This window comes from Erinaceus europaeus, chromosome X, assembly GCF_950295315.1.
Source record: "Erinaceus europaeus chromosome X, mEriEur2.1, whole genome shotgun sequence".
Classification (NCBI taxonomy): Eukaryota; Metazoa; Chordata; class Mammalia; order Eulipotyphla; family Erinaceidae; genus Erinaceus; species Erinaceus europaeus.
The window spans coordinates 86,290,895-86,362,983 of record NC_080185.1 but is presented as its reverse complement, the minus strand read 5'-3'; the positions used below and the strand labels follow the sequence as shown (position 1 = coordinate 86,362,983).

Sequence of the window (72,089 nt, the reverse complement as noted above, 5' to 3'; positions counted from 1 at the left end):
TTCCAGCCTCTGGTTTCCGTGTGTGTGTGTGTGTGTGTGTGTGTGTGTGTGTGTGTGACGCTTCACGAGTGGTGAAACACATGTACAGGTATCTATTTTTCTCTCTTCTTCTCTATCTCCCCCACCCCTCACAATTTCTCTCTGTCCTATCCAATAAAATAGAAAGAAGGGGAAAATGGCTGCCAGGAATGGTGGATTTGTAGTGCTGGCACTGAGCCCCAGTGATAACCCTGGTGGGAATTAAAAAAAAAGTGGGGGTAGATAGCATAATGGTTATGCAAATGGACTCTCATGCCTGAGGCTCCAAAGTCCCAGGTTCAATCCCCCACACCACCATAAGCCAGAGCTGAACAGTGCTCTGGTAAATAAATAAATAAATAAAATAATAAAAATAAAAAGCCAACAAAAAATAGAGGAATGACACCACAGTACCTGCAGTGCATGATTGTCCCATGCACGGCAGGAGCTAAAGCCTAGAGCGTAATAAAGTATGCACTACTGGATGAGCTATCTCCTGGTTGCTGGACAAAAATGTTTATTTATTACATATGAGAGAGAGAACATTTCTTTTTAAAAATATTTATTTATTCCTTTTTCATTTCCCTTGTTGTTTTTTATTATTGTAGTTATTATTGTTATTGATGTTGCCATTGTTGGATAGGACAAAGAGAAATGGAGAGAGGAGGGGAAGACAGAGAGGGGTAGAGAAAGACAGACACCTGCAGACCTGCTTCACCACCTGTGAAGTGACTCCCCTGTAGGTGGGGAGCCCGGGGCCTCGAACTGGGATCCTTACGCGAGTCCTTGTGCTTTGCACCACCTGTGCTTAACCCTCTGTGCTATCACCTGACTCCCAAGAGAGAGAATTTCATATGAGGAAGTGAGGGAAGAGAGAGAGGGAGACAGAGTAACCATGCAGTGCTAGGGATCAAACCAGGAACCTCAGGCATAAAAGTCTGACGCTTTACCAGTTGAGCTATTTCACCAGCCATGACAAGAAAACCTTTAAATACTTTTGTAGTCAGAATGTGGGAACATATATGAGGGTTCCCTCATATATGTCTAGTGGCAGTGAGATTAATCCTTGAGATTAATACAGAGGTATATCCTCAAATTCAGTATTCCTGTGAATCCTTGAAGAAATCTTCACACAGATAAGTAACAGGTCATATATGAAAGTGTCAACTGTGATGTACCACAATTTGTAATAGTTTGTAAATTTGTGATACAATTTGTAACACAATTTGTAAATTTGTAACAGTGTGGTGTTGGAAGCATTTTGAAGTTTATCAACAGGGGAATGCATAGGGAAATGCAGAGAGAAATAGCAAAGGGTACATTCCACAGACTCTTATCCTCAGAAGCTTTCTAACTGAGTCAGATATACATAGAGTAACACCTATGATCTTCAACACAACAGGGAGTGAAAAAGATCAAACTATTATAGCAATGTACTATCACATACATTACAAATATTTATAGGTGCATACACACACACACACACACACACACACACACACACACACACACACACACACACACACCAAGGACTCAATCCACAAGCAAAAAGAATTATTCTACATAGGGAGTCAGGCGGTAGCGCAGTGAGTTAAGCACACGTGGCAGGAAGCAAGGACCGACATAAGGATCCCGGTTCAAGCTCCTGGCTCCCCACCTGCAGGGGAGTCGCTTCACAGGCAGTGAAGCAGGTCTCCAGGTGTTTCTTTCCCCCTCTCTGTCTTCCCCTCCTCTCTCCATTTCTTTCTGTCCTAACAATGATGACATCAATAATAACAACAATAATAACTACAACAATAATAAAAAAGGCAACAAAAGGAAAATAAATATTAAAAAGAAGAAAATTATCTAAATATTCAAAACTATGTCAGAGGGGCAGAAAATGGCTCAGCTGGTAGGCCATATATATTACCATGCTCAAGGACACAGGTTCAAGCCTGCAGCCACCACATAGCTACCATCACCTGTGTTGGAGGGAAATTTCATGAGCAGTAACGCTGTGATGTCTCTGCTTATCTTTCTCACTCTCTAATTCTGTCTCTCATCATCTAGAGGAAAGAAATAAAGGGGGAGGAAGTCTCCAGAAGTAACAGAATTGCCAGCAATTCTGAGTGCCAGCACTGAGCCCCAGCAATAACCCTGGTGCCAATAGAAAAAAAAATCCTATGTGGCAGGGTATGAATGGGGATGGGGTGGTGTGGTGTTAGGGAACGAAGGGAGAAAAGTCAACGGAAAACATATACACCTTTGTCTTAGGTCACCCACCCCTCATGGCATTCAGCCTTCTGCATCTGCTCATCCCTAATGAAAGAACAATCCCACCAAGGACCGATAGCTGAGCAACGCATGGGTCTTAGTCTGGCTTCAGCTTCCCTGGAGTTTACAGGAGCTGCTTCTGGGGAGTTTAGTGAGGGAGGTCATGTGTGTGTCAAGGGAAATAAACATACAGCTCACCGTGACCAGGGTGCAAGCAAGGGGGGGGGGCTATTATGTAGAGCAGAAGTTTTCTTTTTTATATATTTATTTACTTATTCCCTTTTTTGTTGCCCGTGTTTTATTGTTGTGGTTATTATTGTTGTTATTGATGTCGTCATTGTTGGATAGAACAGAGAGAAATGGAGAGAGGAGGGGAAGACAGAGAGGGGGAGAGAAAGATAGAAACCTGCAGACCTGCTTCACCGCTTATGAAGTGACTCCCATGCAGGCGGGGAGCTGGGGGCTCGAACCAGGACCCTTATGCCAGTCCTTGCACTTCACACCACCTGTCCCCTGACATCTCTGCTTCTAGCCTTCCCCTTACCATCCACTCCTGCACAAAGTAGATGACAGCAGATAACTTCTGTGGGGTAGAAGGTGTGACCACACTGAAGCCAGTCTGCTGCTGTTCTGGTAGCACAAGGTAAAGATTAGTCAGCTAGAGATACCCTGAGTCAGGCTCACCACATCTTCTGTCGGTCAGCTAATACTAACTTAAGGCATCAGCTAGGTACCTACTTGTCATGAAAGTTTAAAAGCAAAACAAGTGGGGAGTCAGACAGTAGCACAGTGGGTTAAGCATACATGGTGCAAAGCACAAAGACCAGCAAGGACCCGGTTTGAGCCTCCAGCTCCCCACCTGCAGGGGAGTCGCTTCACAGGCGGTGAAGCAGGTCTGCAGGTGTCTTTCTTTCCCTCTCTGTGTCTTCCCCTCCTCTCTCCATTTCTCTCTGTCCTATCCAACAACAACATCAATAACAACAACAATAATAACTACAATAACAATAAAAAGATAACAAGGGCAACAAACAGGAAAATAAATAAATAAATTTTTTTTTTTAAAGTGGCCTGGGAAGTGGTGCAGTGGATAAAGTGTTGGACTAGTATTGTAGATGTGAGGTCCCAAGTTCAATTATCAACATCATACATTCTCTCCCCCCCTTTCAAAAATAAATGAATATTATTATCTAGGAGGCAGCACTTTCAAGAAAATTAAGCAAATGAGAATATAATGTTCAGGATATGGTGTTCTGGGTGTAGGTAGAGGGCCAGGACAGGGGAAGGTGGGTGACATGTGAAAGAACACTCAGACTCTTCTAAATTACCATCATGTTCTGGTTCTTAACTTATTTGGTGGCTATTTTATTCTTCTTACCTCAACTGTAAAAGTGAATTTTAGAAACTGTTCTGGGGGCCAGGTGGTGGTGCACCTAGTTAAGTGCACACACTATAGTGCACAAAGACCTGGGTTCAAGCCCTTGGTCCCCACCTACAGGGAGGGGGAAAGCTTCACAAGTGATGAAGTAAAGCTGCAGGTGTCTTTCTGTTTCTCTCCCTCTGTATTTGCCCTCCTCGATTTCTCTCTGTCTCTATCCAATAATAAAGAAAAGAAAATAATTTAGGGGAAAAAAGAGAAACCATTCTTGATGTTGAATATAATTAACAAGGTGTTACTTTTCATAGAAACTCAGTTTTAATAGAAACTCGGTTTTAGAACCCAATGACATTCACACATTACAGAGACATAGAAGAGAATAAAAACATCTCTACCATCTCCGCAGACAATACCTTTGGTCCATCTGCATGTTAGCTGTTGTGCTTGGGCAGAAATTAGTAAAGTCACAGGACCCTTATTTTTTTAATTTCTATTTATAAAAAAGAAACACTGACAAAAAAACATAGGATAAGAGGGGTACAACGCCACACAATTCCCACCACCAGAACTATCCCATCCCATCTCCTAATAGCTTTCCTATTCTTTATTCCTCTGGGAGTATGGATCCAGGGTCATTATAAGGTGCATAAGGTGGAAGGTCTGGCTTCTGTAATTGTTTGCCCGATGAACATGGTTTGTTGACAGGTTGATCCATACGCCCAGCCTGTCTCTCTCTCTTTCCCTAGTGGGGTGGGGCTCTGGGAAAGCTCAGGGATCCAGGACACATTGGTGGGGTCATATGCCCAGGGAAGTCTGGTTGGCATCATGTTAATATTTGGAACCTGGTCGCTGAAAAAGAGTTAAAATATAGAGCCAAACAAATTGTTGACTAGTCATGAACCTAAAGGGTGGAATATTTCATATGAAGAATTGGGGGGGTCTCCGTTTTTTAGACAGTTAGTAGTTCTATTTTAGCTATATTCCAAAGAGCCCAAGACGATACTAGTTTTTTTGTTTGTTTGTTTGTTTGTTTGTTTTCCTGAGCCTAACATCTGATATGCAGGTAGATCCAAGTTATTGTCTGGGGAGATGATGTTATGACTGGAAAAAGGACCAGACCTGGATCAGGGAAGAAAGTAGCTCTCAAATATGGGAAAGGTGTATAAATATTGTTGACGGTAAACCCAATCAATTTGATCTGATCCGGGGCCCATATTCAGCTTAGGAGCCTATGTAACCTCTGTATCACTATAGATCTGAGCTCATATTCTGTGGTCATGAGTAGGAACATTCCGAATGGCCCCAATTTCAGGACCCATCTTCTTAAGGTGGAACATAGAGTATATCGACCAGCCTCCCTTCGGAGGATGGAATATTCTCTACCATTGTTGATCCACTTTGAGGGCAAGGTCCTATGGGGGCCCACAAAGAGGTCTATTGTGTTGTTCCTGATAGAGATGACCAGTAACAATGGAGAAGAGGTATCTATTCGTGGTCTAGGCCCATCATGTCTGTTTGGGAATCTCAAGATTCCCCGACTAGGGCCCTAGGTGATGGGGTGGCCTAATAGTGACTAGAGAGTCATAATTAAAGTATGCCAGTCTCTTGCTCTTATTCAGCTTTTGCAGTCCTTACTTTGATAATGTTAGCTTTGGAGTGAGTGAGGGAAATATAATAGGAAGTAGGTGAGGAGGGTGTCTAAGTCTAAGTAGACATTATTTCATTAGGAACTTTATGGTGTCTTTTTAGGTCTTTCTACTTGCTTGCCACATATAATGACTCACTGCACAATATTGTGTACTTTTGTTTTCAGGTATATATTTTGCCCTAATTGATGGATACATGTGAACATATGCCCTGTCTCATGGGACCTGGCATATATCTAGGTTTTGAAACTTTGTTAGGAACTGAACCACGTGAAATGGAATTAGAGAATCCTATGAAAGGAAAGGTCTCACCTGAGTAATGAGGCTGATGGGTTGACATTCCATGCCTGACGTCTCTGGACACAGTCTGAAGTGAAGTATGCTGAGGTGGTACTCACTGCATTGGTTAGGTTGGGATCAGCAGATGCAATATCATTTGGTATGAATTGAGAGAAGCATGAGGGAAGTGAGCCCCACACTAGAGGTTCTAGGACTGGGGAAAATATAGGCTCTAAAGAGGAAGCAGGAGGTTCCTGCTGTCTTAGGGTTTAAGAAGGCAAACAGACAATTATTGCTGTAATCAAGTTATTTGGCAATTGGGTTAACTTTGAAAATCTCTTTTGTTAGGATTTGCTATATCATACACAACATCACCAAAATTTATGTCTTTTGGCATTATTAGTATATAGCTGTGTCTTACAGAGTAATGCCACCAGTTGCTTCTGATCTCCCTGGTCTAAGCTTTTAAGAGAGTCAACATTTCAAAGACTCAGCCTATGTTCTGTGCATTAAAAAGTTTGAGGCATTCAATTAATTTTTCCATTCTCATATTAATTAAATAGTGATTTATATGACTACAAGTTAATAGGGGTGTACATAAACACCATTCCCACCACCAAAAGACTGTGTCCTATCCTATCCTCCCCCTTTCCTCCAGTGAAGCCAAACATCCACCCTCACCCTCAACCCAGATATTTTTACTTTGGTGCCCTACTCCAAACTCAGTAAAACCCTTTAAGTTTCCCTTTCTGTTCTTCTTTCTCAACTTCTGTTTATGAGTGGGATCGTCCCATACTTGTCTTTGTCTTTCTGACTTAGCTCACTTAACATAATTCCTTATGCCAGTCCACTTTGCGCCATGTGCACTTAACCCACTGTGCTACGGCCAGACTCCCTACTTAACATAATTCCTTCTAGCTCCATCCAAGATAGGTCAGAGAAGGTGGGTTCATTGTTCTTCATAACTGCATAGTATTCCGTTTTGTATATATAACACAGCTTTCTCAGCCATGAATCTGTTTTTGGGCACCTGGGTTGCTTCCAGGTTTTAGCTATTATGAATTGTGCTGCTATGGACATAGGTGTTCACATATCTTTTTGGCTGGGTGTTATTGAGCCCTTGGGGTATATGCCCAGGAGAAGGTGGAAACATAGAAGGTGGTGTGTTCCTATTTCTTTGATCTTTTGGAAGAGCTTGAGAAGTATAGGTATTAACTGATTCCTGAAGGTTTTGTAGAATTCGTTTGTAAAGCCATCTGGTCCAGGACTTTTGTTGTTGGGAGGCCCCTTATTTTATACCTAAAGTAGACCTACTACCTTTTTCCAAAATGGAGATCCCAAAAATCATCTACTATATTTTTGCCTTTAGGTTCCTGGCTACTAAATAATTTGTTCTGCTTTATATCTTAATGCTTTTTCAGCCACCAAGTTGCAGATGCTACCATGATGCCAACCTGACTTCCCTGGGCAGAGGACCTCACCAATGTACCCTGGACCCCCCCTCTCCAGAGCCTTGCCTCACTAGGGAAAGACAGGGAGAGGCTGGGAGTATGGATCCACCAGCCAATGCCCATATTCAGAGGAGAAGCAATTATATAAGCCAGATCTTTCTACCTTCTGTATCCCATAATGACCCTGGGTCCACGTTCTCAGAAGGATAAAGAATAGGAAAGCTTTCAAGGGAGGGAATGGGATATGAAACTCTGGTAGTAGAAATTGTGTGGAATTGTGCCCCTGTTATCCAAAACAAACAAACAAACAAAATGTCCGGCAAGTAGCTCACCCGGATAGTGCTACAACATTGCTGTGTGCCCCACCCAAGTTCCAGCCTGATGTCCACTGCATTGGGAGAAGCTTGGTGCTGTGGTGTCTTTCCCTTTCTCCATCTCTCTCTCCCCCCATATATATGGTATTATCGTTATCTACTTATTTGATAGAGACAGCCAGAAATAGTGAGGGAAGGGGATGATAGGGAGAGAAACAGAGAGACACCTTCAACACTGCTTTACTACATGCAAAGATTTCCCCCTGCAGGTGGGGCCCAGGTTCAAGCTCGGGTCCTTGTGCATTGTTAACATGTGTGCTCAACCAGGTGCACCACCACCCGGCCCCTTCTTAGTTTGTCTCTCTGTCTCTGTCTAGAAAAGTTGGCTTGGAGTGGTGAAGGTCAGGTGACGACCCAGAACAAAACAAAACAGAACAGAACAGCACCATATTTGACTATCTATCTGGAGCTAGATGTAGCTAAGTGATAGTGTACATGCTTTGCACACACAAGACTGTATTCAGCACCCCGTACCAAAAGAAAATTAGAATATCTTCCTATGGTGGAAGAAGTTTGGGAATATGAAGGGAAAATATAATAAAGAAAGCAATGTCATGATATACATGTGATCAAAGATAACAGTTTGGTATGACCAGTGGAGTTTCCTATACCTTATTCAGCTGAATACTGAATGTGATAAAGAAGCTGGACCTTGTGGCCTAGGAGATGATATAGTAGATAGAACGTTTGGACTCTCAAGGATGAGGACCCGAGTTTGATCCCTGGCATCATCTCATGTGACAGACTGATGCTCCGATTTTCTCTCTCTCTCTCTCTCTCGCTCCTCCCTCCCTCCTTACTCTCATCAATAAACAATAAATATATTTCTCAAAATATTTATTTATTCCCTTTTGTTGCCCTTGTTTTTTAAAAATATTTTATTCCCTTTTATTGCCCTTGTTGTTTTATTGTTGTTGTTATTGATGTTGTCATTGTTGGATAGGACAGAGAGAAATGGAGAGAGGAGGGGAAGACAGAGAGGGGGAGAGAAAGATAGACACCTGCAGACCTGCTTCACCACCTGTGAAGTGACTCCCCTGCAGGTGGGGAGCCGGGGGCTCGAACTGGGATCCTTATGCAGGGCCTTGTGCTTTGCCAGCGATAAATATTTTTAAAAGAACCTTATGAAATCTGATTGGTACAAAAACCAGTAACTGGGAGCCATCCAGTGGTGCACCTGGTTAAGCACACATAGTACTAAGGGCAAGGACCTGTTCAAGGATCCAGGTTCAAGCCCCTGGCACCCCGCCTGCACAGATGACACTTAACGAGTGGTGAAGCAGGTCTATAGGTGTCTATCTTTCTCTCCCCCTCTCCCTCTGTAGCTGCCCCTTTTCTCTCAATTTCTCTCTATCCTATCCAATAAAATGGAGAAAATGGTCATCAGGAGAAGTGGATTTGTAGTGCTGAGCCCCAGCAATACCCCTGGAGGCCAGCAAACAAACAAAACAATCAATAATTGTGGGTGTCGGGTGGTAGTGCAGCGGCTTAAGCGCATGTGGAGCAAAGCGCAAGGACCAGCGTAAGGATCCCGGTTCCAGCCCCTGGCTCCCCACCTGCAGGGGAGTCTCTTCCCCTCCTCTCTCTATTTCTCTTTGTCCTATTCAACAACGACGACAATAAGGATAACTACAACAATAAAACAACAAGGGCAACAAAAAGGGAATAAATAAATATTTAAAAATAATTGCAGGTCAAATAAGTGGAGTAAGCAAAAGATTATTATAGACAAGAAAAATGGTTACTAAAGGAAGTTTTTGAGCTGAAGGAAGTTCCTCCTGAATGGTTACTTTTCAGAAGTGTTGTACATGGGGCTTGGGTGGTGGAACACCAGGTAGAGTGTACATGTCACAAAAGCTCTGTGTCTGAGCCATTACCCAACATTCCTGAAGGATTTCAAATGCAACTCTTGGCACATAAGTTCATTTCAAAAGAAAATGCAAAAAGCAACAGAAAAAGCAGGAGACTAAACTCCTGTCTGTCCCTACAAGAACAACAAAAATCAACCCTCTAACTTTTAACAGTATAGTTCCACAGTGTATCATAAAAACAAAAACCTTGAGGTGTTAGAGTTTTATGTGGAAAGCTGAGAAATGTTACACATGTACAAACTACTGTATTTTACGGTTGACTGTAAACCATTAACCCCCCCCCCCCAAATAAAGAAAAAAAAAATCCTGGCTGCTGGAAAAAATGAGTGGTTGAGTAAACTTCATCGATTCTCAGCCTAGAAAAGAATTATGGAGGTTACACAGAGTCTATCCACACCACCCCTAGCCACACTATACCTTCCTCTAGCTTGTGATTCTAGACTATAAGTTACTGCTGATGGTAAATGGACATTTCCCCTTGGGTACTGAGGCCACCTGTTCTGCCTTGCCTCCTCATGCTCAGAGAGCCTCATCAAATTTATTGTTTGTTATAGTTGGAATTGAGATCGAGTCAGTTATCCCTCATCTTATGAAGTGACTCCCTATTACCATGGGATGCTGTACTTCATGCCTAACCTTCGTGTGTCTACAAACTCATCATGTAGAAACTTGTAAACTAAACCTGACTTCCCATATCATCTTTAATAGCCAGATCTGATTCACTGTCTATGTTGGGCCCTTGCAGAAGTCCCATTCAAATTGTGGACAGTTGGACTGGGGAGTTAGCATAATGATTATGCAAAGAAAGTTTCATGCCTGAGACTACAAAGCCCCAGGTTCAATTTCCCAGCACCAGCATAAACCAGAGCAGAACTGAGCAGTGTTCTGGTAAGGGAGGAAAAGGAGGACAAGGGCAAGGGGAAGGAATGGGGGCGGGGGTGGGGGGAGGAAGGAGGAAAGGAGAGAAATGAAATTAAATTATGGACAGATACTCTTTTTTCTTTCTTTCTTTTTATTATTATTATTTTTAATTTCTCAGTTTTTTAAACTACTTTCTAAATTTTTTTAAAAATTTATTTATTCCCTTTTGTTGTCCTTGTGGTTTTATTGTTGTAGTTATTATTGATGTGGTCGTTGTTGGATAGGACAGAGAGAAATGGAGAGAGGAGGGGAAGACAGAGAGGGGGAGAGAAAGATAGACACCTGCGGACCTGCTTCACCGCCTGTGAAGCGACTTCCCTGCAGGTGGGGAGCCAGGAGCTGGAAGCGGGATCTTTAGGCTGGTCCTTGCACTTTGCGCTACGTGAGCTAAACCCGCTGAGCTACCGCTCGACTCCCTGGACAGCTACTCTTAACAAAGAAGGGGCTACTGCTTAGGACACAGCTATTAGATCAAAACTACAGCGGCTTGGGAGGCAGCACAGCTGTTATAGCTTCAGACTCTCAAGCATGAGGTCCTACGTTGGATTTTTTTAAAAATATTTATTTATTTTCCCTTTTGTTGCCCTTTTTTATTGTAGTTGTAGTTATTGTTATTGATGTCATCGTTGTTCGACAGGACAGAGAGAAATGGAGAGAGGAGGGGAAGACAGAGAGGGGGAGAGAAAGATAGACACCTGCAGATCTGCTTCACCACTTGTGAAGCGACTCCCCTGCCGGTGGGGAGAGCCAGGGGCTCGAACCGGGATCCTTATGCCAGTCCTTGCGCTTTGCCTAAGTTGGATTCTTGGCATATCATGTGCCAGAGTGATGCTCTGGTTCTCTCTCACACTCTCTTTCTCTCTTGTTAATAAGTAAATATATTTTTAGTTTTTTATTATCTTTATTTACTGGATAGAGACAGCCAGAAATCGAGAGGGAAGGGGGTGATAGGGAGAGACAGAGAGACACATGCAACACTCATCACCACTTGCAAAGCATCCCCCCTGTAGGACTGGGGACTGGGGGTTTGAACCTGGGTCCTTGTGCACTGTAACGTGTGCGCTCGACCAGGTGTGTCACCACCCAGCCCCATAAATACATCTTTTAAAATCAAAATTACATGACACAGATTGCCACAGTCCTGTCAGGACCCACCTTTAAAACTGGAGTAAGAGATAAGAGAACTGGTCATCATGCCATATTCAAGCAAGGTATCTTAATTCCAGTGTAGAACTGTGCAGTGGTTTTGTCCTCCTGTTAAGAAAGTTTGGCCTTTTTTTTTCTTTTCTCTTTTCTCTCTCTCTTTCTTCCTTCTTATCAGAGCACTGTTCAGCTCTGGCTGATAGTGGTGCTGGGGATTGAACCTAGGATCTTCGGTGCCTCAGGCATAAAAGTCTTGTTGCATAACCATTATGCTGTATCCCTCAGCCCTGGAAATTTTATTTCTTTTTTTAAAACTTTTTTTTTAATCTTTATTTGTTGGATAGAGAAAGTCAGAAATTGAGAGGGAAGGGGGTAATAGAGAGGGAGAGAGAGAGACACCTGCAGCCCTGCTTCACCACTTGTGAAGTTTCCCCCCTGCAGGTGGGGACCAGGGGCTTGAACCTGGGTCCTTGCACACTGTAACATGTGCGCTCAACCAGGTGCACCACCACCTGGCCCCAGAAATTTTATTTCTAACAATATATTGGTTTTCCACTATCCTTAGGACCCCCATTAATGAGCATGTCACCTTTGTTTATCCCAAAGTTATATATACAGGTTGTCACTGGGGCTTCAAGAGTCTGGGCCAAGCATAGGAAGGGAGAGATAGGGTGGGGGTAGATAGCATAATGGTTATGCAAAGAGACTCTCATGCCTGAGGCTCTGAAGTCCCAGGTTCAATACCCCGCACCACCATAAACCAGGGCTGAGCAGTGCTCTGGAGAGATGGGGGGGCAGGAGGGACAGAGATGTCATCCTCATAAATAAAAGGTGGGGGAGAGACTGAAAGATAGGGAGAAACCACAGTGCTCAAGTTTCCCCATTGTTGTAGAGACGGGACTCAAACCTGGGTCAAGAAAACAGCAAAATAGAAATTTTCATGGGGGCTGGGTGGTGGCATGCCCAGTTGAATACACATGCTACAATGTGCAAGGACCTGGGTTCAAGTCCTGGTCCCCACTTGCAGGGAGGGTGTAGCTTCATGAGCACCGAAGCAGTGCTGGAGGTGTCTCTCTTGCTCTCCTTCTCTATCTCTCCCTTCCCTCTCAATTTATCTCTGTCTCTATCTAATAAATAAGTAAAATTGAAAACAAACAAAGTCTTCACCAGTGAACTATCTCTCCAGCCTGTTCATCTCAAAGTTCTGAACCAAGGAGGCTTGGGAGTGTCTCATCTGGTAGAGCAAACATTTTACTCAAGCTATCACATGGGAAACTTGAGGAGTGGAACAGTGCAATGGTGTCTCTCCTCTCCCCCTCACACTCCCTCTCTCCCACCCCATTTTCTTTTCTTTTTGCTTGATGGGTCAGTGAGAAGTAGAGATAGAGATCCCTGCAGCACTGCTTCACTGCTCATGAAGCTTCCCACCTGCAGGTGGGGAACAGTTGGTTGAACCAAGTCCTTACTAGTTGTAACATGTGTGCTCAACCAGTTGTGCCATTGACCGAGCCCCTTTGGACTTTTTTTTTTTTTTTTTGAAGGATATGGGCTACTGATCCCTAGACATTGCATTCACTTCACCTTTAGTTTTTCTGAATTCTCAGAACCACTGAGGCAGTACGATTCTCAGTAGTCTCAGAGGTAAATTGTTGTCCTTCTAAAAATACTAAACTTGTGTTTTAAAAGCAATTATTTTCTGTGGCCAGGCAGTGGTGTGCCCAGGTGAAAACTCACCGAATTCGAGGACCTGGATTCAAGCTCTTGCTCTCCACCTGCAGGAGTATTGAAGCAGTGCTGCAGATGGCTCTCCCCCCCCTTTTTAAAAAATATTTTATTTATTTATTAATGAGGAAGATAGGAGGAGAGAGAAAGAGCCAGACATCACTCTGGCACATGTGCTGCCGGGTATCAAACTCAGGACCTCATGCTTGAGAGTCCAAAGCTTTATTAGTGCACCACCTCCCGGACCACAACTCTCTCCCTCTTGATCACCCCTTTCAATTTATCTCTGTCCTATCAAAAGAAAGAAAAGAGAGAGAGAGAAGAAAAGAGAGAGGGAAAGAAACTGACACCAGGAGCCATGAATCGGTTGTACAGGTACTGAGCACCAGTAGCAACCCTGGTGGCAATCAATCAATCAATCAATAAAAGCAATTTTTTTCTTCTCTTTATCACTGGTGGTTGAGGGTGGGTGGGATACCTGGGCTAGGTAGTGTTATACTTTGTCTCGGTATTTGAAATAAACATTTAAATTTTTTAAATTAGTTTATTTTCTCTTTTGTTGCCCTTGTTTTTCATTGTTGTTGTAGTTATTGTTATTGATGTCATCATTATTGGATAGTATACAGAGAAATGGAGAGAGGAGGGGAAGACAGAGAGGGGGAGAGATAGACACCTACAGACTTGCTTCACTGCCTGTGAAGCAACTCCCCTGAAGGTAGGGAGCGAGCGGCTCAAACCAGGATCCTTACGCCAGTCCTTGCGCTTAGTGCCACATGCGCTTAACGCCACATGCGCTTAACCCACTGCACTACTGCCAGACTCTCGAATTAAACATTTTTTAAAAGATTTTATTTATTTATTAATGAGATATATAGACAGATAAGACAACCAGACCTTACTCTGGTACATATGCTGCTGGGGATTGAACTCAGGACCAGATGCTTAAGAGTACAGTGCTTGTGTCCTGGAGCTCAGCTTCCCCAGAGACCCATCCTACTAGGGAAAGAGAGAGGCAGACTGGGAGTATGGACAGACCAGTCAACGCCCATGTTCAGCGAGGAAGCAATTACAGAAGCCAGACCTTCTACCTTCTGCAACCCTCAATGACCCTGGGTCCATGCTCCCAGAGAGATAGAGAATGGGAAAGCTATCAGGGGAGGGGGTGGGTTATGGAGATTGGGTGGCGGGAATTCTGTGGAGTTGTACCCCTCCTACCCTATGGTTTTGTTAATTAATCCTTTCTTTAATTAAAAAAAATAAATAAAATAAATAAATAAATAAAAGGCCATGATAAAAAAAAAAAAGAGTACAGTGCTTTATCCACTGTGTCATCTCCTGAACCACTTAAACTTTTTTTTTATAATGTACATTTGTTGTTGTTGTTGTTTTTGCCTCCAGGATTATAGCTGGGACTCGATGCAACATCTACAAATCCACTGTTTCCGGTGGCCATTTCTTCTGTTTTATTGGATAGGACAGAGAAAAATTGAGAGAGGAGGGGAAGGTAGGGAGAGAGAAAGACACCTGCAGACCTGCTTCACTACTTGTGAAGCAACCCCCCTGCAGGTGGGGAGCCGGGGGCTCAAACCAGGATTCTTGTGCTTCACACTATATGCATTTAACCCAGTGTGCCACCACCCGACCACCGTGCATACATAAAAATTTAATGTAGTGTCTAATAAAGAGCGTGGAGCCGGGAGTGCACATTACAATGCGCAAGGACCTGGGTTCAATTCCCCGGTCCCCACCTGCAGGGGGAGAGCTTGACAAGTGGTGAAGCAGTTATGCAGGTGTGTCTCTGTCTCTCTCTACATATCCCCTTTCCTCTCAATTTCTCCCTACCTCTCTAAAATAAATAAAGATAATTTAAAAAAAAGAGTGTATAATTAATTACCACCTTGGTAAAGTAACAAACCTTTCTTAGCAGATTCCCAGAAGCATCTGTTAGCCAGTAAAAGTTTATTGCCCACCTTGATTAAAATATTAAATAGGTGGGGACAGCTGGTGGCGCACCTTGATGAGCACACATGTCACAATGTGCAAGGACACAGGTTTGAGCCCCTGGCCCCCACCTGCAGTGGGACAGCTTTGCGAGTCGTGAAGCAGTGTTGTGGGTGTCTCTGTCTCTCTCCCTCTCTATTACCCCCTTTCCTTTTGATTTTTGGATGTTTCTATTCAATAAATAAATAAAGATAAGAAAAAAATTAAACAGGTAACATATTTCTATATTGATACCTCCTGTCAACTTTCCAAAGATTTGTATCCTCTATCAGTTGTTGACTTCTAACACTGATACATTGGAATACCATGTTTATTCAACTCATTATTTATTTTGCACATAGTACCTGAGAAAACCTTTCCCACATGCTACAAATAAAACTGAGACGTGGGGGCCAGGCAGTAGCACAGCAGGTTAAGCACACGTGGCCTAAAGTGCAAGCACACGTGCAAGGATCCCGGTTCAAGCCCCTGGCTCCCCACCTGCAGGGGGTTGCTTCACAAGCGGTGAAGCAGGTCTACAGGTGTCTTTCTCTCCCTGTCTCTGTCTTCCTCTCCTCTCTGCATTTCTCTCTGTCCTATCCAACAATGACAGCAACAGCAACAACAACAATAAAAAAGCAACAACAATGATAAACAACAAGGGCAACAAAAAAGGGAATAAAGAAATTAGCTTCCAGACAACAACAACAATAAAAAAGCAACGATAAACAACAAAGGCAACAAAAAAGAGAAGAAAAAAATAGCCTCCAGGAACAGTGGATTCCTAGTGCACGAGCCCCAGTAATAACCCTGAAGGCAGAAAAAAAAGGAAACAAACAAACCAAGAAGTAACCCCATGCTTTTGTGGGGTTAATATGCAATGGGAGCAAGCAGAACACAAACAGATTCATGTGTAATATGTTAATGGTAATAAATGTTATGAAAAAGAAAAAATGATTGGGGTAGAAAATATAGAAATTGAGGCATAGTGGTATATTAGGGTAAAAATTTTTTTGCTCATGACTAGGTTGGTTGTCAATAGATTTATGTCTCTTACTGTTGGTTATTAGTGGAGTTAACTTTCACAGTGTGGACTAGTGAGATTAATTTTTTTTCTTTATTGGGGATTAATGGTTTATACTTAACAGTAAAATACAATAGTTTGTACATATCTAACACTTCTCAATTTTTTAAAGATTTTATTTATTAATGAGAAAGAAAGGTGAGAGAGAGAGAGAGAGAGAGAGAGAGAGAGAGAGAGAGAGAACCAGACATCACTCTGGTACTTATGCTAACTAGGGACCTCATGCTTGAGGGTCCAATGCTTTATCCATTGCGCCACCTCCTGGACCACACATTTCTCAGTTTTCCACATAACAATTCAGTCTCCCTCTAGATCCTCCTCTGCCCTCATGTTCCACGACCTGAATCCTCCCGGCCATCCCAGAGTCTTTTACTTTAGTGCAATACAAGGGATTGACTTTTTAAACCCCAGTAAGAACTATAGTTTTTCACTTGGAAGTAGTAATAGGTGTAGGTGTGACTTAGAAAGGAAGTGAAGGGAGGACCATAGAAAAAATGGGGGAAATGGGGGGCCAGGTGGTGGCGCACTTGGTTAAGCACGCACGTTAAAGTGCACAAGGATCCAGGTTCAAGCCCCTGGTCCCCACCTGCAGGGGGAAAGCTTCACAAGTGGTGAAGCAGGGCTGCAGGTATCTCTCTGTCTCTCTCCCTATCTTCCCCTCTCAATTTCTCTCTGCCTCTATATAATAATAAATAAATAAAACACTAAAAAAAGAAGAGAAAAAAAAAGAAAAAGTGGGGGGAAATGAATATAGATAAGGATAGACATAAAGTCAGCCCTTATCTGTGACCTTGGGAGAACTACTGCAGTTTACAATGGAGGGGGGTGGGGACACAGAATTCTGGTGATGGGACCAGTGTGGAATCATACCTGTTATCTTATAATCTTGTAAATCAATATTAAAATACTAATAAAAAGTAATGATAGAGTTCTCTTAAAACTTAGGGGGGAAAAGCCCTTAAAAAGTCTTTAATTTCCTGGGGAGGATTGTTATGATTTTTTTTTTTCTTCTATCCCTTTTCTTCAGTAAACCCACAGTAATTATTCTGACCTTGAACATGGAGTTGACGTTTGTTTGTTTGTTTAAGATTTGTTTATTTGCAGGGAGGAGAGAAAGAACCAGAGCATCACTCTAGTACATGAGATGCCGAGGTTCAGAGACTCAAAGTCAGGACCTCACAGTTGAGGATCCAACATTTTAGCCATTGTGCAAGTTGATACTCTTATAGATCAAGACCTCTAAATAAAGCCAAAGCAAAATTTATCTCTTGGATATATTAAATATATATCTCTAAGGGAGTCAGGCTGTAGCGCAGCGGGTTAAGCACAGGTGGCGCCAAGCTCAAGGACCGGAGTCAGGATCCCGGTTCGAGCCCCCGGCTCCCCACCTGCAGGCAGGTCCCTTCACAGGCAGTGAAGCAGGTCTGCAGGTGTCTGTCTTTCTCTCCCCCTCTTTGTCTTCCCCTCCTATCTCCATTTCCCTCTGTCCTATCCAACAACAATGACATCAATAATAACTACAACAATAAAACAACAAGGGCAACAAAAGGGAATAAATAAATAAAAAATAAAAATAAATTAAAAAATATATATATCTCTAAAAGGAAGCTTAGATGGATCTGTGGTGTAATAAATGTCTTTAATCTCATCTAATGCAGGCTGTTAAACATGTCACCACACAGCATTTAATTATATAGGAAAGAGTAGACAGTGTTTTATTTTTAAAAAACATGTTTACTTTATGAGACAGTTTTTCACATGAGAGGGAAGCCAATCCAGAGCACCACTATAGTGCATGCAACACTTAGAATTGAGTCTGGAGCTTTAGACATGCAAGTCCTGTACTTTGCCTGTTGAGTTATTCTCTTTCTCTCTCTCTTCTCTTCCCTTCTCTTCTCTTTTCTCTCTCTCTTTTTCTCCTTGCCCCACCACAGTAGTTTAAAGAATTATATAACTGAGGAGCTAGGCTGTCATACCCGGTTAAGTTCACACATTACCATGTGCAAGTCCCCGCTCCCCAACTGAAGGAAGCTTCACAAGCAGTGAAGCAGATTTGCAGGTCTCTCTCTTCCTCTCTATCTTCCCCTGCCCTCACAATTTCTCTCTACTCTAACCAATAAAATATAAAGGGGAAAAAAGTGAGAGAAAAAAAAAAGAATTCACCAGGAGCGGTGGATTCCTAAGTGTTAGCTCTGAGCCCCAGAGATAACCTTGGTGGCAGAAAAGAAGGAAGGAATGGATAGAAGGGAAGGAATGGGAAGGGAAGGGAAAGAAAAATTATATAACTGCATATATATGTTGGACAATATCCAAGATTTGCTTCCAATGTGTGCCTGTGATACTATGATTAAGGAACTCAGGGGATGGGGGTGGGGACTGTTGAACACTGCTCTTATTCTTGGAAAAGCAGAAGTTTAGAAGTGTTAATAATGCAAATGCCACTGTGACCTCTACTAACAGAACAGGTTTATGTCAGGTCACTTTCTGGCATATAGGAGGCCATCTTTTCCCCCTTTTGTTGCCCTTGTTGTCCTAGCCTCGTTGTGGTTATTATTATTGCCATTGTTGACGTTGTTAGTTGTTGGATAGGACAGAGAGAAATGGAGAGAGGAGGGGAAGACAGAGAGGGGGAGAGAAAGATAGACACCTGCAGACCTGCTTCACCGCCTATGAAGTGACTTCCCTGCAGGTGGGGGGGGGAGCTCCAACAGGATCCTGACGCCGGTCCTTGCGCTTTGTGCCACATGCACCCAACCCACTACGCCACCGCCCAACCCCCAATGATCTTTTTTTAAAAAAAAAATATATATTTACTTGTTAATGAGAGGGATAGGAGGAGAGAGAGAAAGAATCACACAGCACTCTGGTACATGTGCTGCCAGGGGTTGAACTTAGGACCTCATGATTGGGAGTCTAACACTTTATCCATTGAACTACTTTTTGGTAACTCTTTATAGACCATTTTGGTAACTTTTTTAAAATAAAAGACTAGACCATTTTGGTAACTATTTTTTTTTTTTATAAAAGACTAGACCATTTTGGTAACTTTTTATAAGAGACCAGACACCTGAAATCTACATGTACTCCTTCGTAGTACCATCTCCAATATTAAACGAAAATTAAGTTGCCCATTCTGGTGAATCCCAAAATGTTCTCATTTAGACATTCAAACAATGCACAGGGCTGGACTTTTCTGTCACTTGACTTTAACATTTATTTATCTAGTCATTTATTGGATAGAGACAGAGAGAAACTGAGAGGGAATGGGGAAGTATATGGGGAGAGTGAGAAACACCTACAGACCTGCATCACCACTTCTGAAGCTTCCCCACTGCAAGTGGGGACCGGGGGTTTGAACCTGGGTCCCTATGCATGGAAACATGTGCACTCAAATAAGTGTGTCACTACCTAGATCCTTGTTTGTTACTAGCCTTTAAAAAGACTTGGGACTGGGTGGTGGCACACCTTATTGAGCACACATTACAAAAAGAAGACTTATTCATAGTATTTACTCTCTTTAGTAAAATTCTGGTATAAAAGTTCTATCTTTCCAAATATGCAAAACTACTTTACACATTTTGTAATTAATTTTTTTTTATTATTTTCCCTTCTGTTGCCCTTTTTTATGGAAGCTATTGTTGTTGTTGTTGATGTCGTCATTATTGGATAGGACAGAAAGAGAAATGGAGAGAGGAGAGGAAGACAGAGAGGGGGAGAGAAAGACAGACACCTGCAGACCTGCTTCACTGCCTGTGAAGCGACCCCCCTGCAGGTGGGGAGCCGGGGGCTTGAACTGGGATCCTTATGCCGGTCCTTGCACTTTGTGCCACGTGCACTTAACCCACTGCACTACCGCCCGACTCCCACATTTTGTAATTTTAAGTTCTTTTTTAAAAGGTTTTTTTAAATTGTCTTTTATTTATTTATTGGATAGTCAGCCAGAAATTGAGTGGGAAGGGGGAGAGAGGGAGAGAGACACCTGCAGTCCTGCTTCACCACTTGTGAAGCTTTCCCCCTGCAGGTGGGGACCAGGGGCTTGAACCCAGGCCCTTGCACATTGTAACATGTGCGTTCAACCAGGTGCAACAACACCGGGCGCCTTAAGTTCTTTCTTTTTTCTTTTCTTTCTTTTTTCAAATTCATTTACTAACATGAGAAGAAGAGAGAGAGAAAAAAAAGAAAAAACAAAACAGAGCATCAGTCTGGCACATGTGATACCAGGGATCAAAGTTGGGCTTCATATACCACTCTAGTCATTGTGTCACCTACCAGGTTGCTAATCTTAAATTCTTATGTGAAAATGTGAAAGTACAAAGTACAATAGATTTCTTCAGCCTTAACTTAGTGCCAAGAGTAATGCAGAAAAGGAAGAAAAATGATGAATGAGTTTATAGAGTTCTGATGGTTTTTTTAGAGGCGTTATATTTATTTTTATTCTTTTTTTCTGTTTATTTTCTCTTTTGTTGCCCTTGTTTTTCATTGTTGTTGTAGTTATGGTTGTTGTTATTGATGTCATCATTATAGATAGGTCAGAGAGAAAGGGAGAGAGGAGGGGAAGACAGAGGGGGAGAGAAAGATAGACACCTGCAGACCTGCTTCACCGCTTGTGAAGCGACTCCCCTGCAGGTGGGGAGCCGGGGGCTCGAACCTGGATCCTTACGCCGGTCCTTGCACTTTGCACCACTTGCACTGAATCCGCTGCACTATCACCTGACTCCCAAGGCTTTATTTATTTTTTTAATTGTCACCAGGGTTACTGCTGGAGCTCGGTGCCAGCACTACAAATCCACTACTCCCAGTGGACATTTTTCTCCCTTACTTTTATTAGATAGGACAGAGAGAAATTGAGAGGACAGTGAGCAAGAAAGAAGGAAAGATACACACCTGCAGACCTGCTTCAATGGTCATGAAGTGGCCCCCCTGCAGGTGGGAACTGGGGGCTTGAACCCATGTCCTTGTGCTTGGTAATATGTGCACTTTACCGAGTGACTGTGTCACCACCTGCCCCCCTTTTAAACGTTTTTTAAAACTTTATTTTGGAGAGAGAAATTGAGAGGTAAAGGGGAAAGAGAGAGACATCTGCAGCATTACTTCATGTCTGTGAAGCTTTCCTCCCGTAGGTGAGGAGTGGGGGCATGGATCTGGTTCCTTGTGCACTGTATGTAATGTGTGTGTGTCCAACAATCCTACAGGGTTCTGATCTTAGGACAGTAAAAATGTAGAAAGATCATACAGGTTTCTTGGGTATCCATTTTTTAACAGCAGTCCAAAATTAAGCTTTCAATAACCCTGGAGGCAAAAAAAAAAAGAACCAAATAACTGCCTCATGGCAATTAAGTGAATGCATATTTACAGAGGAAATTAATACTTTTAATTGAGTGGGCAGGTTCTCTATCATAAAGTTACTTTTTCCATGCTAACCAATGACTTAACTTAAAATTTAGTTGTTTTACATGGTACTACCTAGTATCTAGTTCTACTTCAGATGGTGCTTTCTCTACTAAACTTACAGATCGTAGATATAAGCTAGGGCCTAGGGGATTGGGTACATGTGTACATGTATCTGTAAGTTAGGAGCGACTAACTATATACCTCAAAGTGTTTAACAGTCCTCTGGGATTAGATTTAGAACTATTTAACTCAGCAATCTAGTAGAAAGGCCAAAAGAAGGCACCACAAATTTTCCAAGAAAAAATTATCACTTAGGCTTAGACACCACCCTCTCCTAGCCCCTCAATTTATTTACTCAACTAATTATACAAAGGAAAGTAAAATACATCTCTTAATCTCTTTTGACAACATCAGCATTATAATCACCCCTTGATAATCTTTAGAAGAAACACTGTCTACAAGAGAGAGGAGGAAAAAGAGGGATATGTAACTTGGAGAGGAAGAGAGGACTGAACCTGGAAGAAAACAGGGGCAATTATGTACAAATGTAGACAGATAGCTGTTATCTTTATTTATTTACTGGACAGAGATAGCCAGAAATCAAGAGAGAAGGGGGAGATAGAGAGGGAGAGAGACAGAGAGACACCTGCAGCACTGCTTCACCACTTGCAAAGCTTTCCCTTTTCAGATGGGGACTGGGGGCTTGAACCCAGGTCCTCGCACACTGTAACATGTGTGCTCAACCAGGTGTGCCACCGCCTGGGCCCTAGACAGATAGTTGTAGAGATGATAGTTAACCCATGTCTGCAACCTTGGGAGAACTGTGGTGGCTTGCAATGCAGGGATAGGGGATTCAGAACTCTGGTGGTGGGAATGGTGTGGAATTATATCCCCATTGACATGTAATTTTGTAAATCAATATTAAATCACTAGTAAAATAATAATAATAAAAAAGAAACACTGTATACAGTTGACCAAGAGATATATTGGCAAAAAATATCAACTAAAGGACACCTATTGCTTTATGAAAACGTTCATTAGAATCACCAAACAAGTAAATGCAGTAAAACTCAAGGTCAGCTTAGACCCCACTAAAATCCTAGGTGTATTTCCATCCTAACTTGAGGCCAGACCCCATAAACCTAATACTGGTTTGGATACAACAAATGATGCTCAACACTTTAACTGAGAGAAAGCCTAAGCTTGTCAGGTAAAGAAGGGACTACAAAAGCTGGAAAAGGACAAGAGACTGGCTCACTTAATGATGACCTTTTTGGTCACTGCCAGGCCACCCCATCAACTGGGGCCCTAGTCAGGGAATCCTTGAATTCTCCTATAGATTCAATTGACCTATACCTCTAATAGATCCCTCTTCATCATCACTGGTCAGTTCCATCAGTAACATCATTATAAGCCCTCTTGTGGGTTTCTTCAGGATCATACCCTCACTATGAACTACCAATGGTAAGGACTGCCCCACTCTCTGAAGGGGAGTTGGATCACCCTATTCTGCCACTTGAGGAAAACTGGTCCTGAAATAAGTGCAGCCTAGAATGTACCCAGCTGTGACCATGAAATATGAACACAGATTGACAGGGACTTGGAGGTTACACAGGATCCTGTGCTACGTATGAATAGATATGGGGCACTGGGCCAGATCGACATGATAAATAGTTCATTGTATTTATATATTTTCTTCACATTTGGGGGCTACTTTCTGCCCTGATCCAGCATTCTAGTCCTATTCTCAACTGACACCATCTCCCCAGACAATATTTTTAGTCCACCTGCAGTTTAGCTATCAAGCTCCAGCAAAAATTAATTAGTCATGGGTTCCTAGGAACATACCTAAAGTGGACTTCCTATCTTCTATCCATCCTAAAATTCATATTCCCATCTGCTATATTCCTACTTTATGGTTCCTGTTCATTAAACATTTTTTCCCCTGCTTTATATCTTACTGCATTTCAGCCACCAAGTTGTGGATGCTACTACAATTTCATCCTGAACTCCTTGGGCAGATGACTTCACTAGTGTGTCCTGGGACCTCAGACCTATAGAACCTTCCCACTAGGGAAAGATAGAGACAGGCTGGGGGTATGGATCAACCTGATAATGCCCATGTCCAGCAGACAAGCAACTGTAAAAGCCAGACTTTCCACATTCTGTACCCCATAAAGAAGTTGGGTCCATATTCCTAGAAGGATAAATGTTAGGGAAAGATGACCAGAGGGCCCTGAACTCCAGTTCTGTAAGGATCCAGAGAGAGAAGAGGGAAAAAAAGACACTCAGAAGTAGTAGGTGTGATTTACAAAGACAGGACCATGGGAAAATGGGCAAATGTATATAAATATACACAGATAGTTATAGAAATAATAAACAAAACATATCTGTGATCTTGGGAGACCCATTAGTTCTCCAAACTGCATTACAGCTTCCAATGGAGAGAACAGGAACACAGAACTCTGGTGGTGGGAAAGATGTGGAGTTATACCCTTATTGTAATTTTGTAAATCAACATTAAATCACTAATAAAAAAGAAAAAAAAATGTAGTTGTTTTGGGCCTGCAATACAGTTCACTTGGATAGTGCACTGCTTTGATCCATAACCCAAATTTGAGCCCAGCCCCACCACACTGAAAGCACCTTTGGTGTGGTGGTCTCTTTCATTTCTCTCTGCCTTCTCTGTCTCTAAACAACAAATAATTGTTAAGGGAGGAGCAGGTGGTGGTGCACCTGGTTAAGTACACACGTTAATAGTGCACAAGGACCTGGATTCAAGCCCCTGGTTCTCACCTGTAAGGGAAAAGTTTCCTAAGTGGTGAAGCAGGGCTGCAGGTGTCTGTCTCTTTCCCTCTCTATCTCCACCTCCCCTTTAGTTTCTTTCTCTATCTAATAATAAATAAAGATTCAAAAAAGAACCTAATAAATCTGATTAGAAATAACCGTAAAGTGTTAATCATCCTACACAAAACTTGTGTCAAGTAATTCCATCCAGTTATGGAGATGTATATAGACAAGGCAGGAGTAAGGCCAGGACACTGCTCACCAGATAGAGCACTTTACCAGCAGGAACCCAGGTGTGAGTCCCTGGTCACCACATGGAAGTATCTGCAGGATACTTCAGGAATGGTGGAACTGTGATGTGGTGTCTCTCCTCTCTTGTCTTTCATCTTCTATCTAAAATATCTAAAGGGAAGGATGGAGGGTAGATATCATAATGATTATACAAAAAAAAACCCTCTCATGTTTGAGGCTCTAAGGGTCTCAGGTTCAATCCCTGGTACCACCATAAGCCAGAGTTGAAGAGTGCTCTGGTAAAAAACAAAACAACAACAACAACAACAAACTAAAGGGTAGGGACTCTACTAGGAGTTGTGGAATAATGTCCCATGTTGAGTTTGATTTTTTTGACATGTGATGAAATTATCAGTGAGGTAAACAATCTTATTCAATTCACTGCAATATTACAGGATATATACATCACTTTTTCCCAGCATAAATAGATCTTACTGTGGGATGAATAAATAAAAATTCTACTTAGACCTAGATATCCTCCTCCCCTACTTCCTATTACACCTTCTTCAATCACTCTAAATCCAACTGTGTCTGATAAAGTAAAGATTACAAAAGTTGGTTAAGTGCAAGAGACCAGCACAATTTAATGATGGCCTTTTTGGTCACTACCAGATCACCCCATCATCCAGGACCCCTAGTCAAGGAATGAATCCTTGGATTCCCACATAGATATTATGGGCCTAGATCTCTAACAGATGCCTCTCTCTACCATCACTAGTCAACTCTATCAGGAACAACATCATAAACCCTCTTGTGGGCCTCTACAGGAACATTGCTCTCAATGTGGAAAAACAATGGTAGAAATTGCCCCACTCTCTGAAGGAAGGCTGGGTCAATATACTCTGCCACTCAAAGAAGACTGGTCCTGAAATGAGTGCAGCCTAGAATGTTCCTAGCTATGACCATGGAGTGTGAGTTCAGACCAACAGGGATGCATAGGTTACACAGACTCCTGTGCTAAATATGAATAGACATGAGCCCTAGGTCAGATTGATGGGGTTTACAGTTAGTGGTATTTATGTACTTTTCCCATATTTGGGAGCTACTTTCTGCCCGGATCCAGCTTTTTAAAAATATTTATTTATTTTCCCTTTTGTTGCCCTTGTTTTGTATTGCTGTTATAGTTATTATTGTTGTTGTTATTGATATCGTCTTTGTTAGGACAGAGAGAAATGGAGAGAGGAGGGGAAGACAGAGAGGGGGAGAGAAAGATAGACACCTGCAGGTCTGTTTCATTGCCTGTGAAGCAATGCACCTGCAAGTGGGGAACCGGGGGCTTGAACCGGGATCCTTGCACCGGTCCTTGCACTTTGCACCACGTGCACTTAACCCACTGCGCTACTGCCTGGATCCTGATTTTTTTTTTTTTTTAGGCTCCAAGTGGTGGCACCTGGTTGAGCACAAGGACCCAGGTTTGCGCCCTGGTCCCCACCTGCAGGGGGAAAACTTTTCAAGTGGTTTGAGGTGTCTGTCTACCTATCACCCACTTCGCTCTCGATTTCTGGCTGTCTCTATCCAATACATAAAAAAATCAATATATTTATTATAGTTTCCATTTAGGGAAAAATTTTCCAAAACATCCCTAAAGCAGTTTACAGAAATGAAAGGCCTCCAAAAATAGAACTATTGGGAAACCGTATGTGGGGTAGAAAAGCTTTCTCCATTTGAGGGGAATAACTACACATATTTAAATGCTTCAGTTTACTTGGTGCAGTTAATAATTAAACTTGTTGGGGTCAGGAAATAGATCACTCAATAGAGCACACACCTTGCAGTACATGAGGCCCTGAATGTGGTGAGCCCCAGTACCACATGTGAGCACCATGGATACAGCACTAGCATGGTGGAGCAGTGCTGTGGTGTTTCTCCTGCTCTTTCCTTTCAATGAAAAAGGATCTAATAGGTAAAGGCACCTTTAAAAAAAAAAGAATATAATTGGGCTGTGGAGACAGCTTAGTGGTACTGCATCATTTAAGGGCAAGGCCCTGAGTTTGTACCCTGCAGCCACATTAAGAAAAATTATACTAGGAGTCGGGCAGTAGCGCAGTGGATTAAGTGCAGGTGGCGCAAAGCACAAGGACTGGTATAAGGATCCTGGTTCGAGTCCCCGGCTCCCCACTTGCAGGGGAGTCGCTTCACAGGCAGTGAAGCATGTCTGCAAGGTGTCTATCTTTCTCTCCCGCTGTCTTCCCCTCCTTTCTTCATTTCTCTTTGTCCTATCCAACAACGACAACGTCAAAAACAATAACTACAGCAATAAAACAAGGGCAACAAAAGGGAATAAATAGAGTATTTTTAAAATGCATAAAAAAGAAAAATTGTATTTGCTTTTTTTACTCTTTTTTAAAGTATAATTTATTGGATAATAACAGAGAGGGGAGTGGGAGATAGAGAGGAAGAAATACCTACAGCACTGCTTCACAGCTTGCAAAGCATGCCCCTGCAGGTGGGGGCCAGGGGCTCGAACCTGGGTCCTTGAGCATTGTTAACTTGTGCTCAACTGGGTGCATCACCACCCATCCCCTAAACTTGCTTGTTCTATCATTGGTATTACATCTGAAACAACCTTTTGTTTATACTCCAAGAAAAAAAAAAGTGTGAAGTTCAGTGTTTATGAGAACATCGCTATTTTTCTTGAACAATTTCCTGATCTCAGATCCTACATTGAGGTTGTATATTTTGTTAATGGTATGTGACATGAAGTAGAGTAAGACAGTGACTAGGGAATGGCTCAGTGGGTAAAGGAGGACCAGAATTACATGTGTGGGTCCCGAGGTTTAATCTCAAGTACTGCAGGAGAGTAGTGAATGCTGTTTTCTCACAAATAGGAGGAAAAAAAAAAACCTTTAAAAAGCAAAGTTTAAAGATGCGGTTAGGATACCAGATGTGCAGTGTAGGAGGAATCCTAAATGCTAGTGGCATTGGTGGGACTCTAGTAAACATAGCTGCCTTCCAGAGGCATAGGACGATAACCAGCTAACCATGAGTAACATACCTACTTCATCCTTTCACAGGACTTTTTTTTTTTCTCGGTGTTTACATCAAACTTTATTTTAAGACTTTACATTTTAAAAATTGACCTGGATGATCTGTCAAGTTGAGAGAGTGGGGTGTTGTTGTCCCCTACTATTACTGTGTTGCTGTTAAGATATTGCTGTAGTTCTTTCAGTACATGTTTGATGTAATTAGGTGGCTTCTCACTGGGTTTTCACAGGACTTTGAGGAAAACAAGAGTGTGGCAGCAACTAGCCAGGTGGTTGGTCATTAAGCCTGTTTTTCTTTCTTCTAAGGATTACACTTACTGCAAGTCTTTTAGCTCAGTTAAATTCAAATTATATTTTCTACTATCTCTTGTAGTTGAGTAAAACCACTAGCTGAGTTATAGCTAATGGAATGCAAACAGATGGCATGTATACTATCAATATATCCGGGTCTGGCTTATAAAAGCCACCCGTGTGGGTTTTTTCCATATGGTTAGGATAGACAATAGCACATGGTTGAGATTTTGGATACCAGGCCCTCTAGACAGAAAGTTTTCTTTTCTTTCTTTCTATTTTTCCCAGAGCACTACTCAGCTCTGGTTTATGGTGGTATGGAGGGATTGAACCTGGGACCTCAGAGCCTCAGGCACAAGTTTGTTTGCATAACCATTATGTTATCTACCTTCGCCCCACACAGAAAGTTTCTAAGCTTCAAAGTCACCACTTTAGAGGGTCAGGGGGTGGCACACCGGGTTAAGCACACGTAGTATGAAGCTAACTTGATTTTAACTGAGTATCACTATACTTTTTAAAAAATTTTTATTTTAAAGACAGGGGAGATAGCATAATGGCTATGCAAAAAGACTCTCATGCCTGAGTTCCTAGGTTCAACCCCCCTGTGCCACCATCAGCCAGACATGAGCAGTGCTCTGGTGTCATTTTTTCTCTCTGGATCTTTCTCTTTGTATCCCTCTCCCACCGAAATAAACAAAAGTCTTTTTCCCCAGTGAGTTAGGGTCATGGGTGAGATCATAATTGGACGCCCTGATTTCAGTAAGGGCACTTCTACAGACAAGTTAGGTCTAGGTCCTGCAATGTACAGTAAAGCCATACTAGTAATTAAAATTGTTTGACCCATGGGGATCTGTAGTGGTGACTAATTAAATGTGTCCCCCCAGGGCCAAAATGGATGGACACTTAATAAGGATCTTATTATATAACTGAATACATTGAGTCTAGCAAATGTAGTCTCCCTCCAATGTAGTCTCAGACTCCCCCTAGTGGACTAGTAGCCATTTAGTAAAGGAGTTTAAATTCAAAGGACCTTGCCACACCTCTATAGTGGAATATCTCTCCCACTTGTTTGTATAAATAAGAGGCAGGGGTTAATGACAATCTTTCCTGGACATATTCACCATAGTCCAACGGGAAAAGGCTGGCCTTCTGTCTACCCACTGATATGGAGTTGAAAGTGAGATTTGGAGATGACTTCAAAGAGAGACCTAAGTGTGAGAGCTGTGGCAGGAAGGGACTCAGTCTTAGCACTGAGCTCCAAAGGCTGCCAGTCACAAGTGGACAGACAACAGTGTTAGAGGAGTAGCTGTGACCTGCAGCAGCTCCGAGGCTAGAGAAATGCTAGGCCCATGGTGTCTTCAGTAGTTCCCAAACATCCTTTCCCATCTTGGTACCACCCTGTCCCATCCTTCCTATTAGGTACACATGCCATGAGTTTTGCAGGAACCCTAGTCCCCATCCTGTAAGACTCAGATCAGATGTGACCTCCAGAAGTCATAACCCTATGGTTGAGTCAGACACTCCCACCAAAGCTGTCATAAAAGGGTGATTTTTCCACCACTAGGTTCCTATATAAGCTAAAAGCCTTAGTAAGCCAAAGTGGAGCAAAATGAACTACCGAGCATTTAGATGAAAACGGCACAGTGGCGGTGTACTGTGATCCTTCAGCCTTTAAGGCCTCCAAGCAGTTCTTTGAGAAGAAAGCCCTTGAAGTGTCAGGCATGACTGGAAGTTGGTGGCTGGTTTAGGGCTTCAACAGTCTTGGTTCCCCTCCTGGATCCTCATATCATGGGCAGACTCTGAACACAGAATATTCAGGGCCACAGTGGTTCTTAGCCTTTGGAGGAATATGGATTTTTTTTTAAACTGATGCAATTTTTTTTTCAAAACCCCCAAAACTACATACATTCAGAATCCCACGAAAACAATTTCTAGTGATGATGAATCTTGATCCAGTACAAACACCCACCATAAAGACTTTCGGAGGGAAGAAATCTATCCAATATAATGGTACCATTAATATCTACATTAATAGTGACGAGGCTTAAGGCCATTATACTAAGTGAAAGAACACTCACAAAAGACCAAATTGTATAATTTCATTTATATAAAATGTCTGAAACATGTAAATCCATATAGATTCATGGTAATCTAGGGTTAGGAAAATGGGGGAGAGAGGTGATACCTAGAGTGTACTTTACTCTGGGGAAGATGAGAATGTCTCCTAGTCTTTTGTGTACTTTAAGTAGGTGAGCTGTTCAGTGGTAAACTGCAAAAAAAGCTGTTTTTCAAAAGTGAAGCCTGAAATTATAAATGAACACACACCTGAGCTTTAGTCCCCATTTAAATAGGTATAAAGGACCCTTTACTGTGGAGAAAAATCAGGGAAATGTCCCTAAATGTGGCACATGCACAAGAGATAGAAACATTCCAGAAAGAATGACAATATTGGGTTGTTTCAAAAGTCACGACGCATCTTTGCATAGGAAAACAGACAAATACGTTGTGACTTTTCTGATAACCCAATATATAAAGCATCATGGATTATTTGAACAATAGTAGAGCAATGTGACCACATCTGTTAGAAACATCTCTGAATCAGTGGTTTGTGTTTTTGAAACAGGTAATATCTATGGTGTATAAATTATATCCTAAATAACAGAAAAACAAAAATAAACAAACACCCTTTTGAGGCCTGAGGTCATCAAATTGAATGGGATAGGTAAGTGGTCCAGCCTGTTGGGAGATGGGGGAGTGGGGAAGATTCAGGGATGTCATAACCAAGGTGAAGGAGAGTCTGACAGAACTTGCTTTCAGAACCCAGAGCTCCCTGGATTCACCGACAGTGCCGGGTCAGTCCCCGCACCCCCTACCACACTGTAGCTGCTCCACGGACAGATGATGGAGGTACTGGTCTCCTTTCACAGAGAAATACACTTCAGAAACAGGTTTCCAAAAATGTTGCTAAGGGTTTTATTTCTAACAAGAGGAAAATAATAAAATAAAATTAAAATAGGCTTCAGTTGGAACCAAATTTGTTTTGCCTTTTTTCTTTTTGAACAAATTAATTACACACCAACAATCTTTTATTACAACATGAACCCAGGAAGAGGAAAGGAGACAAGGTAGAACAGGGAGGGAAGGTTGAGGTGGCTGTGAGGACAAGCACCAGAAGCTTTCTTCAGATCACAGGGAGCCCTGTTCAGCTCCCCAACCAAATCTGGTTAAAATAAAAAAACTGTAAGCACAGCTATGTGAAGTTTCCTCCTCCTGGGTAGACCAAATCATGGAAAGGAAGGGAAAGGCATAGGAAGGTGAAGGGGACAGGAAGAAAAGGAATGGGGATGGGGAGAAGAAAGAGTGAGAGGGGTTGGTGAGGTTAGTGTAGCATGGCCTGGCCAGGGCCAGCACTGGGAAAGGAGAGAGGAGATCCCCCCAGTCGGCATACACACTGGCCTTGTCTCTGGAATGGTGCTGGCCTAGCCCCAGCCACCCCCTGCCCATCCATCTATCTGCCTCAGGTGTCTGGGAATGCTGGTTAGAGGCTACTAGGGAGGGGAACTCCAGGGGCCGGCCCCCAGGAGCTGAGGTCTGAACAATAGCTTGGAGTCAGAATATAAAAGTCAAGGGACTCAGAGGTGGGCTTTTGGGGGAGGGGTAAGTGGGTGGTGGCTATCCCCCCTCCCCACCTGCCCATCTCCCAAGAAGCAGGCTTGATGGTCAGAAAGAGGATCCTTGAGGCCAAGGGGTTCTCTGTTCTAGGCTCAGCCACTGTCACAACTGTTGCTGAGGTGGCTGCTGTGGGCAGGGCACAAGCAGCCGGGGACTCAGAGTGGAGAAAGGGGGTGAAGGGGCTAAACTGGCCTCTACTGCTGGCTCCAAGTCGGTCTGGTTTTCCTGGGTGTTTGGGCTGCCAGCAGTGGGGAGGGACTGGGCGGGGCCCTCACCCCCAGTTTCCTCCTCAAGCTCCTCCTCCTCTTGGGCCTCCTCGGCCTCTGCCCCTGAGCTCCGTACCCTCTTTGGCTCTAGCTCCTCTCGGGATAGGTCATCACCCTCCCCACCCCGATCCACCTTCCGCCGCCGCCGCTTCTCCAGGGCCCGACCCCGAGCTCGGCTCCCATGGCGTTCTGCCTTCTCCAGCTGTGAACATAGATGGGCACAAAGAGGGGTGGGTCAGTGGTGAATCCTGGGTTCCAAGCCTACTTAGTCTGACCTCCTGGCCCTCACTGCCCATGTCCCCTTCCCTCACCTCCAGAAGTGTGCGGATCCGCTCCAGGTTTGGAGCCTGCCCAGCCTGCAGTAGCTGCCATATACTGTGGTTCTCATCCAGAGTCACCTCTAGCAGGTCCCCCTCCAGCATGAGCTCCTCTAGGGGTGTCCGGGTTCCCTCAGGTAGCTCCAACACAGGACCAGTCAACTGTGGCAACAGCGAAGACAGCAGCTCCAGGTCTGGGGGAGGGCGTGGGGGTTGTGGGGACAGGCTGGTTAGAAGCTGCCCATGACAGAGCTCCACCACCATACCCAAGCCCAGGACCACACCGGCCCATCTTTGGTACCCAGCAATAGTGCGCCCACACCTAGACCTACCTCTCTTACCTGAAACCTCCCCTGGGGCTACCTTCTCAGGACTGGTCACACTGTCTCCATTCTCCAGCAGCCCCTGCACCTGCTACAGAGGGTAAGAGTGGGGAAACGGTAATCCAACAGAAGAACCAGATTCTATTCTCCCCAAACCCAAACATGGGAGATTCTACCTCCTGGAGGAGGACAGACACAGACTGTTGGCAGGTAGATGTGTAGGGGTCTGGGTAGAATATAGGATGGGTGAAGGAGGTCAGGTCGAAGAGTTGGAAAATCAAAGGACTAGAGCAGGGATGGGGTACGTGTAGGAACAGGGACTAAGAATAGGAAATTTAGGACAAGAGCTGGGGTGGGCTGCTCACTTTAGGCATATCCTTGCCTCTGCCTTCTCTGAGAGGGTCAGAGGCAGGGGCGGAAGGAAAAGTAGGAGTCTCCTCTGGTCTAGGTTCAGCCTGCAGTCGCTGGCGAAGTTCAGTCAGCCGTCCCAAGAGAGCAGTCACATCTTCAGAGGCCAGAGCCTGTCTGGCCCGGCCCTGCCAATTGATGGCCCTCTCTGTGAGGCACTGTAAGGCCTCACCCTCAGGCAGCCGTACAGGCAGTCTCTGCAGGGCTACCAGTAGTGCTAGGATGGTCTCCAGGCGTGGGCGCCGTGAGCGCATGCACAGAGGACATAAGAATTTGGTGTCCCACTCCCACCAAGCCAGCAGTGGGGATGAGGTGGGAGTGGGCCTTGGGGAGCCAAAGAGGCGAGGGACTGACACACATCGCCCATGGAACCAGTCCTGACACAGGTCACACTGTAGAGCTCCCACCCCAGCTGGCACCTGACCACACACGCAGATGGAGGTTGCTGGGGAGGCTGTGGTCGTTGATGCCAACGGACTGGGCTTGGCAGAGTTGGTGCGGCGCAGCTGCAGAATGCCCTCCTTCTCCTTCTGTTCCCCCTCCTTGAAGGCCACGATCTGCCGTGCCCAGGACAGGGGAAGAGTAGGTCAGTAATCCATCATTTACCTTGTGTGGTGCCATTAACACCCCGCACCCAAAGCAGAACAGGCTCAGGGAACAAGCGGTCTGCCCATGGTCACCTGGCTCAGACACTGTCATACCAGGTCTTCTCACCATCTGGGCCCAAGCTCCTTACCACAGAGCCTGGGTCCCTGAGGTCCTGCGCAGACAGCCCCAGCAGCTCTGTGTCAGATTTGTATAACCCCAGCTCCTTCTCCATCCACCGACTGCGCTTGGTGCTGTCTGAGCCAGCATCTGCACACGGGCAGAGCACCTGAGGCAGGCAGACAGAGGGGGAATGACTGGGCTTCCCCTACTGCCCTCACCCAGCACACCCCAAACCCCACCCATCATATAAGCCATCTCAAGACAGCCAGGCAAGGGCCAGGAGAGGCTGTGGGTCAGGGTTCTAGGCCTCACCTCCAGCAGAGTGTAGCAAGAGTTCTTCTTGAGGAAGGTCTTGGAGGCTTTCTCTCTCCAGGAGTGTGCTGTTAGCACCTGCAGCTCGAGCTGTCTCAGTTCCTCCAAACCCACAGGCAGGTCCCGGCCCACAGCCACCAGGCCCTCGAGGTCATCCAGGCAGGGGTAGTGGTCACCATTCTGGGATAAGGACATGAAAAAGTTCAACTCCACTTGACGATACCTACTTTTATTCTCAGCCTGAGCCTGAGCTGGCTGAGAAGACAGACTGGATAGTCTTGATGCTGGGAAAAATAAAACCACCAATTGTCTTAGGAAAGCATTAGCCTGGGGTGTCTCCTATTATTTCAATAGCAGTTGGCTCGACCCCCAAATATCCAGTCAGTTCTCAGGACTACTGAACTTCCACCCTTCCTGTGCTCATCATTCCTTCTTCTCTCAGGCTAGTCTCACAACCCTTCCTTATGAAGCACATGCTGCCTCTTCCTCACATATCCCCCTTCTTACTCTAGATAACCTAACCCAACCCAGCACAACCTAATGAATGTGCCATCTCCCCCAGATGAACTGATGGGCTAGGAACAGGGTTTGGGGGGGAAGTTAACAGGATTCTCACCTGGATTTCATCCACATCAGCAATCCACGCTCGAGCCTTAGCAAGAGCCTCCTTGAGAGCTTGGATGTTGGGCAGGTGAACAGGGATATTTTCTGCCTCATGGATTATGGCCTCGAGTGTGGCTGGTGGATGCTTCTGCCTAAGGATAGGCAAGAAAAAAAAAGAGAGAGAGAAAGAATTCAGTCCAGGTGGTCTACCTAACCACAGTGTGACTACCACATATATCAGATTTTGCCTACAGGTAGCTATTAAGTTTCAGCTTGCTCTAGACTGAAAGTATCTAAATTTCTGCTATAGTCCTTATGCCTTTGCTTATCTGCCAGTCTGTGTCCCTGCCAGCAGTACCTACAAACACAACCTGGCATTAATCGGATGCTGGTTTGCCAGACTTCCCTGTGTGTTGCTACCTTTCTACTGACACGTGCCCATCTACTTGTTGGTACCTGTACTCATATCACATGTCCGTATTAGCCCATGGAGCTAATTGTCTATACGTCTTTGTATATGTTCTATCTTTTCATTGCTGCTTCCCATCATCCTATCTCTACCTTCATGTCTATATAGTGTGGGGAAACAAAAAAAAAAAAAAAAAAAAAAGAAAACCCAAGATGGGAATCAAAAGAGGGGCGAAGAGTCAATACATGGTGCAGGAGGCTAGCTACATACAGTAATTATTTTCAGCTTCTCCACTACACTTTGAAGATTGGATTAGGGTGGTGGGGGTAAGGGGGTAGAGAGTAGGAGCCTGGATCTACCTGGCCTCGAGGCAGAGGTGGGCTTTCTCCTCCCAGCGCTCAGCAATGGTCAGCAGCTCCTGCAGTTCAGCCCGGGCCTTATCCACAGCAGGGCTAGGGGCCACACTAGCACCTGCAACCAGCAGTCCCTTCATGACAGCCAGGGTGCCCCTTTGGGCTGAGGGGGCCAGTGTGCGCTTCACCTCATCCAGCCATCGTGCCTGTTCCACCTGCCGCTGGAGCTGCTGGGCCTCAGGCACCTCCACCCCTAGCTGCTGCCCCCTTTCCAATAGTGACTGCAGAAGCCCTGGACTAGAGGGTAGTGAGGAAAGGGCCTCACAGGCCTCAGCCTGGTAGGCCTCTACCTGTTCCAGAATACCCTATCAAGAAATAAAGTAAAGAGCAAATTATTTAGCTGAGTTCACTCAGAGGTCCCACCACAGATACCTTTGCCCCATCATCCTACTTATTCTCCAGTCATTTGGGAAGACAGCCTAACATGGGCTGGGGTCGCCTTCACCATGCCCTGGGGTCGCCTTCACCATGCCCTAAGACAGAGGCTCCTGACACCCACTGCCCATTAGAATACCCTGAGAGAATTTATTTAATTGCAGAGTTCTGTCTCCTAACCCTAGAGATTAATAGGAGTTGGTGTATTGCACCAAAGTAAAAGACTCTGGGGTGAAGGGAAGAGTTCAGGTCCTGGAACATAATGGAAGAGGAGGACCTAGTGGGGGTTTAATGGAAAGGTGGAAAACTGAGAAATGTTACACATGTACAAAGTATTCTATTTTACTGTTACTGTAAACCATTACGTCCCCCCATAAAGAAATTTTTTTTAAAAAAGTTGGTCAGGAGTCCTATGCATAGCACCATTATATATGTTTAACCTGGCGTGCTACCGCCCAGCCCCCTAGGCAAAGTTTTTTAAGGGAGTCGAGTGATCTGCTCTGATCCCAATCCCCCCGATTCCTCAGCACCATTCCAAGTCCAGTGCTACTCACTTTGACATCTCCAATCTGGTGCATGGCACAAGGCAGGTTGTTCATCTGGTCCAGAAAGGTCTGGAGCTCAGCTAGGGTCATCTGTAGACCAGTCACTCTGTGGGGGATAAGGGAGTTTCAGGTTCAAATCTAGTGCCCCGTGCTAAGACCCAACATCTTTCCAAACACCTGCCCAATTTGATCTCTCATATTTCACAGTTGCCCAGGTTAGAGGGAGGCATGCTTAGTAACAAAGGGAAAGAATTAGCAGACAGGACTATTGGAGATACTGGAGGGTAGAGCTTGAGGGGAGGGAGCCTAGAAACTAGAAACTGACTGTAACAGAAGCTGGACTTCACAACCCATTATCTGCGGTAAACTCTTAATGTATGATCAGGCTGAGGTAGTATCTAGAACTTGCACTTTTTCTTTTCCACAAAAGCCCTCCATCTATCTGGAATTGTCTCTAGGAACCAGTAAAAAGCAGTATTCTCAGCTTACTTTGCACTGAAGTGCTTTTCTACATTATAGCTGTCTGATATAATGCTGACATCCAGTCTGCGTAACGGTAGTCAGAGTCTAACTCTTGTATTTTCCCCAACTGCTGGATCCTCAGCAGGCTATCTTTGTCCCAAACCTGACAATGCCATACCCAGCTTCCTGGCCGCTGACCAGCCCCAGAGCCCGTGACACGCAAGCTTCCGCCTCACTCAGGCAGTTTTTCAATCGCTGCAGCAGCTCACTATTAGGAAACCTCCGCTCACGGGCCTCAGACTCTAGAGCCCTCAGCTCTTCAAGACCTAGAGCGAGAACAAGAGCAGCAAGGAGTATGCAGTATTGACTAAAGGTATGGGAAGGGGGCAAGGGTACAGAAGGAAAGGGAGTAGAACTTATAGAACTTGCCTGTGGAGTCCCTCAGTCCCCCCCATCACTCACTGCGCTTCCGCCCATCTTCCACCTCCAGGGCCACTCGCACTTTGTTGGCCCAGGTGTCGAAGGACTCGGCCCGAACCTTCAGTTTGTGCAGCATAGCAGGGAGCTCATCCAAGGTATATCGGTACCTGGAGCAAGAGAGCACAGAGAAGAACATGTGGTCCAGCTCTACACCCTCCTCTTCAGCCCACGTCCTTCAGGAAGGCCCCTTGCTCACCGCAGATACTGTCGGCTACTAGAGCACTTGCAGAGATCATTAATGTGGGAAAGGCAGACAAGGCCATCTGGGCAGTCGTAGCAGGCCAGGGCAGATAGGAAGCATGTGGTCTTGCACTTGATGCACTGACGCTCATCATCAGGGAGTAGCTCAAAAGCCTCTCGCTCAGCTTCTGTGATGCCCTGGGAGCAAGTTGACCCACATGAATTACAGAAAACCCCAACTTACAGTGGTTTCATTTACATTTCCTTTTTGTTTTATGATGGTGCAAAATAAGTATACTCTCAATAAAGACCACATGTAAGGAATGAGTGAGCCACAGCTGAATTCAATAAATTACATGAGTTATTGAATACTTCATTATGTGGTAGATGATTTTGTCCAACTGTAGGTGAATATAAATGTTCTGAGTACATTTAAGGGAGGCGAGTTTAAGTTATGGTGTCTGATAGGCCAAGTGTATCAAATGTATTTTTTTCACTTAAACCGTATGCCAGTCACGATGGAGTTGAACTTTACTTAAAAGGGGGGGGGGCACGAGTGGTGGCACACCTGGTTAAGCATACCTTACAGTGCTTAAGGACCGGGGTTCGAGCCCCTAGTCCCCACCTTCAGGAGGAAAGCTTCACAAGTGGTGAAGCAGGGCTGCAGGTGTGTCTCTGTCTATCCCTCTCCCTCTCTCTCTTTTTTACTTCCAGGGTTATCACTGGGGCTCAGCACCTGCACTACGTACAAGTCCACTGGTCCTAGAGGCCATTTTTTCCCTTTTATTGCCCTTATTGTTTATTGTTAGATAGGACAGAGAGATCGAGAGAGGACGAAGAAGGGGGGGGGAGACAGATACCTGTAGACCTGCTTCACCGTTTGTGAAGCAACCTCCCCTGCAGGTAGGGAACGGGTGTTCAAACCGGGATCCTTATGCCAGTCCTTGCGCTTTGCACCATGTGCGCTTCACCCGGTGCACTACCGGCCTGGTCCCCTCTTTACCACCCTCTCTCCCCTCTTGATTTCTGGCTGTAGCTATCTAGTAAATAAGTAAAGGTAATAAAAATATAAAACAAAAATATTACTGGAGGATAGGAAAGAATGATGAGTCACAAGACAGTTGTCGCACGGACAAAGTCCAATCTTCAACTTAGATTTGTATTGAGAGTCATGGAGAAGACTATACACTCCATGGAGCACACTGTCTCACAAAATGCAGACTTTCAAAGCTAGGGGAATCAGATAAACTAGTAGACTGAGAGGGAGAAAAATCAGCTAAGATTCTGATTATCTAAAAGAAGCTTTTGGTTAAAGAAGATAAGGTAAGTGGTGAAAAAAGACACCAGAGAGTGTAGGGGAGTAAGCATGCAGAAAGGTGTGGTACTAGGGAACAATGCTGGTTTCCAGTCACTCAGTACTTACTAGGTTCCATGCACCATGTAGGCAGGACACACTGAATATACATAGATAATTTACAGAATAAAAGTGTGCTTGTGTCCAGTTTTTAGACACATTTTCTTTTTAAATTTTTTTTAAATACTTATTTATTCCCTTTTGTTGCCCTTGTTTTACTGTTGTAGTTATTATTACTGTTGTTGTTGTTGGATAGAACAGAGAGAAATGGAGAGAGGAGGGGAAGACAGAGAAGGGGAGAGAAAGATAGACACCTGCAGACCTGCTTCACCTCTTGTGAAGTGACTCCCCTGCAGGTGGGGAGCCAGGGGCTTGAACTGGAATCCTTGCGCCAGTCATTTAGCTTCGCACCATGTGCGCTTAACCCACTGCGCTACTGCCAAACTCCCCGGACACATTTTCTTTAATGTTGTGCCAGGCAATGAACCCAGGGCTTCCAGCATGTGCAATACTCTGGAGCTATCTCTCCAATCTAATTTTCACTCTATGCATGTATGTGCGTGCGCACGCGCGCGCGCGCGCGCGCGCACACACACACACACACACACACACACACACACGAGCAAGGAAAAGGAAAGACACCATTTCCGAGGACCTCCCCTGGTGCTGAGATTGAACCTTGGGCCTTAAACAGGACATGATCCGCCTCCTGAGTTCTAAAGATTTTTTTTTTCTTGTCTAACAACATAGCTTTTTTTTTTTTTTAACAGTGACTCAGACAAGAAAGAGTAATCCATTCCGAACTGAGAGGAAAAGCCAGTTGGAGTAGTTGTAAAACACTATAATATTCTACATATGGACAACTTTAGGGATTTAAACTTAAAGAACTATTATTGTCTATACCGACTTTAACACAATCTTTGCATGAGATTTGACCTCATTGCACAATATCCAGCTCTGCCATTTATTGGCCATGTGATCTTGAGTAAATCATTTAAACCTCTCCAGATTGTAGTTTCCCTATCCTATAAAATAGAAATAAACTACCAAACATTTTTGGGAGTCGGTTGCAGCAGGTTTAGCGTACATGGTGCGAAGTGCAAGGACCAGCATAAGGATCCCGGTTCGAGCCCCCAGCTCCCTATCTGCAGGGGAGTCGCTTCACAGGCGGTGAAGCAGGTCTGCAGGTGTCTATCTTTCTCTCCCCCTCTGTCTTCCTTTCCTCAGGTCTGCAGGTGTCTATCTTTCTCTCCCCCTGTCTTCCTTTCCTCAGGTCTGCAGGTGTCTATCTTTCTATCCCCCTCTCTGTCTTCCCTTCCTCCTCCATGTCTCTCTGTCCTATCTAACAACGACGACGTCGATAACAACAATTAACTACAACAACAATAAAAAAACAAGGGTAACAAAAGGGAAAATAAATATTAAAAAAAAAACAACTGGAATCTTAATAGATCCTGTGTAGCCAAAGCAATCATGAGAGAAGCATAAAGCTGAATATCACATCCTAATTTCTATACTAATCAAAATAGTAAACGGCTGGCATAAAAAGATACATAAATAAAGTCATGGGCCCTTAGAATATACCTAAAATAGACCTACTAGCTTTTTCCAAAACAGAGACCCCCAAATCTTCATCTGCAATATTCTTGCCTTTAGGTTCATAGTTAGCCAACAATTTGTTCTGCTTTATATCTTGACTCTTTCTCAGCCACCAGGTTTCAGATACAAGCATGATGCCAACCTGACTTTCCTGGGCAGACAATCCCACCAATGTGTCCTGAAACCCTGCCTCCCCAGAACTCTGCCACATAGGGAAAGAGATAGGCTGGGAGTATGCATTGACCTGCCAATGCCCATGTCGTCGTGGGGAAGCAACTACAGAAGCCAGACCTTCCACCTTCTGCACCCCATAATGACCCTGGGTCCATACTCCCAGAAAGATAAAGAATAAGAAAGCTTTCAAAGGAGGGGATGGCATAGGGAGTTCTGGTGGTGGGAACTGTACCCCTCTTATCCTGTGGTCTTGTCAATATTTCCATTTTATAAAAAAGAGACATAAAAATGAAGCAGAATCAAGCCCAGAAATAGAACTCTACAGGCACAATCCACTAATATTTGACAAGGTATTCAAGAGTACTTAATAGGACAAGGATAGTATTTTCAATAAATGGTGCTTAGAAATTAATCATAAGCAGAAAAATGAAAGTGGGTCCCTTATAATACTCATAAAAATGTATTTGAAATGAATAAAAGACTTTATCAGGGGCTGGGTGGTGGCACACCTGGTTTAGTGCACATATTATAATGCACAAAGGACCTGGGTTCAAGCCCTTGCTCCCCACCTGCAGGGGGAAAGCTTTGTGAGTGGTAAAGCAGTGCTGTAGGTGTCTCTCTGCCTCTCTCCCTATCTCCCCTTTCTTTCTTGATTTCTGGATGTCTCTATCCAATAAATAAATAAAGATAAAAAAAAAAAGACAATCACAGGGGTGGGGCATCACCTTGTCTCCCAAGTATTTAGTGGGAACATGACAGGTTAAGTAACCTGCTACGGTCATTCAGCAGCAGAGGTTCATGTGCTGTTCTATCTTGTTGGCTTATTTAAATAAAGATGAATAGCATTTGCTATCTTAAATCCAATAAACTATGCAAATACATAAGCACTATGTAATCCCCACTTTTCACATGGAGATAAATTCAGTGAAGTAAGCTAACTTGAAAATGGTCTGTAGTTTCCAATCCAAATGATTTTTGCAACCTCCCATGATTAGAGGCTACATATTCTACTTCTTGGCGCTTCTTCTACCCCTTACCCCCACCACTGTCAAGCTAGGGTACCTGATATGCAAGGCACTTTGCTCATCACAAACCTTCTCCAGCAGGGCCTTTCGTAGACGCCGCTCCTCCTGCACCATGATGAACATCTCCTTATGCACAGCTGCTGCCAGGTTCAGGTCTAGCTTCTCTGGGCAGGCAGCCATCTTGCATATAAGTTCCTCGTGAGAGAAAACACAGTATCTTCGGAGCCGTCGGTAATGCTCAATGCATTGGCGTCCGGCTGGCAACTGTGGACAGGTTCAAGGTTGAATGTGGCTAATTCTCAAGACCATGGTACGCCTCAGGTTCTCGTGAACCTGCTGCTTTTTCCTGCCAGCCCACTACACTTTAAACTCACCCAGTCAGCAGTGCAAAAGTTTACGGCCTCGGCAAAGTTGTAGCCTTGGTTGAAGCCACTGTGGTAAGCACGGGGAAAAGTAATGACAAATTCTCCTGCACACTGGTTTGTGCGGACAACCTAAAGAAGAAAGTCATGTAAGGATCCTTGTTCGAGCCCCCGGCTCCCCACTTGCTGGGGAGTCGCTTCACAGCTGGTGAAGCAGGTCTGCAGGTGTCTATCTATCTTTCTTTTTAAAAAATATTTATTTATTTTCCCTTTTTGTTGCCCTTGTTGTTTTATTGTTGTGGTTATTATTGTTGTGGTTTTTATTGTTGTTGTTGTTGATGTCTTCGTTGTTGGATAGGACAGAGAGAAATGGAGAGAGGAGGGAGAGACAGAGAGGGAGAAAAAGATAAGACACCTGCAGATCTGCTTCACCACTTGTGAAGCGACTCCTCTCCAGGTGAGGAGCTGGGGGCTTGAACCAGGATACTTATGCCAGTCCTTGTGCTTTGCGCCACCTGCGCTTAACCGCTGTGCTACCGCCCGACTCCCAGGTGTCTTTCTATCCCCCCGCTTCTTCTCTCATTTCTCTCTGTCCTATCCAACAACGGCAACATCAATAACAACAACAATAATAACTACAACAATAAAACAACAAGGACAACAAAAAGGGAATAAATAAATATTTAAAAAAAGAAGAGAAGAAAAAGTCAATGTCGCTGAGATATGTTTTCCACAGTCTACAGAAACTCAGTCTAAAAGCAGGATCCTCAAAGTGACAAAAGTCTTAAAGTCTAGCCAGATTTCCATAACCTCCAACTCTAAAATCAAGGACCACTGGTCTCTGTTCCTAAGGTTCTGATTTTCATTGACATTTGACAAGAGAATATGAGCCAAAACTAATAGATATCTGTTAAGTTTCTATAAAAATCAAATCATCAACTTTTATTAAGCTAACCAAACTTTGTTCATTCATATATTTCTTTATTGGCCATACATGTGGTTTTAAGAGTCAAATAGCTCTGTAAGCTGTTATGAAAGCAGCAAGCCTTCTCTAATCTCCAGTCAATCACTTTTATCTTTTCTGATTATTTTGGCACTTTCCATAGCAAACCTAAATGACTCCAGACTATACTGAATATAACTTCCTGTTTCTCAATTTGCTTAGCTTTCTATGTGTGTCGTCGTAACTAGATCCCAAACATTCAGTGTCCAGCTCTCCTTTCTCTTCAGTTCTCCCCTGTTAGTCTCTCATGAAACTGGTCCAATTGGGACCAGATGCCTTCCCAGGATAATCATTCTCCTGTTTCCTACAACTTATGTCTCCTTCTTTGCTTTATTCCTTTGATGTACTTGAGCATATTCTACAAAAGCTTCCTGAGAAAGGGTAGGCAAAACTTTTTTGGGGAGGTGGGAAGGGATGTCTCTATTCTACTCTCACATTTGATCTTTGATTACATACAGAATTCGAAGTAGAAACAATTTTAAAGGTTTAAGTTCTAGTCTTCTAGATTCTTTTTTTTTAATTTTTTATATTTATTAATTTTTCCATTTTGTTGTCCTTGATGTTTTATTGTTGTAATTATTATTGATGTCGTCACTGTTGGATAGGACAGAGAGAAATGGAGAGAGGAGGGGAAGACAGAGAGGGGGAGAGAAAGACAGACACCTGCAGACCTGCTTCACCGCCTGTGAAGCGACTCCCCTGCAGATGAGGAGCCGGAAGCTCGAACCAGGGATCCTTACTCCGGTCCTTGCACTTCACACCACGTGCACTTAACCCACTGTGCTACCGCCCCGACTCCCATCTTCTAGATTCTATTGCTGCTTTAGAAAATAATAAGGTCTTTCTGCTTCTTTTTTAAAAAATTATTTTTATTTGATAGAAATTGAGAGGTGAGGGAGAAAGAGGGGGGAGAGACAGAGAGACACCTGTAGCCCTGCTTCACCACTCGTGAAACTTCCCCCCTACAAGTAAGGACCAGATCCTTGAACCTGGGACCTTGTGCACTATAATATGTGTGCTTAACCAGGTGCACCACCACCTGGCCCCAGGTCTTTCTCCTTCTTAATGTATTGGACTGAATCTGCTTTTTTCTCTTAGGAAGTCAGTAGAATACCTCTGGTCCCAGGATTTGGTATGGAAATTCACTAGATATTCTTTGGTATAGCTCTATAATCATTCATGTATTGGACAGGAACTCAATCTTTTGGTTCAGGGAAATTTTCTTGAACAATTCTATGTTAATGACATGATCCTTTTAATTTTTCACTTGTTCTTTCTCTTGAAAACTTAGTACCTGAATATTCGGATTCCTCAATAAATTCTAACTTTTCTTATTTTCCTGTTTTCTGGGTGATTTCCTCCATCTTCTAAATTTACTTTCAGTTTTTTTAAAAATATACTTTTTCATATATATTATGCATTAATGAGAGGGATAGGAGGGGGGGGAGAGAGAATGAGAGAGAGAGAGAGAACACGAGAACACCAGACATCATTCTGGTATATGTGCTACAAGAGACTGAACTGAGGACTTCATGCTTGAGAGTCCAGTGCTTTGTCCACTATGCCACCTCCTGGACCACCATGATTTTTATTTCTAAGAGGTTTTTTTTGCCTCCAGGGTTATTGCTGGGGTTCAGTGCCTGCATCATGAATCCACTGCTCCTGGAGGCCATTTTTTTCTCCTTTTGCTGCCTTTGTTGTTGTAGCCTTGTTGCGGTGTTCTTATTGTTGATGTCATTTGTTGTTGGATAGGACACAGAGAAATGGAGAGAGGAGGGTAAGACAGAGAGGGGGAAAAGAAAGATAGACACCTGCAGACCTGCTTCACTGCCTGTGAAGCAACTCCCCTGCAGGTGGGGAGCCGGGGGCTCGAACTGGGGTCCTTACGCCAGTCCTTGCGCTTTGCGCCACGTGCGCCTAACCCGCTGCGCTACCGCCAAACCCCCTCTAAGAGCTCTTTTATAGTCTATACTCTTAAATTACTAAATAGTATCCTATTCCTATTTCCTGTGTGGTATATATTCTCATCTCTGGAGATGATGAGGTTTCTTTCCTTTTCTTCTTAAATTTGCCTAATCTCTTTCTCCATGTTACTTCCCCCCCTATTGGCTTCTATTTTACTTTCTAGAATTTCTTCAGTTGTTTATTAAGCTGTGGCTTCTACTTATATTTAAAAGTAAGGATAGGAGAACTGAAAATTCTGAACACACAGGTGATGTCTGTCTGATTGACCTAGTTTAGGAATTCTAAGTATTCCCTTCTGGGCCAGTCAAATTCCTTTGATATAACTCCCATGTTTGGCTTGGAAGAAAATGCTTAGTTGCTATCAGATTCAAGTAAGAAAATGGCTTGGAATCTCAGCATTCAATATGTATGCAATGATGAATCCTACTATTTTCACTGTATCTCCTCCATCAACCCTATCTGGAAGACCTCAATTCAAATAATTTCTATTTTATCCTGTTCAAAAGTATATCTCCAGGTTTTTGAGTTTTTTTTTTTTTCTTTCTGCTACATTTGGAAAGGGGTCACATTTCTAGCTATCTCAATGGGAGAGGAACTCACTGCTTTGAATAGACATGGACCAACCCTGTCTCATAATATCACTTTTACTCCAGAATGTCCAGTACCACTACTGAACCTCTGGGAGATTCTAGGGTAGTAAACAGGTTGGTTCTCAGATATTCCAGTATTGGCTTAAGATTCAGTTTTCTACTGTTTAGTTTCAATAATTCTATTATTGTTTCCTGTCTCTCTGATTTCTTTTTACTTGAAAAAAAATCTCACGTACCATTTCAGTAGAAATCAAAGTAGCTTTATGTGTTTAATCATTTCTACCTCAAAGTTTCACAGAGTTTTTTTTTTCTTTTAAGACAAACATTCAATGACGGTGAAGACATAGTGAAAAAGGTGGAGAAGTGAGTCAATAACTTTTACTCTCTCAAAAGCAGCTAATACGTATCAAAAAACTAAAATGTTTATACTCTTCAACACAGTGGTATCTCTGCTAAATGATTTGTGATTCTAGATTAATGCGGAGAGAATTAACATTCAATATTGGATATTGCTATTCATGCATGGATCTATAAATTTACTGAGGTAATGCATTAGCTCCTACTTCGAAGAAATTTCTTCTTAAACCTATCCCTATGTACAGGCAGCATTAGTATTTCCTGCCTATATTATTGTGTTAGCCATCATTACCAACTGATCAGAAAGTGTTGTCTCCTCCCTAAATATAAATCTATGTCACGCCTGTGTTGAGAACCCCACACTTGATTCTTGAAGTCCAAATGATGAAAATTACGACTGAGAGGCCAACTCTTACTCTTTCTTCAAGAGTCACCATTTACACAAATATTCACTGGTGCCCCACTCCATTCCTAATGACAGTCTATTGTTCTTTTGTAGCATTTCTAACACAACATGCTATATGTCTGCTCATCTCTATCCTCCACTCATATACCCTAAAGCAGGGACTTGTATTTACCTTCAGAGTATTGACTTAAATGGCCTTATAAACAGAGGAAGTTTTAATCAATATTTATTGAATGATTTAATTTTATCTTATTATTGTTTTAATTTACCAGAGCACTACTCAGCTCTGGCTTACGGTGGTATGGAGCATTAAATCTGAGACCCTGGAGCCAGGCATGAGAGTTTCTTTTGTAGAACCATTATGCCATCTCTCTCCCCAACTCTCCAGCCTTAATGTTAAAGATGTGAAGATTTGAGTGCCAGAGAAGCCTCAAGCAGCAGGGAAGAAACAGTACCAAATATTTCTGACTCTCAAACTACATCTTCATTACGGCAATGTTCCTTTACTATTTACTGTGTGGTTATTTGGAAAGCCTTCCTTGCATTCTGCAGTTATTAAAAATGACAGAATATCCAACCAATTAATAAATAGGAAAGAACTTCTGACAGGACACTACAACATGGATCAATTTCAAAAAAGATTATTAAGTGGGAGCCAGAGAGATAGCTAGCTGCCTTGCTATTTGCACAACCCAGGTTCAAATCCTATCCTAACACCTTATGAGGGATATCATGGCACCAGTGGAAATTCTGATGCTGTGGTTCTCTTTTGTCTATCTAAATCAACATGTCAGCCCGAGCTGGGAGTATGGGTCAACCTGCCAACACCCATGTCCAGAGGAGAAGCAATTATAGAAGCCAGACCTCACACCTTCTGCACCCCATAATGATTCTGGGTCCATACTCCCAGAGGGATAAAGAATAGGGAAGCTTCCAATGGAGGGGATGGGATATGGAACTCTGGTGGTGGGAACTGTGTGGAATTATACCCTTATTATCCTATGGTCTTGTCAATCATTAAATCAATTTTTAAAAAAAGTCAGCTTGAAAATGCTAAAAAAAAAAAAATCACACAAAGCCGAGGCCTAGGGGATAGGGAGAAGATTATGCTAACTGAAAGAGGTCAGACACAAAGACCACAGGATTCCATTTATATGAACTGTCTAAACAAAGCAAATCTATACAGACAGAAATCAGACTGGTGGCCTGGGACTAGAGACTGGCATGGAAGAGTGCCTGAAAAAGGGCATGAGTGATCTTTCTGGGGGGTGATGGATTGTGACAATGATAGTACAACTCTAAATTCACTGAACCAGGCACTTTAAAAGTGGTGAGGAGCTATACGTATGCATCTTTGCTGTTCAAATCTTTGAGAGAAACCCCTTTACTCCTGACATTATAGGAAAGGACTGACACTGTGCTATGGATCAGTAGGAGTCTGAGGAAAGGTCAACCACAAGATCTACTAGGAAGAACAGAACTTGCTCAAGTCACTGTGCCACCTCCCAGGTCACATCGGTCTGAGTGGTGAGTGAAGGAGACTGAGTAAAGGATATCTAGCCCCTGTGTAAAGGAAAGTAGCCTCAACTGCAGCAGAATGTTTTCTCTAGCTCCCTAATATTTAATCCTTCATTAAACGCCACTAAAACGATGAAAACTATTACAGAGGATATAGTATATCAATACTAGGTGAAGGCAAGAAGAGATCTGAGTGAAAACCTTATCCAGAGTCTTACTGTCCAGATGTCCAGAGGTACTGCATGGAGACATTAATTCAAAATGTACTGATTGCCTACCCTGTTCCATGCATGGGACTAAGTGGCAGGGCAGCCTACCCTGGGAAGGAACAGCACAGAATAAAGCAAAGAAGAGATGAAGGGTGTACTATTTTCTGTTTCTATGGGCCTGTTGATGAGTCCATTTTAAGATTCATACTAGAAAACTGATGGCAGTCAGTGTTAAAAAGCTCTAGAAGGGGTCAGGCAGTGGTTAAGTATATACATTATAGTGCACAAGGATCCGGGTTCAAGCCTCTGGTCCCTACCTGCAGGGGGAAAACTTCACAAGTAGTGAAGCAGGGCTACAGATCTCTCTCTGTCTCTTTCCCTATCTATCTTCTCTCCCCTCCTCTCAATTTGTTTCTCTATCCAAAAATAAGTAAACAAAAAAACAAACAAAAGAAAGTTCTAGGAATATAAAGTTCCTTATAGGAAATCCAGATTGTTTAGCTGACAAAATGTTTTATAGTGTAGGAGAAAGGCAAGAGATAATGATAGGATAAGCCAAAAATCTGAATTTAATTTTCTCCCAGCTACAAACTCCCCCTCAAATTCCCATTGACATATAATGTTGTAGAAGTTTAAAGTATAGACATACTGATTTGATACATATATAGAGAAATAGAGAGGCTGGGTGGTGGTGCACCTGGTTGAGCAGTTTTTTTTTTTTGCCCCCAGGGTAATTGCTGGGGGCTTGGTGCCTGCACCACGAATCCACTGTTCCTGGAGGCTATTTTTTTTCTCTTTTGGTTGCCCCTGTTGTTTTATCGTTGTTGTGGTTATTTTTACTGTTGTTATTGATGTCATTGTTGTTGGATAGGACAGAGAGAAATGGAGGAGAGAGGAGGGGAAGGCAGAGAGTGGGAGAGAAAGATAGACACCTGCAGGCCTGCTTCACCACTCATGAAGAGACCCATCTGCAGGTGGGGAGCTGGGGGCTTGAACTGGGATCCTTGAGCCAGTCCTCACACTTTGCGCCATGGGCACTTAACCCACTGCACTACTGTCTGACCCCTTAGCTCATATGTTATAAAGCGTAAGGACCCAGGTTTGAGGCCCCGGCCCCCACCTACAGGGGGAAAGCCTTGCAAGTGGTGAAGCAGGGCTGCAGGTGCCTCTCTCCCTACTCCCAACTTCCCTCTCTATTTCTGGCTGTCTCTATCCAATAAATAAAGATAATTAAAAAAAAACAACAAACAAGTGTTATATAAAAAAAATAGACATTTTGATTTGCAAAAGATCTCTCATTTCTTGTCAGAAAGGCTACAGTTTGGAAAGCATGGCAGAAACTGCTAGTTGTCTCTTAATATCCATTCTCACCTTTCATAATAAAATGACTTCATGTGTGGAACAAGAATTACATTTCCCAGTTTTTCCTACAGCTAGATTTGGTCATGTGACTGAAAGGAGATAAATGGAAATGTGTGCCCTCACAAGGCAACTTGTCCTGCCCTGACTCTCTTGCTTCATTTTCCTCATCTACTGGCTGGCATGTAGATGTGGTAAGTCATTCCTAAGGTGTACCGTTCAAACACATGGCCCAGAGTTGCCCATCATATTGTAGCTCTAACCATTAGTTTGGATCTCTATTAGAGTCATCAAGCCTACAGTTCAGGGACAGGGATAGATTCCAGATGATCCCCACCTGCCCCTTGTAACTATTTCCTGTTCACTCACCGGAACTCCATGAGACATGAGGGTGTTGGGATTCATTAGGGTTACAAGTTGATGCAGGAGATCAGGCTGACTATCAAAGAGTTCAGGGGTCAGCTTCTTCATCACCTCCTCTAAATGTTCTGCTGCCAGTGAGGGCACCCCATACCAGGTCTTTGGCTCACCCCTATCCAAGGAGAAACGAGACACAGAATGAATGGTTACGTGGGAATCCCCCACAGTCCTGAGGGAGCCCTCCATGCCTGCTGCCCTGGCTTCCCAAGGCCCTGACTCACCAGTGGAGGTAGTTAATGGAGTAACTCCAGTGATCCTCAATATGCCAGCAAAAGGCTGAGAAGACCATGCCCACGTAAAGCCAGGGTACCTTCATGCCAGAGATGTCTGCATTGATGTGGCACAGTACAGACTGCTCCAACACTGGCATCACATTCAGGTTCCAACCACTGGTAGCATATTCCTATAAGATCAGATCAACCGTTACTATAAGGATCGTGCTAAGGAGTGGGAAATCTTTAGTCTAGGGAACCTTACTTTTTACGTCATAGACTTTTTCTAAGTCATCTAAGACATATAGGTGTTCTCAACCCCCCCACACACATATACACACGCACACACACAAAATCAAGGAAGTTTACAGATAAGACAAACCCTTGCCTACAGAAAATAGTCAATCTCAAGACTAGAGATGCTATCCAGACCAGATGACCCTGAAGCACATCATCTCATATAAATCTCACAGCAACCAAGGTAAGGCAGGCTACTTTAAGATACTAAAATACTTGACTAGATGACACAGTAGACAAATAACCATGAATCACCCACTCACCTCTTCCTCAGGGGTTAGGTGCCGCTTACTATCGCTGACAGGGAAACCACTGCCAAATTCTTTGGAATGGATGTCAGCCCCATATTCAACAGTCACATCTTCTTCAATGCTATTCACCAGCCGCCAGAACTCCTTCTCCACAAGTTCCGTGGGTACCATCTAGGGGTACAGGGTTAACAGATGACCATGACCCATAACACCCTGGCTCCACTAACCCAGTAGAGCTGACACAATCAGGCACCAACACCTACGACCACAGCCCTCCATCACCTACGTGCACAGGCATGTTGAAGTAATCAGCTTTAAAGGAGTCGGCCATCTCGCCAAAGCTCTGCAGAGTGTATTCCCGGGTAGCCTGCTCAAAGCCAAAGGCTTCCGGAGGGCGCTTACACTCCTGAAACCCAAAGAACATGTCACCAAGGCAGAAGCAGGTGGAGAACCCTCAGAGGTAGAGCTGGAATGAGGTAATAAGAACGCACAGAGAAAAGCCCTATATTATAGCTCCACATTTTCTCCTGCACTTCAGCTGACTTGTCTTCTCATTTCCCAGAGGCACTTCTACCAGGATGTTGACCTTTCCTTAGAGCTATTATCTAAACCATGGGATCTGACATAAGGATGCTATTCATTTTTTTTTAGATAGGACAAAAAAATTGAGAAAAGATGGGGAGATAGAGAGAGGGAGAGATAAAATACCTACAAGACTGCTTCATTAATTGGACCCCCTACAGGTGGGGAGCAGGGCTCAAAACCAGGTCCTTGCACTTGGTAATATGTGTGTTTAACTGGGTGTGCCACCACCCATCCCCCACCCCCCTCAAGGATGCTATTCTATGTTTTTCTTTCACCAATTTTTCTTCTTGAGCTAAAATGTGAGTTTATACAGGATGCTCAGGGAAGAAACTACAGGTCTGGGAAAACGGGACCAAATGTTCTAGTGCCTTAGAGGATAAGAAATGAAGGCATCAACATCTATACCACACCCTATTCCTGTTCCTCAGACTGCCTCAAAAGATCGGTGTGCTTTACTTTTATCTAAATTCATGGTTTTAGACAAAAGCTATTCAAATCTTGGGAGTAATAGTCTATAAAAACTGCTGAAACTCCCCCCTAACAGAAAGACTCTCCACTACTATCAAGGTCACTATGCACTACAGTGATCTCTAAGGCACACTATCTTACTTCCTTTTGGTAAAGCTTTACTCTTGCATTCCTCCATGTCTCAATTTGAAAATGCCTTTTCACCTCATTCAGTTAAAGTTCACATTAGAGCAAACCAATCTAATTATCAGAATAGAAGGAAAAGAAGTATAAATATTATACCCATATGATCTATCTGACACATACATACATGGATAAAACTTAATACAGAACATGAAAAAGTAACAAATGAAAATATACAATATGGTTCAAAGTTATTAAGGATAGTTTTTTATATGCAATAGCACAAAGCTGAGAAAAATATATGCCAAATTAATAACAGTAGTCTCTAGCTAGTGAAATAAGAAAATTATCTATTTTCCAAGTCTTAAAAGAAACCTTGGGAATCAAAAGAACAGGGAGTCGGGCGGTAGGCAGCACAGCGGGTGAAGCGCACGTGGTGCAAAGCGCAAGGACCGGGTGTAAGGATCCCGGTTCGAGCCCCAGGCTCCCCACCTGCAGGGGAGTTGTTTCATAAGTGGTGAAGCAGATCTGCAGGTATCTACCTTTCTCTCCCCCACTCTGTCTTCCCCTCCTCTCTCCATTTCTCTCTGTTCTATCCAACAACGACAACAAAAATAACCACAACAATAAAAAAGGGCAACAAAAGGGAATAAACATTTTTTAAAAAGAACAGTATTTTCTTCATATTCTTATCCTCCAAATATCATTCTTGACACTTTTCCTGATTACTATCCTTAGCCATTTGCTTCTCTTTTAAATTTCTACACCTCGTAATTTTGATAACACACAATCAAACATCTGATTATAGGTCATAACACACAGTCTGTTTAATCGTGCTCTCACCTCCCCAGGTGGTCTGGGAACTTATAAACACAAGAAAAGTCTGATGACTCCCATCCCCACCCTCAAAGCTCTGTCCAACCTAGTTCCACCCCATGGGCCCCAAGCATGACTAGCAACTACAAAGTAACTTTCAAATAAGCTAGATGAAGGAAATGCAGGTATGGGTATTTTAGAAAGCAATTGTAGACCAAGCATGACTGGAAAAACTACAAAGTAACTTTCAAATAAGCTAAATGAAGGAAATGCAGGTATGGGTATTTTAGAAAGCAGTTGTAGACCAAGCATGACTGGAAAAACTACAACGTAACTTTCAAATAAGCCAGATGAAGGAGATGCAGGTATGGGTATTTTAGAAAGTTGCTGTCGACTAGGGTTGGGAAGGTCTTACCGCCATAACACACTTTGGGCACCTCCAAACACCCTTGGGTATCTCAGGCAGAGGGGGCAACAGGCAGAAGATGTGGTAGTTATCATCACAGCCATCACACAACAGGAGCTTGTCATCCTCATCTCCACGAGAACACATTCGGCATACATACGACTCGATCTGCATGGGGAGCAAGGCAAAAATTCACTTACCTAAGCCCTGTTCAGCCTTCAAATACCTCCAGAAATTACCGAAGTCCACAAAGCTCTCCATCAGAAACCTTCTGTTTGTGCTGGCTGATCCCTAATATCCCTGTACAGACTAGTCATAGTAGTTCTGGAAGGCCATGTACCTTCTCCCCAAAGAAAGGGTGAGCAGTCTTTCTTATTCAACCTTGTCTCTCCATTTTTATTCACTCAATAAGCATGTATGTGTTCAACATTATGCTAGACTCTGTGACAGTGATAAGACCTTTTAAAGGTATAGAATATTCCAAAGACATGTATTCATAAAAATTCAAGGGATGTGTGGAAACTGACAACAATGGCTCATAAAAGGCACTGTGGGAGTTGAAAAACAAGATCAGAAGAGAAAACACAAGTAGAACCTGAACTGGAATTGGCGTATTGCACCAAAGTAAAAGACTCTGGGGTGGGGGAAAATACAGGTCCAAGAAGGATGACAGAGGACCTAGTGGGGGTTGTATTGTTACATGGAAAACTGTTACGCATGTACAAACTATTGTATTTACTGTTGAATGTAAAACATTAATTTCCCAATAAAGAAATTTAAAAAAAAAAGGCACTGTGGGAACCTAGGGAAGAAAACACTTAAATAAGTTGGAGATAAAAGAGGGACTGGCTTGAGGAAGGACTTCATTGAAAAGGAGACACCACTTGAAACTGACTGAAACCTGAAGGTAAAATGAAGTCTGACAACAGGGCAGGGCACAGGGGAACTCTTCCAGGTAGAGAAACAATATATGCAAAGGATGGGAGGAAGAAGGCATAGTATGTCTCAGGGGAAAAACAAACATGCCTACAAGCGGTTCAGAGTAGCTACAGCAGAGAAATGAGGTGGGCAGTGCTGGGGACTGAGGCTAGAGGTCAGCTGGGACTGGATCATGCATGGTAATGAGGAGCTTAGCCTTTATCCTGAAGCACTAGAGAGGGAGACTCCTTCTCTGGACTCTTATACTAGCACTTAATGTTGACAGCAATTTGTTCCATGTAAGTTGGCTTTGCTTTTCCCAGTTAAGTGATCTATCTGAGGGCAGGGCCCCCTCCCAGCCCCCAGGCCCACTTTTCTTCTTAATGCAACCTGGTCCAGTGCCATGCTGGGGAAAAATCTGATTGAAGAAACAAGAAACAAAGCAAAGCAAGAAACAAGAAACAAAGAAGTCAGGGCTACGTCCTTACAAACTGGGCATTGCTGTGGTTCCTCCGAAGTCTCATCGTCATCTTGGTGCAGGGCTCTGGGCTGTGACTCAGCTCCTCCTTGGTCTCCAGAAAGGTCTTGGGTGATGTTGATTCCACCTTTACATCTCCACTTAACTCCTCCTTCACCACTACAGTGGGAGGACACTCAGGGCCTTCTTTATCTGTGAGAAAAGTGGCCTCTAAAGGACAGATCTGGAACTGTTAGAGCTCCACCTTCTCTCCCAAGATGAGACCATCCTTCATACTGCCCCAGCCCAGCTGTCAAGTCTCACCTTTTTTCCTGAGTGTCTTATCTTTGGCCATGAGGCCCAGGCCCATCATTTTGGGGCCTGCCCCATAGATCTGTAACTTCTTCAGTTCCGGATTCTTTTCAATGTCTTCCTCTGTGGGTTCCGGCTGGGAGGAAAGAAGGAAATGAATCAAAATTGCTAACTGGGAAAGAACACCATCCTAAAAGAAAAATAGCTTTAGACTGTATCCCACTGAGCTTATGGCAAGGGCTGTTGCATAGGCAGGCCAGGATAAGAATTCAGAGCTGCTTTTTGGAAACTCGGGGTAAGTGAGTTTCCTCCTCAGCCCTCTCTTAGAAAATGGGAATATGGGGTGTGAGTAGACAGCATAATGGTTATGCAAAGAGACTTTCTTGCCTGAGGCTCTAAAGTCCCAGGTTCAATCCCCCACACAGCCCATCAGCCAGAGCCTCAGCTCTGGTTTAAAAAAAAAAGGGGGGAGTCCGACGGTAGCACAGCAGGTTAAGCACACGTGGTGTAAAGCGCCAGGACCGGCCTAAGAATCCTGGTTCGATCCCCACCTGCAGGGGCATCTCTTCACAAGTGGTGAAACAGGTCTGCAGGTGTCTATCTTTCTCTTCCCCTCTCTGTCTTCCCCTCCTCTTTCCATTTTTCTCTGTTCTATCCAACAACAATGACATCAATAATAACAACAATAACTACAACCATAAAACAAGAAGGGCAACAAAAGGGAATAAATAATTTTTTAATTACTAATATGATGTGCTAAATTAGATGGCCAGGCACAGTACTGATTTTGTTTGGAACACTTAGCACTTAAGCTTCTGTCTTATACTAGGACAGAACAAGTCAGGAAAAAAGAAAGGCAACACAAGGGAAAGTTATTACATGAGCAGCTCGAGACCCAGCTTGGAAACTCAGAGACACCACTGCTCAGGAAAACACAAGGGAACTAAGAGAACAGAAAGTGGGACAGGGAAAAAAGCCGTAAACAGAGGAAGTGAGAGGACTCTCCACCTCTGAAGCTGTGAATTAGAGGATGAGAAAATACTTACATCAGGCTGTAGTCTCTTGGCCCGTCGGCCATAGCTGTTGAACTTGGAAGGCTGTACAGACTGTCGAAGGGGGATGCTATGGGGCTTGTATTCCTTGTCTTTCTCCTCATTATCAAATGGGCGTGTATTGCACTGCTGGAGACAGATTGAAAGGTAAAAGTCAAGCTATGGGTCTAAGCCCCCAGCAGCAAGGATGTCTCTACTCTCACTCAGTGACAATCCAAGTTCCCTAAAGCCACACCAACAGACCCCGTTGTTCAACTGTTTCACCACTGACCCCAGCAACACCTTGAGATTCCCTATGCCTTGCTCATCCCACTCTTCCCCAATCATCTTCTTAACTAAGTCAGATTTAATCTTTTCCCAAACCTTTCTAGTCCCCAAGATCTTTCCCTTCTGTGAATTCTTCTATCAGTTAAAATACCATTGCAGGAAGTGACACAGTGGATAAAGCTTTTGGACCCTCAAGCATGAAGTTTGTAGTTTGATCCCTAGCATCAGGTGTGCTTTGGTTCTTTTCCTCTTCCTCCTCCTCCTCCTCTCTCGGTAGTAAATAATCAATCTAAAATAAAATAAGACACTGACACATGACAGAGTAGGATGGTCTACAAATAACTAGGACCTCTGAGTCTAGGCAGTGTGGGAAGAGAAAGGGAATTAGCACCAGAAGAAAAGGTAGTATCTAGGTCTCAAGTCTCTAGCCCACTGAACCAGTTCCATTAAGAGTAGTGTGGAATTTTGCCTCTGAGGAAAAAGCTTCCTTCCACCCCAGTCTGCCACCCTTACCACCAGGTTGGCTCCTGACTGGTACATCTCATAGGGATAAACGATGCGTTCATAGTGGGAGCGCAGCAGGGAGCCAATGTTTTTGCCTGGTGGGTAACTGAGGCGCTGGGCTACCCGAGCCCACCGACGGTCTTTGCAGATGGCTTCATAGCCACCTTCTTCTACCACAATCTGCAAAGAGGAAGTAGAAAGCAACATGGATGTACTGTGTGTATGTATATGAACAAGCAGACGTATGGAAAGGGCAATGAGTACAACTCCAGCACCTCACTCTACTGGAGAGCTGGTCCCTCCCCCCCCCCACCACTCATACTCCAATTGCAGCAAGAGATGCCAAGAACTCTGATGACAGCTTGTGTGTGCTACCAGGCTGTGCACCTTCTATATGTAGCCTATATATCCAGTATTTAAACCAAAGGAGTCCCCAGAATATTGAGAATAGTAGGATGTGGTGTGGGAAGGGGTTTAACAAAAACCTGTTCTTACTTTGCTGAGGCTGTAGAGATCCAAAATCCGCCGCTCTACATTGGGAATCTTTAAGGAGGAGCCCTGGATTTCCCAGAACTTGGCAATCTGGTCCAAGTAGTTCAGTTTCACTCTTGTCTGGGCCTAGAGAAGATATGACTCAAAGAAGCTGGCCTTTCCCTCTACTTGACCCCCTCTTTTGGACTAATCTTAGGTACAAAGAAAGAGAAGAGAGCAACCCACTATCAGGGCCTCTCCCAATGAATTAGATCCCAACCTTCAGGTGGAGCTTAGCCCAGCACTCTCTCATCTCTGTCACCATCTAATCAACAGGTCCCCAAAACATAAAGAGGCAGGTCACAACAGGCAAGGAATCCTATTCTCCCCATAGTACCTTAGCTTTCCAACGTTCTCATTTTTACTCTTCTCTCTCATTAGCCAGCACTAACTCTAGAAAATTTTCCCGTCCCATACCAAGTGACATTTTGCCTTAGCTGTACTTCCAAAGGCCTAGTCAGATTAGTGTCTCTCTCTCTCTCTCTCTCTCTCTCTCTCTCTCTCCCTCCCTCCCTCCCTCCCTCCCTACTACCCCACGCCTCCAGGGTTATTGCTGGGGCTCGGTGCCTGCCTGCACTACAAATCCACTGCTCCTAGAGGACATTTCCCTCATTATTTTTGTTGCTCTTGTTATTGTCTACTGTTTTTTTTTATTGTTGTAGTTATTATTGTTGTTGTTACTGATGTTGCTGTTGTTGGACAGGACAGAGAGAAATCAAGAAAAGAGGGGAAGACAGAGAAGGGGAGAGAAAGACAGACACTTGCAGACCTGCTTCACTGCCTGTGAAGCAACCCCCCTGCAGGTGGGGAGCTGGGGGCTCAAACTGGGATCCTTAACACTGGTCCTTGCCCTTTGCGCCATGTGTGTTTAACCTGCTATGCCACCACCAAGCCCTCTTAATTTCTCTTTTTAAACAATATTATTTATTATCTTAATTTATTGGATACAGACAGTCAGAAATTGAGAGGGACGGAGGAGATAGAGAGGAAGAGAGACAGAGAGATACCTGCAGCATTGCTTCACTACTCGCAAAGCTTTTCCCTTGCAGGTGGGGACCGGGGGCTCGAAGCTGGGTCCTTGTGCACTGTAACGTGTGCTCAAACAGGTGTGCTACTGGGAGTCAGGCGGTAGCACAGCGGGTTAAGCGCATGTGGTGCAAAGCGCAAGGACCGGCTTAAGGATCTCAGTTCCAGCCCCTGGCTCCCCACCTGCAGGGGAGTCACTTCACAGGCGGTGATGCAAGTCTGCAGGTGTCTATCTTTCTCTCCCCCTCTCTGTCTTCCCCTCCTCTCTCCATTTCTCTCTGTCCTATCTAACAACAATGACATCAATAACAACAACAATAACTACAATAACAATGAAAAACAACAAGGGCAACAAAAGGGAAAAAAAAAAACAGGTGTGCTACCACCCAGCCCCAGAATAATTTCTCTAGAAACTTGTATTTCCATGGTATGAAGTTTGTCCTGACCACGTAGACTGATTCTAGAATGGTGGTTCTCAATGAAGGGTGAACATGAAGGGGCATGTAGAAATGCCTAAAGACATTTTTAGTTGTTGTAACTAGGGAAGGGGACTACTGACATTTAATGAGAAGCTGGGGATATGCTCATAAACATCCTACAATGAGGAGAACAGCCTCCACAATAAAAACATGTCTGGTCCAAAATGTTAGGAGTACTAAGGTTGAGAAGACTAGAAGACAAGTATTTAGTTTATTTATTGTTTGGTTGGGCCTAATACCACCTTCCTCTCAAAATATCTAATAAGGTCTATGAATATATAATAATGAGGGAAAGGAGTGGTAGCACATCTCTGACCTACAGCTTCCATGGGAAACTCCAGGTCCTTACTGAGAATTGGCTTCAGGGCACCCACTTTCATTACTCCAGGGTATTCTTAAATCTTTAGCAAAGACTTCTCCTATGTATACAATAGGCCTCAACTTCCTATACAGAATAAAAGGGAGAGGGAAAGTCTAGCTGCTCCTTTCCAACTCTGTAATCAATCCATCCTTCATATAGACTAGTTTTTCAATTGCTCCCACCTACCCACTCCATCTCTCACCGTACCAACTACTTTATAAGAAAGGTAAGAAGCACAGAGTTGTGGATAAATTAAGACCAAGACATGTTCAGCTGATCTGAGTAGGGAAAGTTAGTTGACAGGAAATTCACGTTTAGCAAACCTCTGTGGGAAAGGGACACATTCAGAGCTCTAAAGTTTCTTCCATGCCCGTTATGCAACTTCACAGAAGAGTGAATAAAGGCCCAGTTGGGCAAGTACCTCATGAAGAAAAGGTATGAAGAAAATGGGATCAGAGTGCAGGTATCCATCCTCCCAACCCTACCACCAGCCGCTAGTCCTCTCACCTCTAATTCATTCAGCCTCTGGATTCGAGGAGTAAACCTGAAGTTGTCCACTTCTACAGCAAAGGGTGGCTGCCAGTCCTGAGCAGTACAGAGGGAAAAGGGAGTTGAGTTATTTCAGCACAGTGCAAGACTACTGGCAATAAAAAGCAATACAGCACCCTATTCACTCTTTCCCAGGCCTTTTAACCCAGCAAATACTCAACCCTCCAAACCATATATACAGAACTAACAAAAGGGCCTAATAGCCTCTTAAGTTCACATCTAATACCCCATGTGCATACCCTGGAAAACTTCTCCCAAAAGTAAACTACTAGGATTCCAAGAAATTTAAAAAAATGGTGTTCAAAACAGCTAATTCCAAACTCTTCCCAAATCTACATAAACTCCTTATCCCTTAGGCATGTGTTATAGGACACAGTCTTGAGAGTATTGGAAAGCACAATAAAGATGGAGTCAAAATATCTGAGTTCATATTTTGACCCTACCATTTACAATCAATAGCCATGGGATTTAACCTTCCTGAACCTGTTATCTCATCTGCACAGTGAGTGTATGAATTGTTGCCCAGGCTTCCTAACAAGACTGATAAGGATAATAAAGCTGGCTTTTAAATGAAAATGTTATTCCAAAGATCACCATTATGCCTTTGACAACTAAGGCTGACTACGCCAACAAATGCAGGGTCGCTTAGTGCCTAGTCCGGCAGGATAGCTGAAAGGGTCTGAGACAGATGCTGCTTGAAAGAATGAGGAGGGAGCAAGCATTTGAATCCCTCACCCAGCATGAGATGGTTTCCAGTGAGTCCTCTCTCATTTACCTGCCTGGTACAGGAAGTATTAGGGGAGAAAGCCTGGGGGGGAGGGGAATAAGGACTGGGAAGTCTGACTGAAGTAGCAAAGAATATGCAGATTTGGGGAGGAAGGAAATAATAAAACTTATTATGGAGCTTATTCTGTTCTACTCAAAGGGTGTCTGTGGAGAGCCCCCTCTTCAATGCCATTCCCTCCAAAACTTGCCACACAGTCCTCTCCTCCCCGATCCCTGTCTCCTCCTGCTGGGGTAGTGAAAAGAACCTACAGTAAACCTAGACAAAAGCCCTCATTTTTATAAAAGTGAGGCTCAGAGAAGAAATGTGATTCCTCCAAGTTCACATGCTAAGTTAGTGATAAAGCCAATACTAGAACTCATGACTTCTGCTGCCAGTTCAAGCACCTTTGCACTACACCAGGCCAACAGTATTCACACATGCATGCATATATGGAAGGGGAGGGGGCACTGTATGAGAAGAAAATTCTGTTGGCTTTTTCTTCATACAGACTTTTAGAAACAGGGCCAGAGAACTTAACACTTAATGCACACTTATTCATCCTCCCTGCTTTACATCCTAGCAGAAGCAGGTAGCAAATACCTAGGACTCACTGAAACAGGAGTCTCTCCCAAACTGGGGGGGGGGGGAATGCCATAAAATGATTTGGATCAAACCTAGAAAAGTTCTCCATGTCCTCTTCCCCCTATCAGTTGGGCACTCCCCTTAGTGTGTTTAATCTAGGTAGAAGGCATATTCCTGCTGCATCAAGCTCTAAATAAGAATAGGTGTAGCAACAAGCAACCTGGCAGAGTTAGAATCTCAGAGCAGGAGCTATGAGTGCAATAGTTAGGTGGGGAAAGCCCAGCAACATCTTCTGACTTGCTCTTCCTGAACCCATGAGCTCTCTCATCCTGCCTCAGTCCTGTACCCCTGTGTGCCAAATGCTCATTACATCAGTATCATCAGAATGGTGATAAGCAGCAGGCTACCAGATGAAGAAAGCAAGGGCCTGCCAACCTCCCCTGGGTCTAATCCAAGAGTACCAATATGCTCCTCCCACCCATCTTCCTTAAGAGTAGAAGTTACCTGTCTAGAGATTACGAACCAATGTCCTTTCTCGGGCAAACCTCCAATTTCCAAACACCACTTGGGTGAGGGCTTCAAATTCCACCCAGCTGGCCCAGAAGTCTAAAGATGGCCTGGGAGTAGCACTATATGAGAAAACAAACAGACCCAAGAGAGAGAGCCAGGTCTCTTAGACCACACAGGGGCACACTGTTGGGGTAGAAAATAAGTGTAACAAAGAACAGCATCCTATAGCATACATGTATGCTCAGATCCACCAGGGATATGTCACTTCTCCCCTTCTTGATCCCCCAACGGTAACAACACCTGCACAAATCCAGTCTGTCTGAGATCAATCCAACACAGAAAAATAGAAATTCAGGTCTCAACTACTCCCTCCCATCAGATATGATGCGTTCCCACATGCCTGCTGAACCACTTCAGGGAGTGACTCTTTGAAGCTGTCCATGACTCTAGCCTCTCCCTTTTGCTAGCCTTCCTGATCTCTCACTAGCCACAATCACTTCTTCACTATGGACAAGGATACCTCAGAGACCTGTGGCCAGGCTCCAACAAGGAAGAAATTAGCTCACTCAACACTTCCCAGAGGATCCATTTGAAACCAGCTTAGATCCATGGCTGAGCACCAGAAAGCACTGAATAAGGAGGCCTGCAGTGCCCTCCTCAGGTGGCATGAGGCTTTCCATCCCCTTTCAAACCAGGAGACAGCTACTCAAAAGCACCTTTTCAGACAAACTCCATTCCTAATATTGGAATCCCAAGTAGTGGCTGAACAACACGTATCACTTGTCCCCCACACCAGTAAGGTGAAAGCCTATCCTAATCTGGTGTGTGTGTGTGGGGGACTTCTCATGGCCCAGAGCCAAGCCTAGGAGCAAAGATAAGTATGCCCTTTGTCCATGACCTCTGGGAATCCAGTGTTCTAGAAGAGGCAGATTTCCACTGCTCCAATCTGTTTCTGGGAGGCCAAACTAATACACTATTCTCGAGAACTTCCTTTATCCCAGGACAAGGTGGAGTAAAATACTTACACCCCACTCCCAAGCTAAAGTGATGTCTTGAGGTGGGGGGTGGGAAATTATGTGCCTTTATTAAGAAAAGAAGGGGGCAAGTCCCTGAACCCATCTCTGGGGAACCTGTAAGACCAATTTCCCAAGTGGTCTACCAGGACCAGACAGAATATTATCATAGATGGGTTGGCTCCGCAGGGTGTGAGTAAATATGAGTCAACCTATACTTGGGCAAACCAACGACCACATCAAAACACCTTCAGAGTCACAATAATTATGACTTAGCTTGTGCCTCCAACATAGAGATGATGCCTAATTTAATCCAATTCCCGAAAGGCCCATGCACGGTACCCATTTCACGGCTCAGAGAGATGAAGTTACTTGTCCAAGGTCACACAGTTGGTAAGCTACAGAGTGGATTTTGAACTCGGGTCTGTCTCCCTTTAGAGTTGTGATCTCTCCACTACATCACGCTGCCTGACTTCGGAGAAATGATGACTGTGGATGGGAGAAAGGCCTTATTTAGTACAGCCTTGACCTGGGCGGTAACTAAGATGTGCTGGTGCCTATGAACTCTCTCCCCTGCCTACTAGATATCCCTGTCTTGAACCTTACCTGGAATGATTCTTAAGGGCAGGGTGGGAGTGGGTCTCAGATGCCAGGTCACATGGGACTCTCAACAAGCGAGAGATGCACTGGCCCCAACACCCTTTCTCCGACCCAAGCCGCCTTTACAACGGTCCCAGTCACCCTGTTACCCATATCTCAAGCTGCCCTCTGCCCTAGACTTCTCTGCTTCATCCCTTCCCTCGCCCGCGTCGACCACCCATCCCGAGCCTTACCGCGGGTGGGCGGATCTTGCAAATGCCCGACTTCTCGGCGATGGGCCTGATCTTCGCGATGTAGCCAAGAGGGTCTTGGAACTCAGCCCAGCTAGGTTCGAAAACCGGGCACTCTGGCGGCGGGAGGAAGTCGTCAGACCCCGGCTCCATGGTGGGTCCTAGGACTGGAAGGCTCAAACCGCCCTTACGGACTCATGGCGGCCGCCGCTAGATGAAGCCGAAGCACTGCTCGGAGATCAGGCCCTACACGGAGACGCCCGCCGCCCGCCACCCCTAAGCTTGCCGCTCGCCCAGCCGCGGACCTAGGGGGCGTGTAGCTGCCGCGATCTGAAGGTTCAGGTTGACACAGCTGCTACCGCTTCTTCGTTCTGCTCCGTTTCTCCCCAAACTATGCCGCTGCTTTCCAACTACAGCAGCCCTCACCGCTACAGCAACCTCAAAACCGCCGCGGCCTCCAGTGCCGCCGCCGCCATCTTGGTTTGTCAGCGTCTCCCCTCCCACTCACCACAACAAACCAGATCCCTCCGCGAGGTGTCCCTCCGAGTCTCTTAATACCTGGCATAAATCTAAACCCTAGAAAGCCTTCCTCTAGTGAGTACCGAGCTGAATCAGTTTGCTTGGGCTCCCTGTTTGGAAACGGGGACTCAAAAATATCTCCCAGACTGAGAACAAATAGTCCATCTCAGTGGCGGAGAAGCAATTTTGTAATTAAAAGCCGGATCCTCTTCCGGATGGACCGGCGGTGCACGTTTAAAGGCCAGATTTGCGCATGCGCATTATGGAGAAAGGCCGGAAGAGGAGCTGGCGTTGGTGGACTTAAATTGACACCCCTTCGATGACCTCAGCTCAGGCGCGAGCCCCGCCCCAACAGTCTCTCCCTCTTCTCCCGGGTATTTCCGGTGAGGGCACAGATGGTGGCTTCAACTGCCTGTTTTCAAGGGGCCAAGGGAGACATAATGGGCACCCAGCTCTAGGCTCAGACATTTCTGGAACTTTCAAAGAAGCGAAGCAGGGAGTTGCTCATTTTCCTGGGGTTATAGATATTTAAATGAACCCTAGGTCCCAAGAAGAGAAAGGAAATATTTAATCCAAGGTTATGCATAGATGCTTCTCAGAGATGGGACGTCCTAGAGTCATTGTTAGCATTTTAGTAAAAACTTTCTAGTGTGCTTTTTGTGTGCACCTTTATGTCATGTACTTCTGTAAGTTAAACAGATGTATATCTTTTTTAACTGTTGAATATTTACCAAAAGCATATTTATCTACAACTTTCCAGTGACAGCTATATGGAATACCTATTATTTACCCAGTTGTAAACTCACTGTGTACTTATCAGATATGTTTACCTGGGTTGTATTTAGTGTGTCTAGTCCTATCATATTCATTTAAAGACCTACCTGCTATGTTTATATTTACTCTTATTGTGTGTGATGAATTTTTAAAAATTTTTTAATATTTATTTACTTTCCCTTTTGTTGCCCTTGTTTATTGTTGTTGTAGTTATTATTGTTGTTGTTACTGATGTCGTCGTTGTTAGATAGGACAGAGAAATGGAGAGAGGAGGGAAGACAGAGAGGGGGATAGAAAGACAGACACCTGCAGACCTGCTTCACTACTTGTGAAGCAACTCCCCTGCAGGTGAGGAGCCTGGGCTCGGACCAGGATCCTTATGCCAGTCCTTGCGCTTTGTGCCACATGCGCTTAACCCAGTGCGCTACCACACGACTCCCTGTGTGATGAATTTTAAGCAGTTTTTGAATGGGTTTATTGCTAATTATAAATTAGCACTGAGCTCATACTTTGTCCATACACTAGGCAACTAACTACTGAATCCAGGTTATATATCAGTTGTGGATCCGCTACATATAGTTTAGAAACCTACTCTGCACTATTAAAAGTATTAGTATGCATGTTGATTAAATGTTTACTTTGTATTCCTCTATCAGACTAAATCTGTGGCTTTATTTACATACTTAGCACTTGGTATGGTAAGCAGTAATATTGAGTAAACAAAAGAAAAAAATATATATATATATCTTCCTCCCCTGCCCATACATGTGTATTTTTAAGTGACCTAGTATGTGTTGACCAAAAATAACGTGCACTCCTAGCAAACATTTCCTGTATATATTAAGCATCTGCTATAAGCCTGGATATGTTTGGAGAAGACGTGGAGTGTCATTCCTTCATCCAGTTAACTGTTTCTAATTCTATATGACATCCAGGTTAGGTATATTTTTTATGCCCACTTTAGAAGTGATCTGAGGACATCCTGTCTCAGGAAGCTGGGCACACCCTGGAGTTGGACAGACCTGACTTCTAGTCCTACCTGCTCTGCCATTCTCTAGCCATGCAATCTTTAACATGTCCTAACATTTTAAAATGAAATGACAATGATAATACCTACCTTGCAGTATTGTTGTATAATATCTGACACATTGAAGGTCTTCAAAATCTATTAACTGTTATTTTTATTTTTGAGTGATGACAACCAATTTATCAGAGCTCACTAAGAATTTCCTTTATGGCTGAGGAGACAGTGTAACTTGCATGCTTGAGGTTACAGAGATTCAATCTCTGGCACTACCATATGCTACAGCTGAGCAGTGCTTGGATCTATCTCCATCTGTCTCTTATGAAATTATGTAGAGCTTTAACAAAAATAAAAATACAATAACCAGGTTCAGTGGTGAAGCACAAGACTTACATGCCTGAGGCTCCAGTTCAATCCCAGGTAGCACATATACCAGAACTGAATGCTACTCTCATGTCTCTCTCTCATGAAAAAAAAGTAAATGTTAAAAACAGGACAAATATATTTCAAATATTTCCCTAACAAAGTAAATGTTAAAAACAAGACAAATATATTTCAAATATTTCCCTAACAAATATGTTTCCTATATACTATCTTGAAAGTTTGGAATCTTTATCCCACTTGGATTTTGAGAAAATGTGTTCTGAGTCATACAGATACTAAGTGACATCTTTCTAGTTTTCTAGGTAAAGCCTTACTCCCTCTCAGAAACAAAAAGTGAACAAAATGATTGGAATTGGAGGTGATTATGCTTACTGAAGTAAGTCAAGAGTTAAAAGATGGTTTCACTCAAATGTGGAATCTAGAGAACTGAAACAAATGAAATTGAAAAACAAACATACAAAAACCTAGAAGTAACCAAGCTGTCTTTAAGACTTTGTGGTTATTGCTGGGAAGGTGGAGGTCACAGAACTGTGGTAGTGGGTGCAGTGTAAAACTATACCCTATAATTTTTTAAAAATGTAAACCCCGGGGGCCCGGCGGTAGCACAGCAGGTTAAGCACACATGGAGCAAAGCACAAGGACCTGAGTAAGGATCCCGGTTCAAGCCCCCATCTGCAGAGGGTCACTTCACAGGTGGTGAAGTAGGTCTTCAGGTGTCTTTCTCCCTCTCTGTCTTCCCCTCCTCTCTCCATTTCTCTCTGTCCTATCCAACAACAATAGCAACAACAATAATAATAACAACGATAAACAACAAGGGCAACAAAAGGGAAAAAATAGCCTCCAGGGGCAGTGGATTCATAGTGCAGGCACTGAGCCCCCAGCAATAACCCTGGAGGCAAAAAAAAAAAAGCCCTATTAAATCACTAATAAGAATTTTTTAAATACATGCTCTAAGGCAAGGGTGAAAAAAGTGAACTGAACAATTTTCTGGGCAGAATACAGAAAGTATGATGATGCTAATAACAGTAAAATAACTAGCGTCTCACATGTGTAAGCATCTTCTTACACTTTTTTCCCCCCATACTGATTATTTCCCTTGATTTTTGCAATTGCCTTGGGAAAGATGTAGGTCAGTTTACCCATTCTATAGATGAGGACACAAACTCCAGAATGATTAAACATCTTGCCCCACTATTAAGCAGGAAAATTCTGTATTCTGGCCAAATGCTCTTGTCATTTTTCTCTTACCAGGAATAAAACTGGACAGGAATAAGGTGAGTAGAATGAAGAAGGTGGGAGAATATGCCAAGTGCTAGGATGAAAGAAGTTTAGCCCTTTTCATCTGAAGGCAGCTCAGCGAAGGGCAAAGGACATGAATCAAGAGTTAAGAGATTCCTTGATCAAGAATATGGAAGTCTGGACTGAGCTGAGATTATAGCCTGCACTGAGGTCCTTAGCTTAAACACCTAAGGACAACTGGAAATTGCTCAGTCTTTGAAGTCAGTCAGAGCCACTTCTTTACATAAAACGTTATTCAATTCCTAATGTACTTTTATGGACACTTTTATGAACATATGAAATACAGTGGTGAATAAGAGAAAATGGTTCTTGTTTTCTGAAAGCTGACATGTACTCACTGAGATCTGCCAAGTACTTCATCTCGCTGAGCCTGAATTTTCTTATTTATCCAATGAAATTAAATCACTGCTTTAAACCCAGACAGGGTTGTTAGGAAGATTTGAGATAATGATGGGCAAGGGTCAGGTGCTTTGAAATAGTTTCCTCTGTTTTAAAGATGAGGAGACTGAAGCCCAGACAAGTAGAAACTTACCCAAGTCACATGGCTAGTAAGTGGCGGCATCAAATTACAAACTCACATCTGTCCGACTGCCAAGCCTTTCTGTTAAAGTCTCAGGTGATGCCCCCACCCCCACCCCTATTTCCCAGTAAGGAAACAGGTTCCTTCCCCGATTGCTAGGGTTTTATTGTAGGGTTAAAAAAAAAAAAAAAAAGCAAGTGTTGGTGTATTGCACCAAAGTAAACAGACTATGACTGCCACCTCTCCAGATTCAAAGGGGGTCTCGAAACTTTACATCAGGCTCAACCTGACGCTGTTGACTGGCTACGGAAGAAGGGCAAACGCTAGAAGAAGAAAAGGTTCAGGGGGGTTCAGGACCTGGAAGACAGAGGAGGAAGGACCTAGTGGGGTTTGAACTGTTATGTGGAAAACTGAGGAATGTTTCATGTGTACAAACTATTGTATTTTATTTTTATTGTTGATTGTAAACCATTAATTCTCCCAATAAAGAAATAAAAAAATGAGAAGTAATAGGGAGCATACTCTGAACTGGAGACTGGCTTGACCTGACCCACCCAACTGGGAAGAGGGTTTGGTGTAGAGCTGGTGCCAAACTGTGGAGGCTTCACTGGGCTTCTCATTGATCACTCTCCCCCATCTATTATCATTTGGATGAACTGGATGAGAGTGACCCTGTGCCCCACTATTCTATTTGTAAAATAAGGCCCCTTTAAGTTCTAAAGTTGCTATGTATGATGATGTCTTAACTCCAAAAAAACTCTAGAATCTATTCTCTTCTATTCATGCCATTTTTCTAATTTTCTACTTTTGAGAGCCATTTACTACCTCTAGCTAAAAGTGTCTCCTCTAAGTGTCAAAGTACCTGTGTGAACTTATGATTATATATATAATTAATATATGTATTTATGGCATTAATAATATACAAAACAGTAAGATTATTATATACTCAAATGAATTATGATGATAGTGGATTATAAGTAGTTGAATAAAGTAAAAATTCCTTACACCACTCCACACTGATATAAATGAAATGAGGAAAAAGGAAAAAACTCTTATTGAAAGGACATAAAGGAATGGTGGAATTAGGAAATAGAAACTTGAGGTGAGTGGTCCGGGGGGTGGTGCAGTGGCTAAGGCACTAGACTCAAGCATGAGGTCCCAAGTTCAATCCCCGGCAGCACATGTACCAGAGTGATGTCTGGTTCTCTCTCTCTCTCCTATCTTTCTCATTAATAAATAAAATATTAAAAAAAAAGAAACTTGAGGTGAGGTAGTGGCACACCTAATAAAATGCACATGTTACCATGCAAGAGGACCTGTGTTCACGTCTCTGGTCCCCATCTTGGGGGTGGGGTGAGAACCTTCACAATCAGTGGAGGAGTGCTGCCAGTGTCTTCTCTCCCTACCTCTCTTTTTCTGTCTCCTTCCCTCTATCAAAAAGAAGGAAAAAGTGGCCGGGTAGTGGCACACCTGGTTAAGTGCACATGTTACAATGCACAGGGACCCAGATTCAAGTCCCTGGCCCCCACCTGTAGGGGGAAAGCATTGGAGGGGTGAAAGTGCTGCAGGTATCTCTTTGTCTCTCTTCCTCTCTATCTTCCCCTTCCCTCTCGATTTTTGACTATCTCTATCCAACAAATAAAGATAATTTAAAACATTTAAAAATATTTAAAGAAAAAAAGAGGAAAATGGCCATAACTTTTGTAGCAATAAAAAATAAATGAAGGAAAAAATAAATGAATAAACAATAATTTTAAAGTAATATAGCTCAAAATTTTCCTAAATGAAAAAGCAACAATTTAAAATAGGTACAGGGAGACTGGGAAATAGCTCCCCAGTAGAGTGTACACTTTGCCTTGTATGAGGACGAAAGCACCATGCAAGGGAATGCTTCATGATAATGGAGCAGTGCTGTGATCTCTCTCCTTCTTTCTCTCCCTCTCTGTGTCTCCTCTGTCTGAAAGGAAAAAAAGAATCCACCAGAGTAGAGGAAGTATACATGTGCAGAGCCCCAGTGACAACCACAGTGGCAAAACAAACAAACAAAAACAAAACAAACACCTCCCCCTCCAAAAAAAAAAGAAGCCCATAACTATCATGCCAGCAGAAGAGCTCACCTGGAGTGTGCCTACTTGATTCTCCCCCTGCATTTGGAAGAAGTTTTGGTGCTATGGTGTCTTTCCCTCCCTCTTCCTGTCTCTTTCTATCTGAAAAAGTCAGCCCAGAGTGGTAAAGCCCTGACAATAACAAAAAGAATAGAAAAGGAAAAACAAAAGCACACACAAAACAAACAAACAACCCATAGGTCCAATACCTAGTACCCAAGTCTCAACTGATTTCTAAATTCAGCTCTCTTCTAAAAAGAACCAGGGCTCCTTGGAAAACATGGCTGACTCTGGGGCTGGGCCTATGGAATTTGTGGAGTCAGGAAAGAAAGAGATGCTCAAAGAACCATGGACACTTTAGCCTGAAGACATGCACAAAGGACCTCTTGCTGGCCAAATCTGGAAAGTATGACTGTCGTTACATATAAAGAAAAAGCTGTGACTGTAAAGCTGAGGCAATCCCAGCCAGGCAGAGGATGCTGTATTTCATTCTCCCAGACATTCTATCTTCCCTCGAGCCTCTCAGTGAAATGATTTAACCACCCCCAAATGTTACTAATGGGTTATAAACAACTCATTTAGTAAAATAAACAACCATGAGTTCACGAGGCTATATACAATTACATTTGGGAGAAAAGAAAGCTTTCCCTTACACTGGAAAGTCAACCACCATGTGTCAAAAGAATGTTGTCATTAAAAAAAAAAAATCAATGGATGGGGTGGGGGTAGATAGCATAATGGTTATGCAAAGAGACTCTCATGCTTGAGGATCCGAAGTGCCAGGTTCAATCCCCCTCACCACCATAAACCAGAGTTGAGTAGTGCTCTGGTGAAAAAAAAATCAATATAGTGGATAAAACATTGGACTCTCAGGCATGAGGTTCTGAGTTTGATCCCAGTGTCCCATGTGTCAGTATGATGTTCCTGTTCTCTTTCTCTCCCAACTCCCTTTCTCATTAGTAAATAAATAAATGGGGAAACTTTGAGGAGTAGCAGGATATTTACAGTATTTCAACTTATCTATGGGGGGAGTACATTCTAAGACTCCTAGTGGATGCTGAAACCATGGATAGTACTGAACCCTATCAATACTTCTATACTTCTTTTTAAGATAGAGATAGAAAGATAGAAATACAGAGAGAGAGAGATTTAAGATAGAGATAGAAGGTAGAAATACAGGGAGAGTGATTTAAGATAGAAAGGTAGAAATACACAGAGAGATTTAAGATAGAGATAGAAAGGTAGAAATACAGGGAGAGTGATTTAAGATAGAAAGGTAGAAATACACAGAGAGATTTAAGATAGAGATAGAAGGTAGAAATACAGGGAGAGTGATTTAAGATAGAAAGGTAGAAATACACAGAGAGATTTAAGATAGAGATAGAAAGGTAGAAATACAGGGAGAGTGATTTAAGATAGAAAGGTAGAAATACACAGAGAGATTTAAGATAGAGATAGAAAGGTAGAAATACAGGGAGAGTGATTTAAGATAGAAAGGTAGAAATACACAGAGAGATTTAAGATAGAGATAGAAAGGTAGAAAGAGAGAGAGATATCACAATACCAAAGATTCTTTCAGTATGGTGGGGATTGGACTCAAACCTGGATCTTGCACATGACAAGACAGTACACTATCCAAATGACCTCCTATACTTTTTTCCTGTAAATGCATACCTGTGATAAAAGTAATTTACAGCTTAGACACAGTAATTAATAACAAAGTGAAGAACAAAAATAATTCTAACTGTATGTACTGTAATAAAAGCTATGTGAGGGAGTCGGGCTGTAGCGCAGCGGGTTAAGCGCAGGTGGCGCAAAGCACAAGGACCGGCATAAGGATCCCGGTTCGAACCCCGGCTCCCCACCTGCAGGGGAGTCGCTTCACAAGCGGTGAAGCAGGTCTGCAGGTGTCTAGCTTTCTCTCCTCCTCTCTGTCTTCCCCTCCTCTCTCCATTTCTCCCTGTCCTATCCAACAATGACAACAACAATAATAATTACAACAATAAAACAACAAGGGCAACAAAAGGGAATAAAAAAATAAATATTAAAAAAAGCTATGTGAATGTATTCTTTCTAAAAACATCATCTTGTGTATAGTATTTTCTGACTGCTGTTAACAGCAGGTAACTGAAACTGTAGATGGGGAGCTACTGTACATACTTTGAATGCATCGTCACAAGGTACTCAATAATCACAAAGGGAAAATAACTGATCAACAATGGACACACTATCTAGTCCAGTGTGTCACCTGGTGTGTCTTTAGCAATCCCAGAGACTGGGATATGAAAAACCTGTTGGAGTCTGGGGGTATAGATCAACCTGCCAATGCCTATGTCCAGTGGAGAAGCAATTATAGAAGCCAGAACTCCTACCTTCTATACCCAAAAAAAGAATTTTGGTTCATACTGCCAGAGAGGGAGAAATGTCAAGGGAAGATGATTAGAGGGCTCTGAAACCCAGTCCCATCAGGA

The 72,089-nt window shown here is 43.5% G+C and overlaps 1 protein-coding gene across 4 annotated transcripts; it reads right to left on the bottom strand.

Moving 5' to 3' along the window:
* Positions 1-29,953: 29,953 nt before the first annotated feature.
* On the bottom strand, positions 29,954-63,707 carry KDM5C (lysine demethylase 5C). 4 transcript variants are annotated; one of them, XM_060183527.1, is made up of 26 exons: positions 62,997-63,707; positions 59,251-59,328; positions 56,842-56,964; positions 56,356-56,526; positions 55,570-55,701; positions 54,536-54,659; positions 54,243-54,424; positions 52,846-53,004; positions 50,725-50,844; positions 50,451-50,609; positions 49,900-50,081; positions 49,628-49,790; positions 41,864-41,983; positions 41,559-41,753; positions 37,354-37,535; positions 37,140-37,264; positions 36,856-37,003; positions 36,225-36,321; positions 35,242-35,600; positions 34,487-34,625; positions 33,871-34,050; positions 33,587-33,724; positions 32,808-33,407; positions 32,461-32,533; positions 32,114-32,313; positions 29,954-32,004 (listed from the first exon to the last, which is right to left on the bottom strand). In XM_060183527.1, exons 1-26 carry the CDS (start codon positions 63,144-63,146, stop codon positions 31,639-31,641), a joined length of 4,665 nt encoding a protein of 1,554 aa, XP_060039510.1. In that variant the 5' UTR covers positions 63,147-63,707; the 3' UTR covers positions 29,954-31,638. The 4 variants fall into 4 exon arrangements, with proteins under 4 accessions (XP_060039510.1, XP_016047064.1, XP_060039513.1 ...); XM_016191578.2 differs by having other exon boundaries at positions 55,570-55,704; positions 62,997-63,706; XM_060183530.1 differs by having other exon boundaries at positions 33,270-33,407; positions 55,570-55,704; positions 62,997-63,706.
* Positions 63,708-72,089: the final 8,382 nt, after the last annotated feature.

Bases quoted from the DNA above. Each gene is read 5' to 3' on its own strand.
- KDM5C (XM_016191578.2), bottom strand. From the start codon at position 63,146: ATGGAGCCGGGGTCTGACGACTTCCTCCCGCCGCCAGAGTGCCCGGTT. The intron at 54,425-54,535 runs GTGAGACTTGAC...CTTTTCTCACAG, and splicing joins TAAGACACTCAGGAAAAAAG to ATAAAGAAGGCCCTGAGTGT. The intron at 37,004-37,139 runs GTGAGTGATGGG...TTCTCGCTCTAG, and splicing joins GGAAGATGGGCGGAAGCGCA to GTCTTGAAGAGCTGAGGGCT.